Here is a 72,089-nt window from a genome sequence, read left to right as displayed (position 1 = left end):
CATGAACTGTTACACTTTGTTAAGTCTCAGGTATGTCCCTTGTAAAGGATCTGCAAGACTAAAGGTAAGACATGTAGATGAACCCTGAGATATTGGGGTGATATCCCTCAAGAAATCTTGGTGAAAAGAATTAAAATTTTCATTTTTTAAAGTGATTTGCTTGCTTTTGTACAACTACAAATATTGAAAACGATGGGTCTATTGAAATAACTGTTTCAGGTACTTGTTTCATGTACACCTGAAGGATTCCTGTGTCTACCTGGCTCCTGCACCCGCTCAGACCCAAGTAAACACACAGAGACTTATATTACTTATAAACTGTATGGCCGTGAAAGGCCTCTTGCTATCTAGTTCTTATAAATTAACCCATTTCTATTCATCTATAAGTTGCCACGTGGCTTGTGGCTTACTGGTACTTAACATCTTGCTTCTCATGGTGGTATCAGTGGCTGGCAGTGTCTCCTGACTCAGCCTTCCACTTCCCAGAATCCTCCTCTCTGCTTATCCTGCCTATACTATACTTCCTGCCTGGCTACTTGTCAATCAGCATTTTATTTATCAATCAATCAGAGCAACATATTCACAGCATACAGAAAGACATTACCAGCATACATCTCTATGAGCTTTTATATTTCAGAAATTTTAAGCACATAATAATACCAATATGGTTATAACCAACATGAATGAGATCTAGTTCTCTGCAAATTATTTCATACTCATTAAAGCTATAGCTTCCAGATATTCTTTAAATGACACTTTTAAAAAAATTACATTTCTGACTTACTTGAAATAATTAGATCAATTTATTTTATCACTTCTCTAATTTAAAAGAAAAAAAACCTGATTTTATCTTTGGTTACATCGAGGACACACCTCTTAGTAGTATCACAGCCTTTTCCCAGGATCTCTTCTGTTGCAGTGAAGATACTTACTTGGGCTCAGGCAGTTGACGTATGTTCTAACGTGATCATTTTGAAAGTTCATATTTATAAAAAAGAGAACTAGCTACATAAAATGGATCATGCCCTACCACATTGGGTTCCTTTGCATACTACTTTACCATTTAATAAAATGCTGCATGTTCTAGAAATGATGCTACCCAGTTATCATCATGAAAATCTATGACTGGATTTATTATTTTTATAGGCTTGTTTGGTTTGTTTTTATTAACTAAAATATATTTGTACACAATTTAAGGTCAACAAAAGGCTCTTTTTTCTATGGTTATTCTGAATTTGGAAAAAAAAGTTCTTTCCCAGAACTGTGGCGATGTGGGATGTATTACATTGCTGCAAAGAGCTGAGAGAGTGTTTTGAGAAAAAACTGTGTTGCAGGCTACTCACTGAAATATTAACATTGTAACAAGCTTTTACTATTGCTTAGAAAAAAGTCATTTAAGACAGCTTCACCCTGACCTGTCAGTAAATAATATTTGAAGACTTGTTACAGGTTAAGTTACATATTTTCATATATACAATTCATAATTCATATATTACATATTATTACACATTAGTTCATTCACTGTTTTCCATATATGCAGAATGTCTAGTATATTCTGTGTGGTAATAAATCTGGCTATGCCTTTCAGTTTGTGTATCCCAATATGGAGACTTGTTTGCAAATAACTCTCTCATGCTAACGGGCCTTTCTTACTTGGGTAATTTCTGAACATCTATTATTTAATTCTCATTGTATATGAATTGTTTCTAAAGACCTATTATTTGTTTTTTTTAAACTATTGATAATCTGGAAGTTTGAGTTTGCAACAAATTTGGAGTAACCCTAAAATGGATTAAAAACTGTATTTAGGTTTTTTATTGTTATTTTTCAGTTTATAATTTTAATCACAGTATTTCTCCTTTACTTTCTTCCAAAACTTTCCATATACTTCTGCCACTCTCTTTCAATTTCCAGGACTCCTTTTTCAATAATTGTTATTATATGTATGTGTGTGTGCACATGTGTGTGTGTTCCACAATATAACATTTTAGTCCATATAATGCAATCTGTATGCATGTTTTCAGGGCTGACCTTTTGGCAATGGATAACTCACTAATGTCTTCTTCCATGGGGAAGGCTACCTGAGACCAATCCCAGCTTTCTTCAGCTGCCTATAGTCCTTTGTGTAGGGTTCAAGACTCATAGGCTCTTTTTTCTTTAGTTTGACCAGATCACAGGTGTCATCCTTTCTCAGCTCAGGTTTGGGAAGTCATGTTGCTGAGATTTTATGTGTATGTCTTCTCATATTACAGGAGAAACACCCTCACAGCAAACTCCCTAAACGATTGATTACAATGTTTCTACATCATATGCTGCAGTGTTACCAGAGCCTTAGGTGTGAGTCAGTTTAGTTTTAATCCTGTTCATTGTTGTTCAGATTAGAATTAGAGGATGTGATACAAAAAAGTCAGTTAATATTTTTTTAAATACTGTTATGTCCTTCATTTTTTATTTACATAGACTCTTAATTGTGCAGATGATGCTGAAAAATGTTTTATTTCAGATATATCAGCCAATTTTAATCCAGTATAATTTCAGACTTGACATACGTACATGAAAACATCACATATAAAATGTAAGGATTCTTTAAGATTCTCTATAAGCCTATGGTCATTGTTCCAGCTAAGTAATCATAATATTCAGTTTGCAAGATCATCAAGTTAAATGCATTATATCTTCTCCAACAAAATATTTCTGCCTTTTTCAGTATTTCCTCTCACGTAGATGCTATTTTGATCATTTACAATATAGATGCATACAAAGTATTTTTAGTCATGGGAGACTACTTTTCATATTTTGGTAATATATTTTGTGTGTTTCCTATGTGGTTTTTGCAAGATTGCTGTAGAAATTGAAGCAGCTTCTACAACTCATGTAATGGATAGTATTTTATATTTATTTCATTGAAAAAAATGAGTTTCAATGCTATAATTTTAATCCTATCTAAAAGAAACAATCAAAAATGATGTGAGCTGAAAAGAGAAAATAAATAAGTGCTTAAAATCATGGATGTAGTGTATATATCTTTTTTCAATTCATCTTCAGTAATTTTGTCACCTAATTTTTGCTAAAATGCTCAGCAGGCACTCCGTGAAGGGCCTTCAGATGCAATTGCTGCCAGATTAAAAAAAAGAAATAAAAAGAGGAGATGAAAACATGTTTTGAAATAGGCAATGCTATTTAGAACAACCTGTAATGGATGGCTATTATTTTTCTTGGGTCTCAAACTTTAGTTTCTCCCATGAGCTTTTATTTAGTTTAGTTTTGTTTTTTGTTGTTGTGGTTTTTTTTTTGTTTAATTCGAAATGGTTCTTTGACTAGTCATTAAACTAGTTTGAGTTATTTAAATATGTTCTAAAGGAGCAGTTTTCTACCATTAAAATACCTACACGATTAGAATTTATTCGTAATAAAAAGGCATAGTTTTAAGTATTACACAAAGATAATCATGTGGAAAAATATCATTGCTAATAGATTAGTATTTTCAAAGAACTTGAAATAACAAAACTGTGTTCACATATGTGTCATGCTCATAAAAATATCTGATTGCTGTGAAGGACATGACATATAGTGATATCTTATCCTATCATTTTGGGTGCAAGAGATATTGAAAGCTGAAAACATATAACTAGTATAAGCCAAAAAGTGATGTATATCTCATATCAGAGTAAAAATACCATTACTCTTCTCCATTCTGCAGGCAACATGCTTTTGCTCTAAACACAAGTACTCAACAGAAGATTTATGTGGGCCACATTGCAACCACAGTGTGAAACTAATGCAATTCGTATGTACTTTCAATTCTATCATATGTTATCTCTTTATCTACCATCCATCTATGTAATTGTCTTCTTAATGTCTGTATCTCATCTGTCATCTATTTGCCTATCTGTCTGTCTGTACGTGTATCATCCTCTCAAGTATCCTCCTTTCCATCTGCTTGCCTATCAAACACAATCATAGCATCAACCAATTTAAACTGAATATGGAATGAGACCATACCAAACACCTTTATTTGCATTTATGTATATTTCATCATCATAGTTAATGTCTAAAAAGCATTTTCCTAAAAGATGTTGCTTATAATTCCTCATACAGATATTGGAACATATACTGTTTTTCTCGCAAAATTAATATTTTCTATTCCTAGGAAAGGTTTTGATAGTTCTTAAAATCTCCTTATGTATAATCTTCAGAGAAATTGAGTCAATTCCAACCCCCACAGCAAAATTCTAAGGGTCTAAAAGACAGTAATTGGTTCCACACATCTCTTTGAGTTTTCAAGATGGAAAGTGAAACAATTCTTATACATAAGTACAAAAATTATCTTAGAATTAGGGCGTGCTTTCATAAACTGGCTCTAAGAATTTGTTCTAGAAAAGCCTAATAATCAAGTTATATGAATCTTTACTAATTACTTCTACATTGCTGTGCTCAAATGCCTGACAAGAACAACTCTGTAGAGATTTACTCTGGCTCAGAGCTTCAGACAATTGCAGTGAATAGCGGCTTGGAAAAAAGGCATGACAATCAGCTCTGTCCATGGCAGCTGGAGCTCATGGCAGCAACTGCTTATATGGTGGTGGATCATGGCACATAGAACAGAACTGTACTCAGAGCCAAGTTACTCCTCTTAAAGTTCTGCTCTTGAGAAGCTATTTCAACTGTCCAGTTCTACCTCCTATAATTTCAACTGCTCTGTGTAACAGTGTCATTACCCCCACACAATGGTACATGGCAGACAGTTCAGACTTAAACCATAGATTGGTGTTTTCAAACAGGAAATCTGATTTAAGAAACAACCTGTTGGAGGAAGGGATGAGGCAGGGGGAAGGTGGAGGAGAGTGGGAGGAGGGATGAGAGGGGGATCTGTCTTTAGTATGTAAAATGAATAAAAAAATTTAAAAAAAGAAACAACCTGTGGTAGATGAGGAGGGATTGCATAGTGCAGAACAAGAACTACATAGTCTACATGGCTTTCTGAGGCTTGTAGAATGACATCAAAGACTCAAACGCTTCTCTGTTTACTGTGAGTTAGTCCCACCATAGAGGAATTCTACAGGAAGCAGGGTGGTGAGACGGTTTTTATAAAATTCTTCTGAGCATTCTATGGAAACTCTAAGCTATCTAGGTCTGTCTGGACGCATAGCTCTAACTGCAGATTAATCTGCACAGCACATAGTCTATTCACTTCATCAAAAGCACTGCTAAGCATAATCTGGACTCTCCTCCATTTCACACTGCAAAAGGCAGAAAGAGTCCCTGAGAATTTCAAAGAAAAGTGAAAAATGATGGTTAGCAAGGCCAAAGCAATACTCTTAATAATCTAAATTATGTTTTTTCAATTTGATTTTTGTTTTAACTACCTTATTTACTTAACTACCAGATTTAAAACACATTTTTCTGACATAGTTTACATAAGAATGCCAGAGGGTCATTTTGAAATTTAAATACAGCAATTATTTATATATATATATATATATATTCATCACAGATATGGGAAAAGAATGTGTGTGAAATACTAAATGTATATACACACATACTGCCCTTCAGAAATGAAGAATTTTCCTCAAGTATCTTGTAATTCAGTCTTACATATTCATTATATTGTGTAACTTTAAGATCAGAGAAAGAATGGGGATTCTATGAAACAGAAGGAGCAAGGGAGAAAAAAGCAGAAATGTCTAGAGGTTCCAGAAACATTGTGGTAAGTCAGTTGCATGGTCATTTAGTGCTAATCTCTTGTTATTCTTTTCACAACAATCTGCCCCAATGAAAGTGTACATGTTTGTGTTTCAGTGAGCTTTGTGGGTGAGAATGTTGTGTTGTGTTTTGTGTGTGTGTGTGTGTGTGTGTGTGTGTGTGTGTGTATGTGTGTATGTGTTAAGATATCCATCTAGGGTCATGTATCCCAGGTTCTACCTTGTTTTTACAAGACTGTATTTATGAAATACAGAATTACACTGACATGAAAGCATATTAAAACATCTCCCTCTCAAATGAATTCAATGGCAAAGAAAATGGCTTCTGTACAGCAATGGATTCATCCATAGTGAATGGAAACATGGTCAGTCTAAATGACAAAGGTCTAAGCACTTTATTGCACTTAATTTATCTTCAAAGAAGTATATAACAGGGATTCATTTTATTTATAGAAATGTGATGCTGAATAATGATCATTTAAAGTACAGAAATAGGCTAAATGAAAAAGATCATTAAATCAAATGTATTAACATTGCAAATGTTTTTGAATTCTGCAGGTTGTTGTCCTTGTGATATTTTTATTTGACTCTATGGTACCAGCATGCTAGCTGTTACTTTAAATTTGGTTCACTGAATGCCTTAGTGTCATGTTCCATACTTTCATATATGCACATAAACTTTTTACACCTGAAGTTTACAAGTTTAGACTTATTCTTTGAACAAATTCTGAATAGCCTTTTGCCGTTGGTGAATTGTGACCTGTTTCACCTTTCACATGGAGGACAAAGTTTTACTAATCAGCCATGTGTATTATCATCAGTAGTCTGAAGAATGCATGTATCAAGTTCAAGAAAAGTGGCATCCCTCCTACAAATTTATTTTTACACATTTGTGTATATAGTAGATAGAAAATCAAATTACAGAAAATAAAAATGCAAGTTCATTATTACTCATTTTGAAAATAATAGCATAGATATCAATATTGTGAACATCAGTAAAATAGAATTTGGTCTTCTGAGTAATCCTCAACTACCAGACTTACTTAGCATATTTCATAATCAATGCAAGTTTCATTCTGTGATTCTGTAATGCGAAATATTATACAATTGCTTCCAATTAAATGGCAGACTCAATCTTTAGATTTTTTTCCTCTTGTTAGTTTGAGGTAATATACTTTTGTAAGAGATAAGCAATTGGTATACATACTTAACTGTTTTTTCCCCTTCATTTTTTTTCTAACATAGTGAACTTGAGTTATTTATTAACAATGATCAGCCCATGTTCTGAGATGGTGATTATTCTTATCCTTCCTAGATAAGTCCTGCATTAATTAGTGTTGTTTGCTTTGTATTTTCCATAAGGGTCTGTATGGTATGTAGTTAGTTTAGGCAAATTGAGCAAGAAGTTGCTGTTACTCACCAACACTGTACTGTACAGCCCACACTCCCGATACACAAATATCAAACAATTTCCTCCTATTCTTACCAAGCCTTTATATTAAAATATTCAAGAGAGTGCACAGTGTTTCATCAACCACAGATGCTGCATTATCAGTTTCTGAGTCCTGTTGTCAGATTTCATGGTGCTGTAGAGTCTGGCCAGGTAAGCTGGGCCCATTACTGTTTCTCTCTCAAAAAGCAGTTTCTATCCCAAGATTTTTTGAGAGTTTGTTGGCCTGACATAGTTCTCCAATATGTTTTTGTTGTTATTGTTGTTGTTTACACTTATTTATTTAGTGTGAGAATATATTTGTGTAATCATAACACCATGCCAGGCACACATGTGGTAGTGCGGGAACAACTTGTAGGAGTCATTCCTCTCTTTTTGTTGAGCGGGCTCCTGGAACAGAACTCAGGTCATCAGTCTTGGCATCAAGAATCTTGGCTTGCTGAGCCTTCTGGCCAGTATTCTAATGATTTTAAGAAAAGTTGTAAGTAAAGGTTTTCTTAAGTTTTAAATAAGATGGAATAAAAAACATTTTATAAAATATATTGAAGGAATAATATTCCTCTGCTTCTATGGGATAAACTGTCTCATCAACATCAGTTGAAATACGTTCACATCATCTGTGTTTTACCCATGTACAGAGAGAGGAGAAGATCACCATGGACTAGCATAGTGATCTTCAGGTACACTTTATTATAGTAGGAACTCACCACCTATTCAAACTACCTATTGTCAAGAGATGCATTTAGTCTCCATACTCACCATTACACAGTATTTAGCACATTGGAATGTATAATTATTGTGCACATAACTTGTATTTTTATATATGAAATAAAACAAGAACAAAAATATTTCATTCAGTTTGTAGACACGTCCTGCTTTCCAGGTGTTTAGTCTTAGATTGATGTTGGAATCTCTCTGGGTTTCATTAAGAATGTAGAATTTCTGGAAGATTATAACAACACAGACTAGTCATTGGTTGGCTACTCCCACAAGGTCTACACTTCCTTTACCCCCAACATATCTTGTACATTGAAGTTTTTGTGGTGGAATTGATATGTGTCCCAGTCCCACTGCTAGGAACCTTGCCTGGTTACAGAAGATGACTGGTTCAGGTTCAGCGTTCCCCATTAACAGCAGTCCTCTCTAGTGTCACCCTTGCAGATTCCAAGGAGTTTCCATTGCACTAGGTTTCCACATCATCCCTGAAACACCCCTTAATTCCAGTGGTCTTTCTCAGTTCTTTCTCCCTCCATCCCTCCTCCTCCTACCTAATACCTCTGGTTCTCATCCCCATTTACTCCCAGTCCACCTGAAAAAAATCTATTCTATTTCCCACTCCCAGGAAGATCTATGTCTCTCCCCTTGTTGCTTAACCTCTCTGGGTCTTTGGATATCACATGGTTATACATTTCTTAACAGCTAATAACCACTTATAAGTGGGTAAACACAAAGTCTGTCTTTCTTGGTCTGGGTCACCTCACTCAGGATTTTTTCTAGTTCCATCTGTTTGCTTGTAAATTTCAAGATGTTATTGTTTTAACAGTTGAGTAATACTCCACTGTGTAAATGTACCACATTTTCTTTATCCATTCTTGAGATAAGGAACATCTAGTTTGATTCCAGATTCTGGCTATTATGAATGAAGCTGCTATGAACATAATTGATCATAATTGTGTTTTTGTGGTAGGATGGGGTGTCAATTGAGTATATTTCCAGGAGTGGTGTAGCTGGGTCTTAAGGTAGATCGATTCCCAATTTTTTGAAGAATTACCATATTGATTTCCAAAGTGGCTGTACATGTTTGCACTCCCACTAGCAAACATGTTTTGAACAGTTGACAGGGTTTGGGAAAGTTATACAAGAATTCTAAAAAGCCACCTTTAACAAAAAATTATGTATGTGATACTTCTAAAAAAGTGACATATTTTCCACCATGTGAGTGAAGCTCATCTGTTTGCTATGTACTAGTAGAATTTGATTTAGAATGTGGCTCTGTTTCCTCTGGTCCTGATTTGAGTACTGACGGGATGTCTTCTCTCTTCACCTGGAATTGTGCTTCTCTGAAACACTGTTTTGTTTTTTGTTTTTTCTATCTCTCAGCCAGTTGCCTCATCAACATGAAAGATAAGTTATCTTAGGTCCTGAGAGTTTATGAACCAACACTAACATATCACACTCAGCTTTTCTTTCCCTTCACAAAACAATTCTTCATCCCACCAATAAAATTTACCAATTACATTTACAAATTCTTATAGCATTAATAAAAATTTACCATGATTGATGTCATCAGCATAAGTATTTCTAAATATATCATCTCAATACAGGATAGACTGTAGATGTAACCAACTGTCTTATTAAATAAGAAACACAGAACCAATGCAAAGAAGAAAGCCAAGAGATCAGAGCTAAGAGTCTCACCCTGCAGCTAGCCTCTTAAGCCAAGAGACCTCTCCGAAAAAGAGACCTATTTCCTGTGTGTTTGTCTTTATATAGTCTTTCTGTTCTGCCTTCTCATTGGTTGTAAACCCAAACACATGTCACTTCCTGTCTGTGGAGACTTCCAGGTCTTCTATGGTTGGGATTAAGATTAAAGGCATGTGTCTCCAATGCTGGCTGTATCCTTTTACACACAGAGATCTACCTAGCTCTGTCTACCAAGTGCTGGGATTAAAGGCGTGCGCCACCACCACCACGCTCTTGCTATGGCTCTAATAGCTCTGACCCCCACGCAACTTATTTATTAACATACAATTAAAATCACATTTCAGTACAAATAAAATACCACCATATTAGACATTGTTTTTTGCTTCCTTGTGGTTTTCAGTTTTTTATTTCTTTTCCTTGTCTTTTTGGATTTCTGGGTCATTCATTATTCCTGAGATTAGAGAAAAGAAGTTTTGGTGCACGGACAAAAGAATGCAGAAATGAGTGAATGACTAACTGAACTGATATTGTCTATCAAGCAGTTACAATTATAAACTAGGTGTCACTCAGGTAGGTGACACATTAAGGCAGGAATCTGGAACTGGGTGTCACCAATTAGGGAGCCTTTCAGTGAAGATGGTGGTTAAAGTTTGCAAGTGTTAGAGAGTTCTAAGAGACAAAGTCTTAAGAAAGGCTTCAAAATTTGTGCTTAGGGTGTCAGTTCAAGACAGAAGACTGTAAGAACATGAGTTCAGCACCAGGAAATTCTTCAGCCAGTATATGAAATTGGAAGTTGTTCTCTCTATCATTTGTCATCCATAGTTATTTTAGTGATCATTGCTCTTTGCATGTAGTAATTTAAGGAAACATATGCAAACCTATGTGTGCAAACACACACACACACACACACACAAACACAGAATTAAATAAATTCTATATAGTGAATAAACTGATTTCATCAACACAAGAGCCTAACTTAATGGGAGGCATGTTTGACTTATGTTTTATTACAAGAAATAGAACATGCCTGGAACCTAAAGAAAAACCTAGATGCAAGTATAAATATACACATTCAATTTGATTACAATTATTCATGACAAACATTAATAAATACTCCCAATTTAGTGCATCTTTACCCAGAACAATATAAGAACTCCTTGAATGTGGATTTATTTGGTTGTAGCTAAACAAGAACAATTATAAATACTGAGAAATCTCAGCAAATGCATGAAGAGACACATTTGAAGAAAAATTAGTGTTTAATTTTTGCTAATATCAGCTGACTAATTGATGTGTAATATGACATATCTTTCATAAAATTGCTTTCTTCTGAGCTAAAGAGGAAAACAAATCTTTATACAAAAAAAAGACCCTATGCTTTGAAGGTGTACTTAAATTAAATTGTGAAATTAGTGAAGTGTATAATTCAATTCCTAGGTTAATTGACCCATTTAATTGTATTTTTTAAATACCATATTGAGTATGACGAAATACCTTTAATTCAATTCCCATAGAGAGATTTATCCAATTACAAATTCCTTCCACTCATCATTTCATATGTCCTATAGCACATTGGTCTTCTCACCATCATTGGGGTGCACTACTCCACAGCTGAATGTTTTCAAAAACAGTGTCTGTCACATGCTCCTCACTGCAGCATAAACTTAAAGAGCTTCCAAAGTAGGTCAGACTATAATGGTGATACTGAAGTTTTTCAATTGAGAATAATTAGGTTTTATTTTCAGTGTTCTCTGACCTAGCCTGGAATCTAATGTGATGGGGAATTGTTAAACTCCATTTGGCCTTTTTGAGTACCAATTGTTCATTCTGGATCCTGTTAAGACACTTATTACCACAGGAAACTTCCAGTCACATGCACATTGATGACTCTTTCACAATTTAAGATTCAAAACTGATAAGCAGCCAAAAAAAATATTACTCACATCATACTAAACAGGAATTGAATGCATTATTTTGGCCTCAAATGACATGATTAAGCATGAAAGTAACATTGTTATTGCAGTTATTAACATAAATCTTAAGTAGTCATAGTATGGAAAGCAGTTGCGTTGTGCATTCTATTTTATTGTCTTTATTCCAAAGTGATAACTTCAGTCTACATCTGTGTTGTCACAGAATAAAAACAAACCTAAGTTAGAAGAAACAATACCCGTCATTTCAGATACTGAGCTGATAAGGTATAGACTATATGGTTTAGCAGTATGTCCAACTTTCCACAAAAGGACAAATATTTCATTTGCTATAATTTACTGCAGTGAGTATCAGTCCTCCAGATTTCATTCTGTTCTTCCATTCATACATGTGCAGATGCCTACTTCCTCAAGCATTACCTCCTGTCAGTACTCATAATATTGGACCCAGCAAATGATGTGACATAAAGTAGCAGAAGCCAGTAGCCCAGGAAAGATTGAGTCCCTGATACTGTTAAAGGCCAGGCAGTCAGGCAGGCCTCCACTCCCTGGTGATGAAAAAAGCACTTTTCCTTATGTTCTCTGTCAATCTGATGTCAGAAAGTAGCAAAATGTTTTTAGGGTTTTTTTTTTTTTGTTGTTGTTGTTGTTGTTGTTTCCAAAATGAGAGAATTGAAGGAAGTTCAGTTAGTAATCATCTTTTAGTCTAACACGTTTTCCATGGAAGTCTTTTCTCAGTTGAGGATAAGAGGAACTAGTGAACATACTGATAAAGTTGGATAATTGAGTAGTCTGAACACATGAATCTAATACTTTTTTTTTAATCTGAAATCTGTAAAACCATGTAAAGACAAGAAATAAAAGCAGTTTCCTCAACAATAGGACATTCTAGTTATACCCTTGGCACTTGTACACATTAAACTTTGTGATAGTCTTTATTTTTTGTTCCTTGCATATTTCTTCTGGTAAATCACTGACACTATTAATGAGGAAGTGAATAAAGTCTTTATTATCTCACCTAGAGATGTAAATTCCTTAAAAAGATACTGTGAACCTGACGACACTGAGTGAGTTTTCCCAAACTATCTGAACAGAAGCTGAAGTAATAAAAATAAAACTTCTTTAAAAAACCACTCAGTCCACAAAGAATTCTAGGTTAAAATTAATTTGAAAAACATAATATATTTTAGATGGTGATAAAGAAAATCAAGGTCTTTCAATTTCAAAGTACTACAAATTGTTAACACCTTTCAGTGACACTGTAAGCAAAAGGATTGCTATTTAATTTTCAGAAGGAAATACACAAATGGTTTCATTTAAAATGTTTCAGGGAAACAAAGTTGTTGACCAAATCTGGAAGAGAGAAAGATATCTGCATCTAGTCCAATGGACGCTTTGGTTAGGTGGCTTTTGGCTTGTTTGTTGTAATCTTATGTGTTTGCCTCTTGAGAGACATTCATCAGAGTGGGCATGATCTGATTTCTCTACATCCTTAAACCAGAAGGGCAACTTTTATATTTATTTAATTCCTACAAGAATAATATTTCTCTCTCCTTAAATATATGTATGAATGGAAATGCATGCATACACATCAGGGTGTTGCACAGTTTTTAGACACAGCAAAAGAACTAAACATAGGTATTTGTCAGAGAGAGAGATTTTTGAAATTCTAAACCCAAATAAAGTCTTTCTTTAAGTTACTTCAGCTCAGGTATTTGGCCACATCCTCCAGAAAAGCAACTAATATAGGTATTTTTTGTTTTGTCACACAAATAGTCACACTTGTACACTTGATAGAAAATTAGCTGATTTATCTATTGTTAAATATCCATGTGTGTACAGAACATGAACAAATATGTTAACAGCATGCAACTTTTATTATTTACACTCCAATGAAACCACCATAATAAAAAACCTAAAGAAATACCTTATAATAAGTCCTCCAATATTGAGTTGATTATATCAAACCATATTAAATTTTACTCCCTGACAAATATTTGATGCTTTACCTTAAGTTATTCTGGGATGTATAGTTAGCTTTTATAGACTACAATTGCTCTGTTTATATATTATTTAACATTGGAACCCTTCTTCTAGTACTATATTTCCATAATCACTACTCACTCCTACACTAACCCCCACTCACAACACACTATCAAACTTGTTTTCCATTAATTGACTGGAATCAATTCAAGTTTCTTTTTTTGTTTTTTGATTTTTGAGATTCATTTTTGTATTCAAGGCTGTTGAACTCATTATGATTCTTAAGCTGGTTTGAACTTCCTGCCTCAGCTTCCCAAGTGCTGGATTTTCAGATACCATGTCTGAGGTAAAAACATAGTGCTTTATTTTATTTACAGATGAATGTAGATTAAGCTATGTTACGTTCTGCAGTTGAGACATATATGTGCAAAATGATGGCTTATTGACTTTAAGCAACATTGGGGAAAATCCTATTTCCCTAGGAATATATTAAATAAATCATACTTTCTGAAAACTAGTGTAATCAATACATGTGTGGTATAAAATTATTCCTAACATACATTATAAAATCTATAGTACTTTCTCTTGCCTAATGGTACACCAAATTACAGCACATTTCATAATAAATGTTTTCTTGCATTTAAGTAGAATTGGTTTTTCATAATATATATATATATATATATATATATATATATTCAGAACCAACATTATTTAGACTTTTAAACCCTTTGTTTGAGTGGTACAATGTAAATTTTACTTTAAAATCCTTCACAAGATTGATCTAAAGAGTAACTAACAGGCTTTTCAAGGTTCATATAAACATAGTGCTTACATTTGGACACATTTAGACACAGCTAAACAATACTGCACTATGAAGAAATGAAAGACTGGAGACATTGTTCAGGAGTGGAATGATTGACCAGTGTGTGTGAGGCCATGGATCCACAGCCCAGCACCAATTTTTAAAAAGAGAGGAATGAAAGTTGAAAAATAAATGTGCCATTTTGAACAGAAATAGTTTTCATTCTGAAAACTGAAATGAAACATGCTACAAGCATGTACAACGATTTTAGAATATTTAGAGTTATAAAACTAATTAATAAATGTATTCTAGTCATATACAGTAATCTTACAGATAAGTGAAATAGTAATTTATAGATGCTTTAATTAAAAGGTGGATGCTTCCTAAACAACATTACCTGAAGAATTTGGAAGACAGGAATATCATCCTTTTCCAGGTGCTTCTAAATTACACTATTAATAACTTCATTCTATCATTTTTTTTTCTGATCAGTTCTACCAGTATGTAAATTACTCTATGAGAATCAAGTAGTTGAAGTAATTCTTCCAGGGAACTACAATACTTTTTTAAGTAAATTATTCCAGTCAAAGGAGAAACATGATTAATATACTTCTAATACTGTTCTGATTTTTTTTTCAGAAAGTATGGATGAATGAAGAATAACAACCCAATGAAAACATATAATCAAGTTTTCTTTCCCATTAAGGGTTTCATTACGATCCAACAGTCCTGCTTCATCCATCTTCAACCTCCCTCTCTGTAGACAATTTCACATGTCGTTTTCTGCTCCTAGAGTTTTGGATAGGAGAATCAGATCACAGTATTGCTAGGGAGATTAGGATGATTCAGGCGAAAAGCCCACTTGGAGATGATTGCGTGTTCCTCAGAGAATGTATGTACTCTGCCAGTTTTCAGGAGTTGCTAACTGTAATCTCCTTGGTGTGTATCTGTGTGTCCAATAATTTAAATAAGCAGCCCATTCTTCAAAGAACTCATTTACTAGTGGCTTACAAATGTTCCTGTAAAGACTGCTGAGGTAGAAGGGCTTGTACATCCCTTCTTCATAGCCTTAACTTTTTATTTTTACCAGGACACCTCACCAGATTAAAGCCAATTCAAAGATTAGATGTTATAGAGCATCAAATCTCTGAAAGCACTGTTTATTTTAAGATTGTGACAAATTTGGTCAAAACTTATGTATTGTCAAGGCATGCTGTCAGCTTTATTGAAAACTTTTCATTTTTTTAGCTAGAATGCGGGGATTAGTTCACAGCCCCTTTGCCCATTTATGTTATTTTTACAGCTTTTTGTTTAATCAATGAACGGTTAGTGCTTGCAGGGGCCTCCTTTACCACCCACACATAGTTGCTGACATAATAACACTGACAGGGAAATACACGCTAAAAGAACTGTGGGTTGAGAGTGAACTTTAGATGCCCTTCACCACTTAGCTAGATTTAAGTAAAAAGCACAAAAAAGCAAACCCGAGAGTCATGTTTTGTGAAGGAAGCAGAAAATGTGTGTCGCCTAATTTCTTGTCTATAGTTGTGTAGTATATCCAAACTAAAACTGAGTCCTTTTTTTTTTTTTTTTTTGCCCTGAGCGTCTTAGAATTATGGCACCAAAACTTAGAAGAATAATGCTGCTAGTACCACATACTTTTCTTCCACGAACACAATGAAGAAATTGACTCTGGTTCCCCATGCATAAGCTATGCTCCAATAGCTAACTATAATTTACTGCCCTGAACTTGACCTTTCTGCTAGAGAAAGGGTGTTGGAAATGTGGTTTCCAAGGCAAATTCATAAAATTCCATCTAATGCATAAAGAACACACAATGTGGCCCCTGAAAAAAAGACTCTGCTTTTCTGATAAAAATAACCTTACCACAGGAAAATCACTTACAGGCCGCTAGTGACGGGGCCGGAAACACACACCTGGTCCAACAATGGAAACAGAGGCAGCCCTTTCATCTCCTGTTGGCTGTCTTTGGCAGAGACCAGCATTATAAACATCGGGGGTGAGACGGAAAGCTAGGGGTAGGATCAATCCAAGCCTGGGAGTCAGAGTCACAGACTTGCCGTAGAACGTCCTTGGGAACCTGGTTTAGCTGCTTTCTGACGTCTCTCATGTATGGGCATCCTAACTCCCTTATCAGCACCACTTGAAGCTTTTATACAAAGCAATTTTTTTCTCTACTGCTTCATCTCTGGGGAACAACAGTTTTAACTGCTAGTAATGGCAGTACCGGCGGTGAAATTGACCAGACACAAACCATTCTACTAGAAAAAGTTTTATTTAAACGCAAACAAAAATATGACTTTTCACATTTCAACAAAATACAAGTGTAGGAACTTCTAGGGATTTAGTGGTCTTGGTAGAATTAATGTAGGAACTTCTAGGGATTTAGTTGTTTTGGTAAAATTAATAGTTCACCAAGTGTCTCTGCCTCTTTGAGAGTCCCAGAATAAATAGAATTCCTGGGTAAACTGAGATAGAAGATGAGGAAGGAAAGGAATTAGGCGCTCTTAAAGAAGCTGATAGGAGATAGTACAACTGACCTGGATGAGAATGCGAGAAAAGGAGAACCCAGTGCCCTGCTGCTTACTCAGGGACCGGTCAGAACACAGAAAAGAAAAGCTCAGAGCTGTGGAGTAAAAAACATCATGATATCCACAGACACATTCACTGTCATATGAGAAACAAATACTCAGATAGAAAAACGTAAGAAACTACACAGGCATCACACATCAAAGGAGCTCAGGGATTTTTGCCCGTATTCTACTGGAAAATAAATTCTGCAGAGTCCATCTGAGCCTACTGTGTTAACAAGATGTCAAGTTTTATAACAACTGCATAAAAAAGTTAAAGTAGCTGTTTAAATTCTGTCCTGGGAGGATTCTGTCCTTCTTTTGGGAAATTCAGAAAGTTGTTTTCATTGCCTGCTAGACGTGGAAGCTATATAGTAGCTTTCCCTTCAGTATTTGTGGATGACCGTGGTGATTCCTTGTCAATTTTCTTAACATTAAGTCCATTCTGAAATCTTCAAATGTTTGCAGTAAATGCTAGTCATTCAACAGAACCCAATAGGACAAAGGCAAGGTGGGAAACTGCTCATTACAAGTCGTCTCTTGAATGGTAACAGTCGCTTTCGACTTCTAGAATTGTGTGTGTGTGTGTGTGTGTGTGTGTGTGTGTGTGAGTGTGTGTACATTTTAACTTCATTTCCATTGTTTCATGCAGGCTCGCTTATCTGTATCATTATCTACAGCACACACATCTTCTCCCTGAAACGAGCTTCTAGAATGCGCTAAGATAATTTGGATAATTTACCTTCTGTGTAGCAATGGACCCACATCATGTTTACCCAAAAAGTACCAAGCAAAGAAGCCTCCTTAGACACAGAGTCCTTATGTGTCTTAGTTGTAGTAACACTCTTAGCAGTATTAACATTAACACAACACAATTAATAACAATAGTAATTATTTACCACATATAACAATTTTAAGGAGACATTTGAGTTTATCATTCTAATCACAACCCTCCTCCCCCAAATATATGGAGCCTATTGTTAAATGATTGAACCCCCAATGGAGGATTTTGCAAAATGACATAACCAATTACTGGAACAGCTTGTGCACAGTCCAATATTCTAGACAGGTGACCCAGTAACCTTTGCAGTGGGTCTTCTACTTCTGAAATAGCAGCTGCATTAGTCACTCAGTCATTCTTATTAGATACATTAAACCGTTAATTCAGTGAATTTAAAATATGGACAGAGCTTGATTGCTTAAAACATTCCTTGTTTTGTCATGTTTGGTTCTTGTCTCCTGGAGGTCTGCTCGTTTCTGAAGGAAAATGGAGGGAGAGTGGATCTAGGGGACAGGGCAGTTGGAGGGAAGCTAGGAGGAGTGGACAGAGGAGAAACTGTGGTTGGAATATTATGTATGAGAGAAGAATCTATTTTTAATAAAAATTTAAGAATTAAAGTTTTCCTTTATAGGATAATATCAAAAGGAATAGTATGCAAAATCCTCAAGTATCATTAGTAATAGTGATGTAATAATATCCATTAGAAGAAAGTGATAGATTTTTGATCTCCCAATTTGTATTTTCCTTGAGAATTAACCAGATTTTTTTCTATTTCTTTTTTTCTATTTAAGGACATGTTTTTCTTTATTTTCAGAGTGTTTAGTTAAGATATAATAGAAATATTTAGCAAATACCCCTCCAAATAGCAATTCACATCTCAATTCTGGTTTTCAGACATAATAAGATTATGAGAGAAAATGGGGCATTAACAACTGACAAGGACAATAGAGATTTCTCTATCTAGCGCTTCCAAAAGTTGCTAATCCAATTCAATAAGTTTTATTTATACAAAATTTTAGATATGGTGAGAATAAACCATTCTTAATTCAACCGCAATGCACACAGAAACATTCTTATGCATTGTAGATTGCTTATTTGTAAAGTCAAAGTAAAAGATTTTAAGTGAATTGTGTGTACGATTATCAGATTACATGAGTGATTTTTTTTGAAAGATAAGTAGTTTATTAATTAATTAATTCTAATTTCCCATCTAAAGAAAATGTGGTTGTTAATTTTTAAAGACCAAATTAATGGCTCAAAATATTTCTTTAAGATTAATAATTTCTTTCTGATAATGGAAAACTCAAAAATGCCTTTTCACATTATGCACTAATTTAAAATTAACTTAAAAAATGAGGAAGAAAATTGATAAAATTTAAGTCATACTACAAACTTCAAGATAGCAAGAACAGCCTAGCTCCCCTTCTACAAAGTTTGTCTTTGTCTCACTAGATCAGATGGTCTGCTCATGTGCTTTCAAAGCTTTGAACTTCCTCCAGGCACTGCTCTCTAAGGACAGATACTCTCACCAAATGTTAGGCAAGAAAACAACAGAAAAGGAGGGCATGATAAAAGTGCCACAGCTTGAACAGAGTCAGAGAAAGTTTATCATCATTGATTGCTAGTGTCCTGTCCTTTTCTCAGGAAGGTGGGAGTGCTGTCAATTCCAATATGAATCTGTAACCAAACATGTTAACTAGACTTGGAGCCGTTGTCCGCACCCAGAAACACCTGCTGCTGAGGTTTCCTTTGTTTGCTCACTGCCTATAATCTTAAAGAAACCAACTTAACTTCCTTCAATCTGGGAAACATATATAAGCAAAAATTCCCAGCCTGTCTGGAAGGAGATTATTATTTGTCCCTGCTCAAGGTTATCCACTAGAGCCCATTTCATGCTTGGCTGCACCTTGCTCTCATGTGCTGCTCCTAAATGTCCTGCCCTCCTTTTCCAGTGTTCTGAAATCAGAGGTGCATTCCAGTCTCCAGTGTGACAGATGCTCGCTCAGATGACTGTAAGGGGACCTCCTCAGGGCTGACTTTCTAGCTCTTCATTCAACACCTCACAGCCTGCTTATTTTAGCTGCCTGACCCCTAATCATGGAGCCCAAGAATAAACACTAGGACACCAAAGAGGAAAGCAAAGAAAGACCTCAGAACATATTAAAGCTGTTTCTTTATGGCTTATATATTTGTAGAAATCTAACTTTATTGTATCTAAGAGTTCTGACTTATCTAATATATATGCACAATCAGAGCTTTATCTAAAAACCTGTAGATTCGAACTTACAGATAAATGTAATGTTAAACATTAGGTTTGGAGGATAATTTATTGTGCTGGAAAGGCTTATAAAAGTAAAATTGTTTTAGCTTGTTTAAGCCATGAGGAAGTTGCTCCTACTTTGAATGTGCCCTGTCAGCTAACTTGCCCCAAATGGACGACTTCCTGGTGTAGTTGGTCTATTTTTAAAAACTGCTGATGGTTGTAAAATATTTCACTGCCTCAGCTAGTCTTACAAAGTAATGGGTCACAAAATTAAACAGACTACCTGCTAAGTTCTGCTTTTGTGTGAAATGCTTGCTTGTTTGGATGGCTGAGGCACCTGCTGCTCATCTTTTACAAAATCAAGCCTTGCCCAGACAGGATATGGGTTAATTTCGCTCCCCAAAATTATAACTTTGTGGTTTGTGCTTTTATATATATTGGACTAACAACAGCAATAGCCAAGGCCTACCGAGATAACTCTCCCTGATTTGGTCATGGCCAGCTATTTTAGTTAAAAGCCGCTGTTTTACTAAAAGCATAACTTGAGTCAGACTGGTGATACTCTAAATGAACCAGACCCATAACAATAAGGATATTGGACCTGGTCAAAAATAAACATTCAAAGAGACCAATTTACATCTCCTAGACATTAATGTAAGCCATCTGAAATGAAGATAATTCTAACACCATAAAGTTAAATTAATAAAAACAATACCAATAATCTAGGTAACTGAAAATAAAAATCTTAAAGCACATCCCTTCAAAATAATAACTACTGTTATATTATAGAATGAAAAGATGAATTAGGATTATCAAAATAGTTATATAAAGAGTGTCTCAGCATTGGCCAAACACTTCACTAGGCCTGGTGCATGTTTCAGAGCCCTCTCTCTGTCCATGATAATGATGAACATATTGGTCTCCGAGCCTAAGGCTGCAATTCTTTATTAAACTTAAATATTATGTCATGGGTAAACTTTCAAAGTTAATCAAATCAAAATATTGGAACAAAAATGAACTTTAGGGATGTTATTTAATATATAAGAGAAATATAGCAGATAAGCAAAAATTTCCAAATTTTAATAATTATAAATAAGAGGCATACAAACTCAAACATTTTATGGACCTTTATATTAAATATCTAGTTTAACTACATAGTGTATGTACATTTTATATATATATATATATGTGTGTGTGTGTGTGTGCTATATATGTACAAATAAATATTCCATGTGAAAACTCAAAACTTAGAAACATTCCAATAAGACATTGTTCTAAATATGTAAAATATTAACTTAGGATATTATATATATATAATACACTGTATAAACTATGAATAAATGCATGTAAATTAGAGAGAAGGAGAGGAGGTCATAAAGTCCTGGTATAAGTAATGCAAGCTTTTTAATTGCCATGTATTCCTAAATTAAACATAGTCCATCTGATATAGGATAAGCAAAATGAACAAGAAATTAATAAGCACATGATGAAAAGTTCTTGAGAAATAGGGGGCAAAAATTCAGCAGGACTTCTTTAAAAAGCAGAATAGAGGTAGCAACATGCCTACCAAATATTAAACTGTGCTCTATTTTTAATTTTACAAAATTTATTCTTAAATAATTTACTAATAAATAAAAATATCACTCATCAAAATTAGTTAGACCTAAGGTCTGTACAACCCAATTAATCTCTGTACAGTTAGAACAGACGTTCTGAATGGAAGCTGTGCAGCTCACATTAAATTTCAGTATTGAATATATTTTGTGTGCTTATCCATCACCAAAGCCAGAACTCAATGACAGAATCAAAACAACAAAAGCAATTATCTTTGTATCTTCTTTCATATACAGATAAGATAATGAGAGAGAGAAAGGCTAAGACTAAGAGACTGAAGACGAACTGAGAGCAGGTAATGCAAATGAGGTATGTATGAGCTATATTTGAAAGAGAGACAGTAATCAGTGCTATGCTTTCTGGACAGAGGAAACTGTGATGATGTGGAAGTAAGGTTATAGAATTTTATACACACTAAGACAGCACCGTAAAAACGAAATAGATGTATACTTTTTAAATAGCCTGAGGTCACATTTTTAAAGATGAGATTAAATTGTTTCCTTCCTTTCACCACAGGTGACAATACATTAGAGACAGATAACAAAGGTGATACAGAAAATAAAACAAAATAACAGAAAACAGATGCAAGGAGATATTTTTAACGTTTGACGAGAAACTTTTATAAGCACTTATACAAAAGTACAGGTGATAGTGAACCACTATACTAAGTTTAATAAACTGAAATGATACATATGTAAAAATACAAATAAAGTAAGCTTAAAAGTTAGCAAACAAAATATTTGTAATATATGAGAAATGAATGACTATGTAAAAGATATTTATATTAACTTATATGAAAATATTGGAATATTAATAATCAAATAAAACAAAAAATATTAGTAGATAAAGACATTTATTGTAGTTAATCTTACAAACATCCAAAATGCAATTTAGATCTAGGAGAATATATTCATGTATTAATTTTGGAAATCTTATTAAGTAAATTTGCATAAAATGAAATTTATCATGGATCTTCTTAAAATCAATTAGTGACTTGAGGTCACTTTCAACATAAAAAAGTTTATTTCAGAGAGCTGATTGATCAGCTAAATTGCAATGCACATGTAAATGGTTAAAAAACTAGCAATGAACTAAGTCATGAAGAATATCTGTGAATATAGTAATTTCCCAGCGAAAATGAACATCACTGCAAGTCCATGCATGTGAAATCTTACATATTCATCTACTTTGGTCTCGCTATGTGTACCTCTATCGTCATTGAATGCAAGTTGTCAGTAAAGAAAACAAACAGCAAAATGGAATATTTCTAAGTATTATGAACTAAGGTTTGTTTTGTTTCTTCACAATCCTATAGTTTGAAAATTTTATAAGAGCAATTTTATAGTACACAAAATGAGAAATTATTAAAAGAACATTTAATTATATGTATGTTTGAAGGCTATAAAATTATATTCTGTTATACAAATAGTAATCCGTAATATAATTAACCTTTTTGAACTGTTTGGTTAATTGGTCTCTCTTTCTTGTTTGTACTATGAAAGTGCCGTTTTTCTCAGATCTAACAGTTAACCACTTTAATAGCAGCTTCCTCTGAGGCATGAAGACTCATTTCCAAGTTACAATGCTTTGCATAGTCTTGACTCATTCACACTGAGATCATCTCTGCTTATTTAATTTCCCTTTCTAATCTGTGCTTTATAGAAACCAGGAAAAAAAATTCTTAAAACCTGTAAGAACTGAAATAGTCTTACAGAATTAAATCCTTGGACAATGATTTAGACAGAAGGTATATTTAAAGTGACTATTTATTTTATCCCATTAGATCAAACAATAGAAGTCACATAATATACTGTTGTATCCTTTGAGTAATGAATTTATTTTATATAAAAAAATTTTGCACTTACAAAATATAAAATCTTGCAGATTTAATGTAGGGTATCCCAATATTACACAGTTTTCTCCCAAATAATACATAGAATTTGTATTCACCAAATAATAAATTTTGCATAGGTCTTTGATTTGATTATGAATTTCATGAAAACGTGAAATTTTAAAATTTCTGTTTCTTATTCTCTTAAAGTAATGAGGAAACTGGGAAGTTTGAAGTAGGGCATCCTTTTCTTCCTTGCTTGTTTTATTTTGAAATATTCCTGCTTAATAAGATTTATGATCAGAGCTTACTGGACTCGGCTTCAAGGCTGTTTTGTTTTACTGTAGCATTCTGGCCTTTGGGTGTCTCTGTTCTTCCTCATGGATTGAACTTTTTACCTCCAAGAGTCCATATGCTCATCTGACCTACAGAAAATGCCAAACGTTCCCTCATTGTATCTCTACCTCAAATACTATAGTAATTATTCTTATTTAAACTTTGCTGATTTATTCCAAACTTTATGGCCAGTGAAAAAGCACAGGAAAGGACAGAAACATTCCACACTGAGATGAACATGTGCACCTCGCTAATAATTTAAACTAAACATATAAACAGAGAAAGGTTGGGGGTCCTTCCATCCTCCACGCACATTTGTCTTCTGTGTTTACTAAATCCTATTTAAAGTGTGTTTCCTGATTCTGTACAATTCTATGACCTAAGATACTGATGTTTTTCAAAATTTAATAATACCGACACAAATGCTCCAGGATATCAATGAGCACAATGTTAAATTTATTGGACAGATTAGTATAGTATTGTACTCATACACTACTGTATTTAAACAGTGTGACTGTATTTCAGAGTAAATTTACAACGGCCTTTCTGAGGCTGCTGTGCTTTTCAGCTGTCCACTGTTTGCCTCATGTTAAGACTCACCGTCCAGAAAATTAAGAGTAAAAATATCCACAGACATCCATAATATGTTTTGTAGGAGTCAGATGAAGCGTCGTGGTGTTGACTTTCTCATCCTGTAACAAAAATCAGACATATAATAATTGACCCAAATGCTTGTAAATATTATGTATTCGAGATTATCAGCATGGAACATCAGAGCAAAGAGAACTCAAACCTGGAAGCTGTTGGGAGAAGGCAAACAAGTCCTTATCATCAAAACAACAACCTTCCTAGCAGCCGACTCATTTGTCTGTTTCCAGGTCTTGTGACATAAAAGAGTGATTTTTGAATTTGCTGATGTGCAGCATCTTTTGGTATATTTTTTAACCTATTTTTAAAACATTTTATGGTAAGTGAGAGATGAAATTTCCAATCTCTATAGATGTGTACATATAAAAAGAAAATTTCCACAGCAAATGCACACTGTGCTTAATCCTAAATTAAAGTCATTGCCAAAATGTTATTCCTTAACCCTGAGGCACGGACAATTTCTAAAGAAACAAACTCGGCGTTTAATTAACTCTGAAATCCTCCTGTAAATGGAGCTTATGTGTGTGTGTGTAAAATTCAAGGCAGGATGAATCTAGAGAAGAAAACTGCTCGAGGGGTTGCCTCCTACAGAAGCCAGTTGGCCCTATCTGAGTCAGACAGACTGCACACACAGTTACCGGACTAAATTAAGGAGTGGGGAGGTTCATCCAGAGTGCACAGATTAAAATTTTCAATAGACCTAAAAATGTCTCCAAGGCATGAATGAGCCCGTCACTTCTCCTCTGCCTCTTCAGCAAATGATGGATTCACTCAGTGCCCATAACACACCCTGTGAGCTATGCCTGGCTTGCTCCGTTATTCCTCCCTCTCCAGTCATGCTGAAGCAGAGGTTGTGGTTAAACAAATGTGCTTTTATGGAGCAGAGTGCTGTGAAACAGAGCTGATTAGGGCCTGACATTTCCAATTAGATGGGGGCATGAAATTGGCTGATGACTCTATTGTTTCGGCAAAGGTTCTGCCTCGCCACCCTCCCAGCTCAGGGAGGAACTGATTTGTTTCACTGTAATTCAGGGACTTTGGCTAGAATTCAAAAAAATATTAATACAACCTTAAAAATTCTATTTTGAAATTCATCGAGCCATGTGCTTATTCTCAACAAATTAGACCTTGAACAAAAGGCCTAACCCACATGAGAACTTACTGTTGAAAAAAGTAGTTACTAAAAACAATAAGGAAAATAACAAAGATAAATAAAAGTAATTATACATTAGTTTTTATTTTTAAAACCATGAAATATCTCTAACTATTCTTTAGTATATGACTCATTAATATCATGTATTCTCTAAAATAATCCTCCTAGGAGAGTAGGGAGCCTCATATTAGAATCATTATGAAACTTTTGCTCACATATCGCATATATACACACATCTATGCATGCGTTGCACATGCATATTTGATATGTGTGACTGTATACTTACAATATGCAAATAAATAAGGGCATTTATTAATAATTTACTCAAGTACTCAAGTGTTCTGAGCAACTTTTCCTCAGAAAGTTTTTTTGCTTTAATAACTCTACAGGAAAATAGATTTCACTCTTGTCTTTCAGCTCCAGAGAACATAAAAAAGGACCTCTCATGTTAGCTCTCAATCCTGAAATCAATAGCATTTCACCAGGCTTATGTGCTTGAAACAGTTTACCACAGAAAGAAAAAGTAAGAGAAAGGAAAAAAGAAAGTATGACATTTTACGTGTAATCAAATGGTATCATCTAGTTCCATTTTTTCTCTCAGTTCATCACACTGAAGTTGTGATATTAGAAGGGAATGAACTACATGTGAGTGGAACGTTTTTGAAGGAATCATGGAAGCACAGTGTTCACTGAGCAACTCTCCACCACCTTGTTCCCAGTGCAGTGGTCAGGCCAGGGCCGTGAGAGAGGCTCAACCGCTGTGGGCCTGTGGTTACTACTCTGGCTCTTAGTTCTGTCTTCCCTGCTCTTAGGAGAGGTAGGAGAGATCTTTAATCTTTGATGTTTCAGTAATGAAATGATAAAATATGACACATAAACCAATTGTTCATGAATTTCTCATTTTTCCTTGATGTCTTTTGCTCATCTAAAGACTAGGTTATTTTCCGGGAGACTTTGGGATTGTTCCGAATTCTGAATTTGGATGAATGATTAAAGTATTTTTTTCATGCTTTATTTTGAGAGAGACTTTGAACTGATAGCTTGGTGCAAACTAATCTTGTGGCTGCTGTGAATTAAAACTGTGATAAAAAGCAAGGTTCTTTTTTTATTGGGTGTGTATCATAGACAATATGTCAATGTGGTGGCTGGAGTCTTTTCTCGTGTCTGACTACATGTGGGGAAAAAAAAACAAAACAAAACAAAAAAAATTACATCTTCCTGATAAGTATGCTCACTGGGATATGAGGATTGAAGACCACTCACAATCCTTGTGTAGGGTGAAGGGGTTGGGATAATAAGATTTCATAACTTAATGTTTCCACTACTTTTGTTAATACATTGGTGGTGGACATTTGTGGTGAAGAATTTCAAGGATTCATGTTAGCCAGAGCCAAAAGGATGCAATGGCAGAGTTGAAGCTCAGGAGGTCCTCGGAACCAGCATGCTTGCTGGATTCTTGCTCCAACACTTGAAACAACTATACCAGCTGTTTTCAGACTCCTCTGTCTTGAGACATAAGAAGGCTTTTCTGGTTTCCTGAATATGGTATAATTTTAATAACATTTGAAGACTACTGTATACTTGAGTTTTCATATGCCTGGCCACGTACACATACATGCCTCAGATTTGCAAATTCCATGAGAGGTAACAGTGAATAATAGGATACAAGAACTAGTGTGAGCTGCATTACAGCTCTATTCTCAAATTATTAGGGAGTGTCTGTAGCATGAATCTTAAAAGGTCTTATTAATAAAAACAAACCCAGAGCTAGGTATTGAGGTGAACGCTGAAAGATCAGAGAAACAGAACAAGCCACAGCCACCTCACCTTGCCAATTCCTCAGCTGATCCTGTTTCCTCAGACTGGAAGCCTCTGAGTCCTCATCTAAACTGAATCTCAGGTGAACTGCTGCTCAAAAGCCTAAAAGCTTAACCAGTTCTAGTTCCTGGTTTTCACACCTTATATACCTTTCTGCTTTCTGCCATCACTTCCTGAGATTAAAGGCGTGAGTCACCATGCCTGGATGTTTGCTGTGTGACTTTGAACTCACAGAGATCCAGATGGATCTCTGCTTCTGGAATGCTAGGATTAAAGGTGTGTGTACCACCATTTTCTGGCCTCTGTATCTAGTGGCGGTTCTGTTCTCTGACCCCAGATAAGCTTATTAGGGTGCATAATATTTTGGGGAACACAATATCACCACATGTGTTGTTTTAAATTAATGCTGAGATTTAGCTGGGTTTACTTTCAAACAACTTTCATTAAAAACTATTGTCTTTTTCCAATACATTTCCATCAAACAAAATAAAGAGATTCAATGTCCTATAATTGGGATAAATTTCAAATTAGTTAATCAATGCAACACTATTGAATATTGAAATGTAGAAGTGTTCTTCTTTTGATCTATCTAAAATTAAGCAACAGGAAAATACTAAATATAAAATCTAACAAAAAGCACTTTGACATGGGAAAGCACACAAGGCCACTCAAAGAATTACAGACAACAAAGGAAAGTTGAGAGCGGGAGAAATAATCTTCTCCAGGAAAAAGCATGGTAATTGATTACCCAGTAACAAATGATCAGTCCTGAAAACATACCTAATATTTAGTTACTTAGAGGATCACAATGAGAAGGAAATTTTAACTTTAAAAATATTATGCATTGTTACAATATTTCTCAAAATAATTATTTTTCTGTTATCTCTTCAATATTTCATAGGTCAATTAGTGCAAAATAGATCGAAGTTTATCATTTAAACTCCATAGTCTTATATTCTCTTAGTGTGGGTTCTAATTGTAACATCTAATGACTACAAAAAATTAATTCTGTTAAGGAACAATATTTACCATAGTTAAAATTGAATTACTAATACATATTTCAATATATATATATATATATATATATATATATATATATATATATATAAATAAATGCTGAGTCAAACAATATACAAAGTAGGGATGGCATTTAATCACATAATGTTGCAAAAAGACTATTGCTAAATATATGTGGTTCAAATATTTTTTTTTAACCAGAAGCTCAAGAATTGAGTCTGTATACATGGCACAAAAGTAGAAATCTTTTGTTTACTTTTGTTTAAATTGACTGGTGTCCTACACTTTCTATTATTTTGTTGGGAAACTGCTATGTGGTTTTTATTCTCAGAATAGCAGGAAATGAAGTTAACATGGTTTGAAACTGAGAAGTCCAATGAAGTGAAGGAATGTGCAAACATGTTTAAATTTCACAAACAGAAGCTTGTCTACACAAAAGAAAAATATTAATTTACTATCAATTTATACCGTGTTTTATTGACACAAAAACACAGATTTATTGAAAAATATCCATTCTCACAATGAATATATCTATTTAGAAGAACACTTGATTTTTACTTTTCACAAGTGAATACAACTATAAAAAAAAAACCCTTAAGATACCAGAGAAAATTAGTAGCACAACTGTGATAAATAACTACATATATATGTAGAAAGGGTTGGTGAGGCTATTAATAGAACTATAATTTTTTGAAACAAGTTAGCCTTATAATGATGTTCACTGAGATGTCCAATTGTAATTGAAATATAATCAGAATATCAATTAAAATAATCTCACAGTAGAAGTTATGTAGTAAATACTGAAGGTGCTGTCAGTGTGCTCACAGATATGTGTGGGCACATTCTACATCATAAATTTCTCCTAATAGTTGTGAATATAATGTGGACAGGTATTAACATCATCTGTGTTTATGTTGCTTGCACTATCTTATTTAGAAACCTAAAAAGTATGCAAGCAGAAGCATAATTAAGATAACTCTTGCTACCAAAGAATGCTTGGGGAAAAAATTAAATAATTGTTATCTGGGACTTCTGTTTGTGTCACAGACAGACAAAACTCCCTGGGGAGTTGGGCCTTCATTTGAATGCCAAATGGTAAATGGAGAGATGTTCATGATTTTCAAAGGAAGAATGCTCCATGGGAAAGATTTGCAGGTAGAGAATGCTCTTCTTTTATCAGAAGAAAGGCAGTCATGTAGAATTGTATCCAAAACGGGTACTATAGGCTAAGATCTCTCAGAAGGCTAAGCAAAGATCAAACCATGTTGGATTTTATAGATGGACTCAGTTCAAATTATATGACGACTAAAAGTACTCTCTCAACTTTATCAGATATTCACATTTCCCAAAGAACACACCATAACTTCTTGTTAATCAGTATGTTCCTTTGGAGACCTGAGATGTACATTTTAGTGGGATGATGTAACTTTTATCTTTGTGTGGCTGATCTATTTTATTAAACCAAATATACTCCTGGTTCATTTGCATTGACACAAATTATAGGTTATCATTTTTTAAGGCAGGATACTGTACTATTTTGTACATATATCAAATTATGGATCTGTAGTAGATAGGAGCTTAGCCAGATTATATATCTTTGCTGTTATGTATAATGCTACAATGATCTTGAAAGTACCAATATCGTCTAACAATAATAATTAAAATATATACCCAACAATAGGATTGCTGCGTCAGACAATAGTAATTTGGGGGAAACTCTTCAGATGCTTATGTGACACTTTTGGCTTCCGTAATTAATGAACCAATTTCTCTAGCAATGCCCCTTCTGTCTCTGTCTCTGTCTCTGTCTCTGTCTGTCTCTCTCTCTCTCATACACGCACACACACACACACACACACACACACACACACACACACACACACCTATACATCAATCTCATATATTTATCATGTTACGATTTTAACATTTATCTATTTAGCATATATTCTGTCAATTTATCATGTCTGTGATTTCTCATCTATCTATGCATCTGTATTCTTTCCTATATATGGCATTTATCTCTCTACTTTCTCTCTGTAGTAAGTCCACGAGCAATCCATCCTTCCTGATTGTTCTTTATTTCTATGAGATAAAACAATACATAAGAGTTTGTTTCGTTTCTATGACAGTATGTACTCCAGGGACTTTAACTATTTTGTTAAGTTTTTTATACTTTATAGTGGTGTCATGATCATTTAGGGTATAACTCACTGGTTCAGTGATTTCTGGAAATTCATCCATACACAGCACAGAAAAATAAAAAAAAAGAAAAGATAAAGAAAAACAAAACAATGTAAAAAAATCAAAAGAAATATTCATGCTCACTAAATTCAAGAAATCATGAAAAGTATTTTATAGGCCATATTAATGTCTTAATACTCTTGAGATATACAAAGAAAATTTAAAAGACATTATTCTAGAGAAAAATATTCCACAATGATTTGTTATTGTTGACATAGTTTTTACTTTTTACACACTAGTAAACAGTTGAAAAAAAATGACTGTCATTGAATGCCAGATCTCAAAACTCAAAACATGGCAAGAAGAGCTCTTGAAACTGGACAGATATCTGAAAGGCACAAAGGATCTGCAAATTCCAGAGCATGTGTGTGCAAGGCACAGATATTATAGCTTGATTATTTGTAGAGAAGTGGTCAGTTGTACAGAGTTCTAAATCTATTTGATGATAAAGTCACTTGATTAAAAATTTTTAAAGTAATAACACCTGTTTGCTTTTACACATAAAACCTAATTATATAAAGTTACTCCAGGATAAAATTAAGCACAAAATCCTTCCAATATTATCCAAAATGATGACAACTGTAGTGGCCTAATGTGGCTCTTAGCATAACATTTTCAATTGAGTCACAGACATTTGGGTAAGGAGGAACTAGTTGACTGGTGTGGTGGTATTCACCTGCACTCTCAAAATCCCTGATGTAGAGGAAAAGGTGTTGTCATACATTCAAGGCCAATTGGGTTCACATAGCAAGTTCCAAACCTGCTAGGGCTCCATTGTCTCAAAGGAAAAGAATAAATCGCACTGTTGATAGGACATTGAGCCTAGCTGTAGTATCACACTGTAAGTAAAAATTGTATCACAGAATGGAAGAAAATAATTTGGAAAAGTGAATAATGAGGCTTGGAAAATATACATACTATATTTCAAACACCATAATAACATGTCTTAATTAACATAGAATTAATGACAGAAAATTAAAAAAAATACATCCTTTCCCATTAACTTCATGAATAAATCATTATTTGTCACATTATTTTGTTTTGTCTTACAATCTACGCTATATGTTCCTGTTTTTAATGTAGAGCTCAAATGCATCCCCTTGTTTATGGACCAGATGACATTATAGTAATAGCTTTACATTTGTGTTTTATGTCTCCTTTAATTGATACTAAAAGAACAGTTAAAAACTACAAACAAAAATTCAGTTGAATGGATTATTATGAAATACATAAATATTAAAACTGCTAATTTGGGTTAAATCTTCCTGCCAAATGGAACTAGGGAAAAACCTGACATGTTTAGGCACATTATAATTTATAACATAGAAGAGAGGAGAGGTTAGGGCCGTGAACAGGATATATCATTTGATGATGCTGCCACCTTTTTTAAAAGAGCAGATAGTAAATTGAGAGTAATGACAGGAAGTTATGTGTCCAAGATCATTTGTCAAATATGCCACTTTTCCCATTGTTCTGGTCATAATGAGATATGGCACTACCAAATTTCCCAGTGGATCCGTTTTTTACCTGCATGCCAATTTTCTCATAACTGATGATATTATCATTGTGACTATAAATGCTTTGCCATGTCCTCCTGTGATTTCTCAAACAGCATCCAAGGAGGCAGTTAAGACAAGTTTCCAAATTCTGAAAGAAAAGTAACAAATATGAGGAGAGTGGTGATGTTTATCACTTTAAATTTCAGTTGTATTTCTTAGAAAAGACATATTGTCTGAGGGACAAACAGATTCTCTTTCCTGCTATACCTACTTTGCTAAAATTAGAGAGAACAACAGAATCACTTTTTGAATGCTACTGATTTCCAGGAATTTTGCAAATTTTATGGAAACATGCTAACTATAGATCCAGAAAAAAAAAATGTTTTCAGGAGTAAACTGTTGTGGTTGTTAAGAATTTACCATTGTCAGCTATTAATCAGCTATTATTGTCTTAGAAAGGCTTTCCTATGAGTAACTTTGTGGATGTAAAGTTCACTAGCGGATTATTAATTAAAATGAGTAGATCCCCAGAACCCACGATGAAAGTAGAAGCCAGAAAGAGAACATTGGCTGAAAGTGAATGACAAATGCTGGCAATATGTACACCAGGCTGGCAGTTTAAAGGGGAAGTGAGAACCAAAAAGGAGGCATTCATGATTTGGACCACTTCTCTCCTGATAGACAGAGACTTTTAATTATATTATTCTCTTGCCCTCCTCTGAACCTTACAAACTGCTCACAGCCTGTTTTATCGGAGGAGTTCCTTGAAGCTGAGAGCATTTACACAGGTTATACAAAGTCCCCTTGCTATTACTGGTGAAATCAGAGCCCATTACCCAAACAGGATCAATTGATAATCTACTCCACAGTTTGACGACTACAGTTCTTGATGAATTTAGTTGGGGGCCTATGGACTGACAGTTTCTCCATCTGGGAGTTTTTGAGAAAATGGAAGTTTGCACATCATTCTTAGAAACAATGAATGTCCGCATTGTAGAGGCCTGCCCGTGTGTTCATCCACATCTCAATTTGAGAAGCAATGAGCTGAAATCCCCCTGGAGGATAGAAGTACTAGAAGTAGGACTCCCAGGGTAGAATACGTCAAAAGAGAATGGAAGTCTTAGGGATGAAGAGCACAGTGCAGAACATCTGCCTTTGGTCTCTTATCCAAGGACAGGGGACCTGATTTTGGCAGAGCAGTGACTTTCCCGGGCATTGCCATACTATAGCAAAGCTGCAAAGGAGGAGGAAGACGAGAAGGATGAGAAGGAGGAAGAAGATTGGGTTGTTAACTATGAATTACTACACAAAGTATCTGCCCCAGAGTTTGTTCTTTCATACTTCACAGGCTGAGTTATACAAGTTCAGTACTGTAAAAGGACTCAGGGCCTCAAATTGCAGATTTGAGATTCATTCTTCAGAAGAGGAAGTGTTAGTTCTTAAAAAACATAATGGAAAAGCTTGTTTTTTCCTCTTGGACAACCATGATTTCAGACAATTTATGAAACAAGATTCTTTTTAAAACAGATTAGGGGACCCTTTATAATAACAGGGCTTAATTTCTTATAATAGAACTCAGAAGAGATAATTTGGATCAATCTAAGATGAAGGTAAACACTACAAATAAGATGAATCACCAGATATGAGACAAATTCATAATTAGTCAGTGAAAAAAATTGATTGAGATTAGAGAGACACCAAAGAGATTTGCCCCTAAAAGCAAAGAGATATTGAGAATAAAGACACTGATACCTTTGCTGGAAGTCCTTGCAGAGCAGGATGAGGACTTCTAACATGTGGAGTGGATTTTGGAAGCAGCCAGTGCCTGTGAACCAGGAAGACTTACAGTTGGTTGAACTGTTGAATTTTATACAGTTCATCAAAGGAAAATGATTACGAAGATGATTTAGAATGACTTAAGCTATGGGTATACATGGGCAGGATACAACAGGGAACCCATGAGGAAGTAGAAAGACGAGGGGGGACTGAAGCTGAGAAAGTGGTGTGCTGATGCAGTATCCTCTGGTGGCAGGCACACTGCCTGAGGTTATTGAACAATATGTTTAGGTGATGGTACGGGGGAAATATTTGTTTAGTGGAGGAAAAACTTAAATAAGAAATTTGAGTGGAAAGTAAGCCCCAGGAGGTGTGGATTTAAAAGGAACAAGAAACAATGGCTCTGCTTCAGAAATGGGAAAGGAAATCTCCCCGTGAGAAAGTGAGAAGACTGAGCCAAGGAAACTACAGAATGTTGAGTGTTCTAATATCACAAACAAAAGTGGATGGAAAGCTAGCCAAACCCCACCTTTGTCTAATAAGTGTGATTTATCATCAAGCCTGGTTAACATGTGAGGGCTGATGCAAAAGGTTCCCTCAGCCAAGTCTACACCTGTAACAGAAAATGTGAAAAAGTGCACCATCAAAAAATTGAATCTCACCAGGCATGGTGGTAAACACCTACAATCCCAGCACTTGGGAGGCAAGGGCACATCAGAGTTCAATGTGGGGGTAAGATTTTTTTCACCAAATTGGATGTGAAAAATCATAAGGGCACAGTTAAATACTTAGTCATATGACTAAGTATGCTTGGGCTTGCATTTCTAATCTAAATGTCATATAATTTGTATCAAAGTCCCAATCTTTGGTCAAATCTACTTTCCAGGATCTGTGTCTCCATTTCTGGATGAGCCCTGCACATTAGAATTTTCAAACTAATAAGTTTGCTCTTTGTAAGGTCCTAAAGTCTTTGTGAAAACAAAAGTAAAGATGAATGAGAGACACTGTCTAGGAAACCCTGACCAGACTTCTGCATGTTCTGAAACAGGCACTAGACTTTGAAACAATCCTTCCAGATAACTCTTGCACAAACACAGAAATATATCATATGTGTAACATCAATGAAGATCCAATTTTTTTTTTGAGACAGGGTTTCTTTGAGTTACAACCCTGGCTGTCCTATAATTTACTTTGTAGACTAGATTGGCCTCAAACTCACAAAGATCCTCCAGCCTTTGCCTCCCAAGTGCTGGGACCAAAACGATGTACCATCATGCCTGACTCACTAATGTTTTTGTTTACTGTTTATTTTGCCTTCATTTTCATATCTTCTTAATAACCACTCTCAATAAAAGTGAAGTTGTCTTGATTTTTAAGAAATTTTAAAATAAAAGCTTCAAAACATTATTTATATATTACTCACATTCAGATGAACTAATACATTTGTTATCCTACTGATATAACAAATCAAAATAAAAGTATATTGGAGCATACCAGTGATGGTTGTTAAAACTTGGCACATGTCTACACGGTTTGGAACACAACAGGTTGGAGTGGCTTAAGGCTAGCCCCAAAAATGAACTACTTGCTTTCTTCTTTGCCTTTCTTCCATTAAGATGTTTTTCTTTTAATTATTGTGTACGACTGTTTGTTAGAATATGCATACATGAACCTTGTGAGTGATTAGTACCTGAGGAGAAAGAAGGTATCAGCAGCAGCCTAGGGACTGGAGTTACAGGTATCTGTGAGCAGTAAGTACTAGAAACCAAACCCAGGTCCCCTGCAAGAGGACCCAGTGCCCTTAACCATTTACTATCTCTCCAGAACCTACTTTTTTTGTATTTGTTATCTTGATTATTTCTTTTGATAGCTGTGTGAGTGTTGCTGGAGAATTTCTCTCCAGCTCCCACCATCAAGTCCCGCCAGTCTCAGAGCCCACTTATAAAATAAACACACAGACTCTTACATTATTTAAACTGCTTGGCCATTAGCTCAGGCCTGTTATTGTCTAGCTCTTACTCTTATATTTAGCCCATTTCTATTAATCTTTACTTTGCCACATGGCTCATGGCTTACTGGTACCTTACATCTTCCTTGTCCTGATGGCGGCTCGCAATGTCTCTCTCTCCGCCTTCCACGTCCCAGAATTCTTTTCCTTGTCCCGCCTATACTTCCTGCCTAGCCAATGGCCAATCAGTGATTTATTTACTGACCAATCAGCAACACACTTGACATACAGACCATCCCACAGCACTTCCCCTTTTCTTTTCTTAAAAAGGAAGGTTTTAACTTTAACATAGTAAAATTACATATAACAAAACAATTATCAAGCAAGAATTACAGTTACAATATTAAAGAAGAGATCCTATCTATCTTATATTTGTAAGTTTAAGGTTTTATATCTAACTTATCTTTTATTATAACTAAGGAAAATTGTAAGTATCTAGTCTTTAACCACATCAAAGACCTCAGAAGGATATACTACTACCTGAGAAATGGAGAAGGATATAAGCAACTTTTAGGAGTCTTGTAGGGTAGACAGAGACAGCTGGCAGCCTGGACAGTCATTCAAAGTTCTCTTGTAAGGTTGGGGCATCTGTCTTCAGCCCACAGGCCTAGAGTCTCTTATTCACTTTTCTCTGTGTCCTGTAGAATGTCTGGCAGTTTTCTCTGCAAAGCAGGAACCTGAAGGACCATTTTGTCAAGCAAAGTTCAGTGGTCACCTTTCTATGGGTCCTGCATGTCCAGTTGATCAAGCAGTCCAGGCAAGAACAGTTTCTTGCCCAAATGGCTATTTTTGTCAAGGTGAAGATAAACTCCATATGGAGTGTCTTCGATGCCCATCCTCCTCTCTGAAGTAAATCGGTGCTGTCAGGAGCAGACATGTCTCATTGTCCAAAAAGTCTAAACTTTTAAAACATTTTAAATGCCATATTCTGTAGATCTTTGAAGTGTTTGAAGACTCCCTATCTATCTGAAATATATCTATGTATACCTAGAAGACTTAACTAACATGGCTACAAATATTATCATAGATGACTAACTATTAATCTATTTTTTAATTATCCATTACAATTTTAAATGAGTTACATAAACATAATACCTCAAACAAGAATAGAAATATATATACAGTATAACAAAATTAAGTTTAAACTTGTATCAATAAACTAAAATCTATAGCAATGTAAAACATTTTAAACAAGTTGTTACTCTTTAAAAGTAGGTTCATTAATCTACCCTTTCATCCTATCATATCTAAACTATCCCCCTTTTTGTTTTAGAAAGAGATTGTATTTATAATCAACCTGATTTAAATAAAAATATTGGTTTTTCTCTGTCCCACACCAGAGGGCTCTTCTGATTTGGGACACAAGAATCTCTTAACCATTTTTTTTTTTTGAGCAATATGTCTGGGTTTAGAGGGGGAGTGAGCCAATTCCATCTCTAAAGCCAGCTTGGTATATTTGGGAATTTGGGCGTAGCTTCTCTTACTACTTCCTGCTGGAGGGGGGCGCTGTATCTTCTGGAGACAGAAAGAAAATTTTAGGATCATGGAGTAGTCCGTGAGGCTGTATATCTGAGCCAGTTGACTTGAAACCATTCTGGATGTTGAATCATCTGGGCCATGGTGTCATTGGAGACCTTTCAGGGGGTCTTGGCTGGTCAAACCTGATGTATCTTAATCTGGAACAAATCCATAGTCTCTGGCTTTCTGTGGAAACAAGAGCAGAGACTCTTTTCCAAAGCAACATATCCTTATATCCAAATTTTGAAGTCAAGGTACCTTTAAAATATACATTTTGGCATAACTCAACAGCTTTTACAATCAAATGTTTTTCTGCAGTTACGAATATCAAAGAGAACATAATCCAGATTCTCTGTGTGGTAGTCATCTTTACGTGGCTTATTTTTTTATATTAGCTTGAGCCTATTACTTTTAAACTGCAGCCTTCTAAGCCTGAAACGGCGCAGTGGCTGCTGGCTCCGCCCACTTCAGCTTCCCAACATGGCGGCGGTCCGCTTTCCGCCAGCTCTGGGAGCCATAACTCTCAGAAATAGTGGGTCTACAGTTTTACCAAAGTAGCGTGTAGCCCAGAAACTCTTTTTTTGTTTTGTAGTAGCAAAGGCTAAATTCACCACACAGTTTAATGTGGTACTTGCAGAGGCCTCATTCCTGCCATACGGCGGCAGGTCGAGCACGCACGCTAGGAACCCGCCAGCAGTAGCTCAAACACGCAGGCTGCCGCTAACTTGATAGAGACAACTAGGAACTGTTTTCAGCTCCGTTTTAGAATCTTTTTACTCAGGTTTTAGGTGGAAACTCTTGCCACCACGTTGGACGCCATTTGTTGCTGGAGAATTTCTCTCCAGCTCCCACCATCAAGTCCCGCCAGTCTCAGAGCCCACTTATAAAATAAACACACAGACTCTTACATTATTTAAACTGCTTGGCCATTAGCTCAGGCCTGTTATTGTCTAGCTCTTACTCTTATATTTAGCCCATTTCTATTAATCTTTACTTTGCCACATGGCTCATGGCTTACTGGTACCTTACATCTTCCTTGTCCTGATGGCGGCTCGCAATGTCTCTCTCTCCGCCTTCCACGTCCCAGAATTCTTTTCCTTGTCCCGCCTATACTTCCTGCCTAGCCAATGGCCAATCAGTGATTTATTTACTGACCAATCAGCAACACACTTGACATACAGACCATCCCATCCCACAGCATGTGAGACTAGATAGCTATTTCCCAGTGTTTTTGTACCTTCATTCATAAAATGGGGATAAAACAAAACATTATGGAATTATTTGGAAATTAAACTTGTTAATGTTGAATTTGCTTGGCTTACAATAGGCAGAACAAAATGAACCGCTTTTCCTATTGTGGTTATTTTTGTCATTAGTAGTGTTTTTCTTCAATTCCTGCCTCCCAGAACACATGTTACTACTTATATCATTAGACTGTTTCTGGAGGACCTCCTATTGACCCTGCCCTGTGTTTGTATGTCCCAGAGTTGACTACTGATTTGTTTATGAGGTACCTAAAGATATTATTCTGGTAGAGAAAGGAGGATGTATAACCTCTGTCCACAGAGGTGTGCTCAAATAACTGTGGCCCCAGGAGATGATGTCTTAGGATCAGTATTTCATTTCATATGGAAAACAACTGCCTTAGTCAGACTAATTTAGCAGAGTCCTTGACCAGCCTTCCTCATTCTTATGCTGAAGGCCAGCACTGTACAGCACCTGCAGTGACTTCCTCAAATCTGTGGTCCTCCTTGGAACTTTCTTCCCCTTGGAGACTAGGTGACCTGGAAGCAAGAAACCTATGCTTCTGCAGAGCATCACTGAAAAGACTGCTTATAGCAGCCATGGAAACAATACAGAAAGTCTTAGAAGACTAAACAGCAGTGCCACCTGGGATCCACTGGAAAGTCCACTCACTAAACCACATTCACAGTGTCTCACCTCAGAGATGATCTCCTGATTTTAACTAAAAAGAGCCATAATTTGCTCTTTCTCAAATACTATCATTATTTTATTCAATCCTTTTCTTCTTAATGAATATCTGAAGTCATAATAATCACATTGACTCAAAGCAGAAGCCTTACTGCTCAGTAAAAATCCTAGTTCAATATATTTTTTAAAATCTGAATTTTGGTCAAGATTAAGTATGGTGAAGCATGTTAAGCTTTTGTTTTTTAGCTCCTAAACTTACAACTGTTTGGAATCACATAATGCAATTATTTGATTGATTAGTGTGTACATTCAGTTTATTTTTGAGCACATTTGGGATGCTATCTAAAGTTGTTAAGTTATAGTTAGAAGAAAAGTAAATTTTCTATTTACTGATTAACATTGAAAAGGAAAATTATCAAAAGTAATTTGATTTTGGCCATTTCTCATTGTATTTATTGCTAAGCCTAAAATATTTGGATATTATTTTCAATTAAACATAACTTATTGAACAGATTCATGTTCTCTTTTGAAACAGGATGAACTTGGCCATCTAGTCCAGTGTCTTCTCAAATTAGAAGGTCCATGCTTCACTGGACGGTCTATGGCAGACATACTTTTTGAAGGAAGCTGATTGGCATAATCATATATTTAGAGTAAAGCGTCATTAAAACAAATTAAAGTTGCAAATTACAGTCTGCTTTCCAACTTTAAAAAAAAAACAAGAAAACAATACATTGTGCCTAGAAAAAGGAGGCACATAGCAAAGCATATTTTTTCTAATTACTGTTCCTTTAACAGTCACATCTTAATAAGAATTGAAGACTGATTTTAACATACTCAGTTTCACTAAAGTAACTGAAACAGGTATTAAATCTATTTTACTCGACTTCAATTATCAGAAATTTTAATTACTTAAATGAAAATAGATTAAAATACACTTAAATACAATCAGAATTTTTATCTGTAGAACTGTATTAAGTAGCACCTTTTTAGAGAATAAAAAAGTAGCATTTTACTTAACGTATTAAAAATATGTATCTTCTGGTATCATTTGTGACTAATGTCAGCAAGGCATTACACAATCTTATTAGCTAAAATTTGTATCAAAAAACATTTGGAAAATATTATTTTTATATTGAGGAACACTAAATGAGTCACATTAATGATGTCAAATACATATAAGTCCCACTTAATGAGAAGCAGCAATTATAAGATGTAGGGAAATCATCTCCCACTGTGTGAAGGAACAATCACGTACATGGTTTGGAAACACAATGGCTGCCAGCCCTTGGTAACTAACCTAGAGACCTCTGGGTGCTGAGCTGGAAAAGATGAAGTCTGATTTTCACTTCCTCGTATAAACAGAATGTCACCAGCACATCACATTCCACCCACAGTGAACCGCTGGCATGACTAATAATTATAATCTTCACATTCAATCATGGGAACTTTGTGACAGGTGAACAGCTTAGCTAAACTGGCAGTTCAGACTGTTGCTATGCCAGAGCAAAACTCTGCAAGGTTCACTTTTAAATGTGTATGTCTAAGTTGAAGTAAACTTCCTGTATAGAAGGAACTGGCCATGTCCATTTGATGTCCTAAATTACATGAAGATTTGTTTGATGTCTTTTAAAAGTCACTTTCTCACTACCATTCTTGCCCTCAGGCTTAAGCTGCCAGTTTAGAACATGTATCTGGCTTGAAATTTTATTATTGTAATGGAATTATTCTTCTGATGCTCTCATGTTATTTCTTCAATTTTTAATTCAATTTTTCTTTTTCTATGTTTACATTTTTTTCTTTTATTGAAAAGATATTTTGTTCTCATGTAATGTATCATGATTATGGTCCCATTCTTCCCACTCTCATTTCCTCCCTGCATCCCCTCCATCTCAGACTCACTCCCTTACTGTCTCTCATTAGAAAACAAACAGACTTCTAAAGGAAAGTAGTAAAATAAAATAAAATAAAAACTAACACATCAGAGTAGACAAAACAAACAAACAGAAGTGGGGAAAAAGCCCAAGGAAAAAGTACAAAAACACATATAGATACAGAGACCCATGCATTTATATAGTCAGGAATCCCATAGAAACACTAAGCTGGAAACCATGACTTATATGCAAAGGACATGTAGGGTGAAAAAAAAAACAGAAGAAAAATATAAATAAAATAAAAGTAAAATGTAAAAAGTATATATAAGATAAAATTTGAACAAAAAAGGAAAAACATGACATTATGAGACAAAGAACCTCCAAAGATGACATTGAGTTCCTTGACAATCGGGGAGCCTGTATGGGTCTGAACTAGGTCCTCTACATATATGTTGTGGTTGTATAGCTTGGTGTTCTTGTGTGACTTCTAAAAGTGGGAGTGGGGGATGTCTTTGACTCTGTTGCTTGTTCTTGGGACCCTTTTTCTCCTAGTGGGTTGCCTAGTTCAGCCTTGATATGAGGGCACATGCTGCCTGTTCTCACTGTCATTTGTTATGCCGTGTTCAGTTAGTATGCATGGGGGACCTGTTCTCTTCTGAAGTGAAACAGAGGAGGAGCAGATCTAGGGCAGTGGGAATTTGAGGGGGAGGGATTGGGAAGAGTGGAGGGAGAGGAAACTGATGCAATTGGGATGTAACATATGAAATAATTTTTAAAAAGGGTGGGTTGTTTCCCGGTGAAACTCCCTCAGAGAAAATTAAAGTTTTATTTGCAAGAGGCAATCAATTGGTGATTGCGTCTGGGTTAGGGACAGGAGCACTTCTCCTCTCAAGTTCTTGGAACCCATCTGGTGCAGACTTATGCGGGCCCCATCCTGCCTCAGTTTCTGTGAGTTCTTACTGATGAAGAGGGCCTTGTTTTCTTGTTGATATCTATCACCTCTGGCTATTGTACTCTTTCTACATCCTGTTCCAAAGGGTTCCCCAATACCTGAGTGTTGCAAGATATTTGTTTATACCATATGAAGATGTGTCATTGTTATTGGTTTAACAAAAAGCTGAATGGCCAATAGCTAGGCAGGAGAGAACAGGTGGGAATTCTGAGGAGAGAGAGATAGAGAGACACCAGCAAGATGCAGAGCAAATTGGACATACAGAATGGGAGAGAGGTAAAAGCCACCTGGAAGAATGTAGATTAATAAAAACAGGTTAATTTAAGTGATAAGAGCTAATTGGGAACAAGCCTAAACTAAAGGCCAACTTTTCATAATTGATATATCTCCATGTCATTACTGGGAGGCTGGTAGCCCCAAAAGAAAGTCCAACAAGAAAGCTTGCTACACCGAAGGGGAGGAATTTAATGGAGCTATCTCATTTAGGACTGAATGTTTCAAGGTTGCTTTTCCTTTCTCTGTATTAATGTATGCCTACGGTTCTCTATATTTGTTCCCATCTGCCTTAGGAGAAAGCTTGTCTAGTAATGGCTGAGTAAGACACAGACCTATGAGCACAGCAGAATGTCATTAGGAGTCATTTGATTGCTATGTTCATTTAGTAGAATTTTAGAATTTGATTTTTACTCTAAGTCCCTAGGCTATCTAGTCTCAAGTTATTGGTCATCCAAGCAGCACTGGTTGTAGGTTCTACCTTGTGAAGTGGGACTTTAATCCAAACAGATATTGGTTTGTACCACTAGTACACTACTGTAGATTGCAGGAAGGACACCATTATAGATCACAGGGGTTGTGGCTGGGCTGGTGTTTACACTTCTTTTCTAACAGCATGAAGAGTACCTTTCTGTACCAAAGTCATTAGCATATAGGGGTAAAGGCTCAATCTAAGCATGAGCTCAACTTCTCCATGTTTGGCGAGTTGTGTAGGTGGTGTCTTCAGCCATAGGGCCTTGTCTGCAGTTTAGGGAGTGAAATCTATGGTCACGTCAACAGGCTGGGTTGTTTGGGGATTCTCATGAGACCTCTTTGGACAACAACTCAATTATATGTGATCCAATCCCGGTACTGAAGCTTCATTTGGTGACAAGAGATGTCCAGCTGGGGCCCTGCCTCCCCCTTTATTTGGCAGTTTCATGTAGATCACCTTCATATATGTATATGTTTTGGGAAGATTCTACTGTTAGACAGTTCAAGGCTGCCCCTCAAATTGCCCTTAATTTTAGCTGTCTCTCCTGGTATTCCCTTCCTATTCCCTTCGCACTTGATCCTCCCATTACAGCCTCCCCTAACTAGTCTATTTCCATTTCCTAGGGATATCTATCTTTCCCACCTCATTCCTAGCCCCTTACTTTATACATAACCACTAGGTATCTATGGATTGTAGTTTGGTTATCATTGACTTAACAGCTAATGTCCACATTTAAGTGAATACGTACCATACTTGTCTTTCTGGGTCTGGGTGGTAACTCGCTCAGTATGATTTTTTTTTTTTAATCCAAAGGGTTCCATCCAAACCTTAGGATTTCATTTTTTTTTTTTTTTTTTTTTTTTTTTTTTTTTTTTTGGTTTTTCGAGACAGGGTTTCTCTGTGTAGCTTTGCGCCTTTTCCTGGAACTCACTTGGTAGCCCAGGCTGGCCTCAAACTCACAGAGATCCGCCTGGCTCTGCCTCCCGAGTGCTGGGATCAAAGGTGTGCACCACCACCACCCAGCAAGGATTTCATTTTTAAGAGCTAACATTTCATTGTGTAAAAGTAACACACTTTCTTTCTTCATTCATCTGTTGAGAGATATCTAGGTTGTTTTCAATTTCCGGCTATTATGAATAGATAAACAATGAACAGGGTTGAGCAAATGTCTCTGTGGTAGGATAAAGCATCCTTTGGGTATATGCTCAAGAGTGTGATCACTAGATCTTGAGATAAATTTCCATCTTTCTGAGGAACTACCACACTGATTTCCATAATGGCTGTCTATGTTTGCAGTCCCACCATCAATGGATGAGTACTCTCTCTCCTTCCTCCACATCCTTCCCAGCCTGAGCTGTCACTTTTTTATTTACCTTGGACATTCTGACAGATGTAAAATGAAATATCAAAGTAGTATTGATTTGCATTTCCCTAATAGCTAAGGATATTAAACATTTCTATAAGTGTTTGTGATAGTTTGAATGTAATTCGCCACCATGATCTCATATAGAATGGGACTATTAGGAAGTGTGGCTTTGTTGCATGGGTATGGCCTTATTGGAGGAAGAGTCAATTGTGGAGGTAGGCTTTGAGGTTTCCTGTGCTCAGGATACTGCCCAGTGTGTCAGTTGACTTCTTGTTGCCATCAAGATGTAGGAATCTCAGCTACTACTCCAGCATCACACCTGCCTTAACACCACCATGCTCCCTGTCATGATGATAGTGGACTAAACCTCTGAACTGTAAGCCAGCCCCAATTAAATGTTTCCTTTGTAAGAGTTGTCATGGTCATGGTGCCTTTTCACAGCAATAAAAACCCTAACTAAGACTGTTTCTCAGCTATTTCAGTTTCCTTTTTTGAGAATTCTGTTTAGCTCTCCATCCCATTTTTAATTGGGTGACTTGTTCTCTTGATATCTCATGTTTTGAGTTCTTTATACATTTTGTTATTAGCTCTTTATTGGATACATAGTTGCTCAAGAACCTTTATTATTTTGAAGTGTACTATTAAGATTCATTTCCACCCAGTGTTTGAGTTTTGTTTGTTCTTGTTTTTAAATATTTTTGGTATATCCTTAAGTTATGCATTTAAAATATCTCTGAAATTATAGCATAAATAGTTTTAATCATAGACACTGCTTTTAAGATTGTTTTCATTGTGTCTCACAGGTACTGGCTTGTTGTATTTTCATTTTCATTCAATTCTAGGAATTTTACCATTCCTTTACTAATTCCTTTGATGACTGATTTATGATCACTCAGGAAATGCTCAGTTCTCATCATTTTAGATATATTCTGTAGTTTTTCTTGCTGTTCACCCCTGGTTTTATTCCATAGTGCTCAGATGGAACACAGAATATCACTTTAATTTCCTTTATATGCGAGGACTGCTTTCTGAGCTTTCATATGATCTATTTTAGAGAAGGTTCCTTGGGTCCCTGAAAATGATGTGTATTTTGCAATGTTTGCAGAGTGTCATATAGAGATCTAGTAAGTCTGTTTATTCTATGACACAATTCAATCCAATGCTTCTCTTAATTTTTTTTTGTAAAGATGAGCAGTCTATTGGTAAGACTGGGTAACTGAAGGCACTCACTATTGTGTGGTGTTCTTCTCTTATTTTACCTCTAGAAGACATTGTGCTATGAAACTGGATGAACTGTCTGATATACACTTAGGATTATTATAATATCCTTTTGATAAATTGCTCTTTTAATCTATATGAAGTACCACTTTTTAAAATATCCTCTGACTAAGATTTTTAAAGTCTGTTTTGTCAGATAGTACAACATGATTGTGTCTTGCATTTTTTAGAACACTTTCGACTATCTTTTTACCTCATGGCTGTACTTGTCTTTGATAGGGAGGTAGAGGAGGGGTTGGAGGAGGCAGAATAAGGGATGAATGTGTTTTAAACACATTATATGCGTGTATGAAATTCTCAAATAATAATAAAAATAAATAAACAAGTAAAATGGTTAAGATAATTTTGTTTTGTTTTTGGTATTTGAAACAGGGTTTCTCTGTGTAGTACCAAATGTCCTGGCACTCAGTCTGTAGGCCAGGCTGTCTTTAATCTCTGAGATCCACTTGCCTGTGTCTCTGAGTGCTGGGATTAAAGGCATGCTCCACCACAGCCCAACAAGAGTTAAGATTTTTTTAAAGTAAAATGTGGCAAGATTAAAGTTACGGGAAAGATGAAGTTTAATGAAAGTCCATTAAAAATACCATTGCATCAGCCAGTATTTCTTCCTTGGATGGGTGGGCTTTGAACCCATTCTTCTTTGTGATTTTTTTTGTAGCAAATCATGCTATGTGGAGTTATAATATACAACTACAACTATAAACCAAAATTGAGGTATATTTCCCCAGTGTAATTGAACAAATTATTGTTTGCATTAAGTTTCTGGAAAAAAAATGAAAGTGCTGAGTTAAACAGTGTGATTATCACACTGTGGCTTGCAAGGGCAGTGAACAGTTAACCGGGTACTCTGGAGGTCGGGTGTCAGCTTCCTGTCCATACTCCTCATTCATCTATAGCTCTTTCTTGTACTGCTCCGTTTCCTTCTTTCCAAGTCTGTATTATCAGTGTGAAGAATAGACATTTTGGGTAAAAGGAGGAAGGGCACTAGGGTGAGGAGATGGGAGTGGAGTGTTTTAACCCTTGCTCTCCTTCCTAGGACCCTCATTGGGAGCCTCATAAGGAGACTGCATCAAACATGATGTATCACACTCAAACCTTGGGGCTTCAGAGCCTGTACTGTTTAAAAGCTCTGGACTCCTGGAATCACCCCCACAGCACTTCTCTCTGACAGGTATGTGGAGAGGTGAGGTTGTCGGATATTGTGTAGGGTTCTCAGTGACCTCAGCAGGAGTCATGATCAGAACCTAATATCTGCCTCAGAATTGTCCATTATGAGGCCTTAACACTAACAGTTTGTCCAGTCCTCAGCCATTGTCTTCCTAAAGTCCTTGTTCGCATCTCCACTGACCTCAGTTGTACCCTCAACCTGGCCACAAGCAACTGCTGCTTTGGTCCCCTCAGGTTCTCCCTGGCTTCAGTTGATTCATAGTTCTTGTCTTTTACAGGAATAGTGATGATTGTTTACTTCTCTGACTGTTATCTTTCAGGAAGTTTTCCATGATAAAATTTTAAGCACACAACATCTTCATGTTTTTCAGAAGACAACTTGCTATCATAGGAGTTGTTAATAATAAAGTTGACTTTGCTATGTGATCTATTTCTATAATATTTGAATTATAAAAATTTCCCTTTTCAAGATATAGGTCGCCAAATATCTTATTTGTGGTCAAAGGATAATTAATGAACTTTGAACTACTTGGGAAAAATGTTTCAAAATATCTGGATATTTCATGAAAGTGCACGTTCAAAGATACACTCAGTGTGTGTATATAAAAATGAGAAACAGTAAAATGACAAGAAGTGTTAGTGATGATTTTGCATGATTAAGCAAGATGGAGTGAGAATGGGAAGTTTTAATCTCTTTCCAAGTTATTATAACACATTGCTTGAGCTGTCAAGGTTTTATTAGAGAGGAAGGTAAATGAAAGTAAAACGATGGTGTACTTCAAGCTAGAGATGATGGAGTGATATCAAAAGAGGAAATTAGAAGTGCTGTTTATTCTTACTTCATTGATTCTGGTCTTCAGACAATTAAACCGAGGCAACAAGCAAGCAGAGAACGAATGGGAGCTGGAGTCACTCTCTCAACTTCACGACGGTGGAAGCAGCACTCAGTGGTTTATAATCTTGAAACACCTGCCTTCTGTCTGCTGCAAGGAGAGGTAACAATGAGGAATAGACTTATTCTGAAAAATAACTTTTCATAATAACTGAGAAGTAGAGACTGAAGGATAAAGAAGCCCAGAAGAAACAAAGACAAATATGAAATAAATCAGAGTTCTGAAATCAGTATAGACCCATGATTTATGACTAGCAAGGAAGGCAAGTGGCAGCACACTCACAAACACATACTCACAAACACTCACACACACACAAACATACACATTTACACACAAAGGCAAACATGCACACATGCACTTACAAACATATATACACATATGCATGTTCACTCACAAACATACACACAGACACACACATGCACACACATACATGCACACATGCAAGTACACACAATTTTAACCTAGATAAAATAATGTAGGAGTCAAATTTATTATTGACATGATCTTATGTAACCCAGGCTTGCCTTGAACTTGCTATGCATCCAAGGATGACATTGAACTTCTGATCCTCCTACCTCTACTTCCCAAGTGCTGGTATTACAGGAATGTGCCTCTGCAGCAGGTTAACATTGTGCTGGGGTACCAAACTCAGCACTGTGTGTGGTAGATAAACACTCTATGAACTGAACTGCACTGCCAGCCAAATATCTTGTTTTTATTTTCATTTTAAAATAGGATAACTCTTTGTATAGGTCTAAGTCATACTGCATAAGCTGCTATATGTTGCATGCTTTGAATTTACCCAGTGCCATAGAACAGCAAGTATGGAAGACCTGCAGAGGGCCTTAGGAGGTATAGGTGGTTCTGGGTCTGTGCTGCTCTTAGGCAGCCACCTTTCCCTTGTGCCTCATCCAGTCAGCAATCTAACTCCCTGTTTGTGTCAACCTGCAGGTGATATCTTTGCTTCCCACGAGGATTTTGCACATGGAAACTACATAAGCAATTCAATAACGTGCAGACTTTATCTGAGACTGGAAGTGAAGGACAAGACAGGAAAGATATTCCAGGGATTGTCAGTGTAGGGCTCTGTCCTTGGTGTGCAATTGTCTGTTGGATGAGGATTTTCTCAGAACATTTACAAGTGAACTAAGTCTCCATGATTATATGATTGCAATCCCATCCTATAGGCTCATTTTAAAAAATGCGGTGAATGCCGCTGACCTTTTCATCACAGCCTCTGTAATTCTCAGAACTCCGCCCTCCCCCAGCTGCAACCCAGACTAGTCCCAAATTTGTTGGGTAGAGTCTCCTTGAATGGACAGAAGGCATAGTTAAACAAGAAGAGGCTATACATCGCTGTAAAGAGACAGTACTGTAGTTGTCAAACTCTGTAATCCAAAGCATGCTTTTGCTTACCCAATTTTAATTTGACCTGAAAAATTATGTTACCAAATTATTTCTCAGAGCTTATTTCACAGGATTTACTCATAAAAACACCACAAGGGTAACAGAGCTGGCTCAACAGTTAAGAGGACTTGCTGTTCTTATTGAGGACCAGGTTTGATCCCTAGCTCAGAACGCCTGAAATTTTAATTACAGGGAATCTGATTCCTCTTCTGGCATTCATTGACTTCTACACATTTAGGATGATGGCAAGACACTCATATACATTAAATAAAATTTCTTTAAAATTTACCTTAGAGAGGTCTATCACGGAACCTCTGGAAGAAGCTATATAAATAGTGCAGCAAAGAATAAACCAGAAGTAAGAGTAATTTCCTGAAGGCTGGTCGGTTCACTGGTGCTTATAAAGCTATCAGTACTGTGCTTGAGTTAAAATCCTGTCCATATGAATTTGATCCTCAAAACTCAGAAAACAAAGAAAATGCAGTGGTATATGTTTGAATCCCTAAGACTTGACCAGCAAGTCCAGACTTACTTGGTTATCCCTAAGTTCCAGAGAGAAACTCTGTCTCCAATGGTTAATTATTGTCTTGGTTTGAGTTTTTGTTGCTGTGAAAAGACTTCATGACCATGGTAACTCTTACAAAGAAAACGTTTTTTTTTTTTAATTCTAGAATTTTATTTTATGTATTTTTTATTTAAATTTCTTTTTATTTTACATACCAATAACAGTTACCCCTCCCTCCCCCTCTCCCAATTTTCCCAATCCCCTCACTCCACATCCACTTCTCAGAGGGGGTAAGGCCTCCTCTGGGTAGTCAACAAAGCCTGACATATGAATTTGAGGTAGGACTAAGCCCCTCCTCACTGTATCAAGGCTGAGCAAGGTATCCCACCATAGGAAATGGGCTCCAAAAAGCCAGTTCATGTACCCAGGATAAGTACTGATCCCACTGCCAGGGGCCTCACAAACAGATCAAGTCACACAATTGTCACCCCTATTCAGAAGGCAAATAGATGGAACTAGAAAAAAATCATCCTGAATTTGGTAACCTGTAGCATGAATCTTAAATGTTCTTATTAATAAAAACAAACCTAGAGCCAAGTACTGGGGTCAACTGGAAGATCAGAGAAGCAGAACAAGCCACAGCTTCCTCAGCTTGCCAATTTCTCAGCTGATCCTGTTTCCTCAGACTGGAAGCTTCTAAGTCCTCATCCAAAATGAATCTCAGCTGAACCGCTGCTAAAAGCCTAAGAGCTTAACCAGCTCTAGTTCCTAGTCCTCATGCCTTAAATACCTTTCTGCTTCCTGCCATCACTTCCTGGGATTAAAGGCTCTTGTTACCACACCTAGCTGTTTCCAGTGTGGCTTTGAACTCACAGAGATCCAGATGGATCTCTGCCTGTGGAATGCTAGGATTAAAGGTGTGTGTGCCACCATTTTCTGGCCTCTATATCTAGTGGCTGTTCTGTTCTCTGACCCCAGATAAGTTTATTAGGGTGCACAATATTTGGGGGAACACAATATCACCACAGTAACCCACACCCAGAAAGACAAACATGGTATGTACTCACTCATAAGTGGATATTAGATGCAAAGCAAAGGATAACCAGGCTACAATCCACAGCTACAGAGAAGCTAGGTAACAAGGAGGACCCTAAGAGGGACATGTATGGAGCATCCCAGGAAGGGGAAATAGTTAAGATCTCCTGGGTAAACCTGGAAGACGGGTAGAAGTGAGGGTGTGGAGGGATGGAACAGAGGGATCCAGATGGCCCAGTTGGGGGAGTTATGGAGAGGGAGAGCAATGAAAGAGATATCTTGATAGAGGGAGCCATTATGGGGTTAGGGAGAAACCTGGTGCTAGGGAAATTTCCCAGAATCCACAAGGATGACCCCAGCTAAAACTACTAGCAGTAGAGGAGAGGGTATCTGAACTGACTTTCCCATGTAATCAGATTAGTGTCTACCCTAATTGTCATCAGAAAACCTACATCTAATAACTGATGGAAGCAGATGCAGAGATCCACAACCAAGCACTGGGCTGAGCTCCTGGAATTCAGCTGAAGAGAGAGAGGAGGGCTCATATGAGCAAGTCCGGGAAGGACATCATGATGGGAAAACAACAGAGATAGCTGACCCAAGGGAGTGGAAGCTTATGGACTCTGGACTGACAGCTAAAGAAAACATTTTTGGGGGGTGGCTCACTTACAGTATCTGAGGTTCAGTCCATTATCATCAGGACAGTAGCACAATATCATGCAGGCAGATGTGTTACTGGTGGCTGAGAGTCTTACCTTTTGCAAGTAACAGGAAGTCCACTGACATACTGGTCAATATCCTGAGCATAGGGAATCTCAAAGCCCTTTCCCACAGTGACAAACTTCCTCCAACAAAGCCAAACCCATTCCAGCAAAGTCACACCTCCTGATAGTTCCACTCCCTATCAGATTATAGGGGCCACAAACTACCACATCTAGGCAAGATCAAGTCAGTTAAAAGCTACTTAAAATTCCAGCAAGGATAGGAGAGACATTTCTGAGGCCTCACCCCGACAGAGGAGCTACTGGCTGCCAATGGCTGCTGAGAAAAAGTAAGTGTAGATGTAAAGGTGTTATTAAATAAGAAACAGAGAGCCAAATGCAGAGTTAAAAGCCCAAGAGGCCAGAGCAGTAGCTGAGAGCTGAGACTAAAACGGCCTTCTTACCTCTCGCCGCTGCTGCCGTCCTTCCCCTGAGAAAGAGACCTGCTTCCTGTGTGTCTGTCTTTTTATTGACTTTCTGTTCTGCCTTCTCATTGGTTATAAACCCAACCACTTCCTCCTCACTGCCTGTCTATACAGACCTCCAGGTCTCTATGGTTGGTATTGAGATTAAAAGCATGGGTCTCCATGCTGGTGATATCCTTGAACACACAGAATCTGCTTGTCATGTGATCGGGTTAAGGACGTGTGCTACCACTGCCAGAATTCTGCTATGGCTTGCTATTAGCTCTGACCCCCAGGTACTTTTATTTATTAACATACAAATAAAATCACGTTTCAGCACAAATAAAGTATCACCATAAGTAAGTCTTCTTGGGGAGCATAACTATTTGAGGTTTTGGGGGGTAGGGCTTAAGGTATAGACATACAATCATGTGCATATGAGCAGCACTAAATGGATGAAGGGCAAGCAAAACATATGAAGAGGACATTAAGTTGGGAGGGATAGGGGATGGGGTATCTGAAGGGAGGTAGTGAAAGGTGAATGTGATCAAAATTTATTCTATGCATATATGGATTTTATAATTAAAAATTGTCTTTAAAAAACTTGATAGAAAATTTCCTGGGGAATGATATATAATCTAAAACTGACCTCTGGCCTCGCACCCAAACATACATATGTACTCATTTGTATATGCATTCATCAGTACATGCACACACAAGCACACACACACATATACACACACATACACACACACATTTTGTTATGTTTAAAAATTGTTGTATTTCAATAACTTCATTCTGTTATGTTCTCCTAGGAAAACAATGTGTTGATCCATGTTTTACTACAGCTGCCATTAGGTTGTGGGAAACTGACCTTCACCTTTCAGTGTTCTCTGGCTACTGAGGTCACACAGCTCATATGCTTGTTCTTACTCCCAAAGAAACAACTGAAACAGATGGGTCCCACACCCAAGTCAGCCCTTCCTTCCAATTGCCATTCTCTTTCCACATTCCTGCTTCAGAATTGGAGCCCATACAACAAGGCAGGCTGACTAACACATCCTTCGTTTTTGGATATAAATATCGAAAAGAATCTAATGCATATATTCATTTGTAACAAAATCTAAAATATTTAAGTCAGATTTCTAAGGTCTCTTATATAAAATTTTTCTTTACATAACAGTTATTTCTTTTTATAAATGAATACACATGTCACAAATTATCCTCCCACAGACCTGATCCAGTGTTGTAGCAGCAGAATTTTGTGCATATCGAGGGAACTAGCACATAAGATTTTTCCAGAAGAAAACAAACTATGTTTCTCTGGAATGGATCTAACTTTCTTTCACGTAAGAATGAGTCACAGGTAATATAAACAAATCAAAGCATTCTTTTTTCACTTTTGTTTTAAAAGTAAAATAGTAGAAAATTAAAATTTGTCTTGCAATTTTATAGGAATGTGTTTTCATTAATAAAAAACTTTGTCATTTTTATATTGTTTAGTTGTTTTAAATTTCACATATTTTAGTTTTTCTTCATAGATCTAAATTTCCATGTAAAATAATTTCCTACAAAAATACTTAAAAAATAACACTTAAGAAGCCATGCATTGCCACAGAAATTAAAATAACATAAAAAGTTTAAAAACTATAGTAGATAGATTATACTGTTAAATTTATTATTTGAAACAATCTCAAATGTGCAGAAAAAGTCCGAGTAGGAGATGAGGAAATTCGGTTTGTCCTAAGCCATTTGAGACTTTTTATCTCAGACTCCAATCACCCTAAATCAATCTTACAAAAGGTGTCCTGAGAATTCACAGGACAACAAAAAGAAAATCAAACAAACAATGAAGTGTCACCACCACCACCATCCTCAGACACCATCCACACTGCAACAATTTAACAAAAGCCCCAGAGACTTGTTTTGGACTAGAAACCAATTGAAGATTATTGTATTAAGGTTTTTTGTTTTGTTTTGTTTTGTTCTGTGTGTGTCTGGGGGGGGGGGTGTATGTGCGTTTTTGTAGATGTGTGTAAGTGTTTATGTGCATGTATGTGGCTCTGTGTACATGCATTCAGGGACCAAAAGGTGTTACCTGTTGTCTTCCTGGATTGCTCTCTACCTTATTTATTTTTATTTTTTTAAATATTTTTATTTTATAATTAATTTAATTTTACATATCAGCCACAGATTCCCCTGTTCTCCCTTCTCCCCCCCCCCAGGTTCCCCCTCCCCCCCCTGCCCAGTGAGACAGTTGATTAACCTGAACTGTTTAGGAGGTCTACCTTATTTTTTGAGATAGGGTTTGTCATTGAGCATAGAGCTCACTCTTTGGCTAGGTTGGATAGGCAATGAGCTCTGATGAATATTCTGTATTTGTCTCATCAAATCTGAGAATGCAGGGTCCCATCTTCATATCTAGCTTTATAGCTGGGGCTGAGGATTCAAATCCATGCTTGTAAAGCAGGAATTTACAGAATAAGTCATCCTACCAATCCTCATACTCAGATTTTATCTCATCTAATACTGTAGAAAAGTTATAGAACTCTTAGCACCTGTTAATAATCCTCACTAGACTGTTTTTTAGACTGACCTTCTCCTTGTCCTTCGGTTGAGTAGAATATGGTCAGTGTGTTGAGATTCAAATGGAACACATCTACTATGAGGTCATGTTGTGTTTTCATGGGTTACCTCTACCTGTGGGCATAGCATTGCTATTTTTAAAGCTATATCTATTCCTATTTTTATATGTAAGACTGTATGTATGTGCAATGTATGTGTGCCATGCCTGTACAGACAAGAAGAGGGTGTCAGATACATTGTAACTGGAGTTACAGATACAGATGGTTGTGAACTGCCATGTGGATGCTGGAAACTGAACTCAAGTCTTTTTCAAGGATCCTTCAAGTGCTCTTAAACACTGAATCATCTTTACCGTTCTCCAGAACATGGTTTTTATTGTACATTTTAAAGGATGTCTACCTTAGTCAGTTTATAGAATGTTAGTAAGCTTAATACCTGTGATTGTAATAGGGTTGTGAGAGATGTGTGCCATGTTGCCAGATAGACTGCTCTCAAGACAGTGCAATAAGGTTCATTAGAGTGAATAATGCTCAGGTTCAAATTCTCTAAGATTTTTCTAATAGTGACTTTTCATGATCAATTAGCTATCTAATGTATCCATTAATATTATTCTTTGTGTCATGTCTTGTCTTTTGGTACCAACATAATTTTTCCTGAGTCACCTCATTCTAGAACCAGTCATGCACAAATGCACTCTTTGAAATGAACAAATGAAAAGGATAATTGTTTACATATTAGCTTATCAAACAGATGAAACCAGGAAGAAACAATGAGACAGATAAAAATTTATTAAAAAACAAACCTCCAATGTAAGCAAACGTATGATCCAAGACTGAAATCTTTTCTGCTCCCAGACTGCCAGCCCACCAGACTAAAGAGTGAAGAAACAAAGCCAGAAAAGCAATGAGGTCTGAAGTGTACCCATAAGTCCTCGCTAAAGCTCTGCTTCTTCCGAGTTTAAACTGAGCTTATTTACATTTGCTTCTTTGCTTCCTTTCCCAACGAGAAACCCTGCTCAAGGGAAAGCTTTGCAAGTCAGCAAACTGAGCAAGGCTTTCTGACCCACAAACTTTTAGCTCCTCTGTGTCCATGTTCCCGAGTTATCAGGCTGCAGCCAAAGGCTCTTTCTGGAAGTACATGGCACAGATGAAGACAAATAAATTTTTATGTATTTCGTTCTCAGTTTTACATAGGTATTTTCTCAATTGGATAAACCTATAACCCCACTCCTTTCCTCTTTTCTTCCCGCTGCCCTCAACCTGGCCAAGTAGAGGCATGGAAACATTTCTAAATCTCTGACGTTTTCTCATAGGTCAACATTTATGTATATCAGTTTCCCTATGCTATCTTTAATCAGGTGGAAACCAATTGCTGTGATGTTTCATCTCCATAATCTTATTTTAGATGTATGATAAGTTTTCATTCCAAAAAGGCCTATTGTTTTCTACAAACAGAAGTTCCCTTTGTGTTTCCTAGAATCAGTCAGGGTATGGGCTTTTTGATGTCAGTCAGTATCATCCTTTATTTCTCTAGTAGGCAAGTGGACATGGCTTTGTACCTAAGTCCTAAGAATTACACAGACTGACTATCTTAATGCTTTTATCTCGGTCTTATCTTTGATTTCATCCACAATAGTTTCTTGTCTGTTCATATCCTATCAATGTCTCTCAGTTCATTCTTGCCTCATAGGATATAATTTTTCTTAGTCTCATTTTAAAAAATTAAACATTTTATTTCATTGTCCATGCCTCTACTTGCTTTTGAACAGCTGTTAGAAACAGAAGGGAAGAGGCAGCATTACATATACATCTGCAAACAGAAATTTAACATGTTACCTTTCTACTAATTTTCAGGTTTTAAGGATAAAGTATACAACACATCAAGATTAACTCTGGATATTATTTCCCTAAACCCTCAAACTGTTTATAAAGATGATGCACCTGCCTATCCATATGTTACATTTTTACTTGAATACCTAAGGTAGTACCTTATGAGCATAATAGCCACTGATTATAATATGTGGGACTAAATCAGGGAAGTGGTAAACAAATGGTATTTGTTGCTAGTAGAAATAAAATAGGAACTGAATGACTGACAGATACAAACACATTTACAAAGTTATAATGCAAAATAGGGGATGAAACATTATTTAAAAGACATTGGTATGTGGTTCCATAGCAGTGAACATACAAGATTTCCTCTATGTTCACCAATCCCCTCATTGCCAATATCAACAGAAAAGTATCCTACTTCAGGAGCTGCCTATGAACTCAATTCAAAAATCCTGTGGCTATTTTAGTAAGATAAGCAGGTAAGAAAACAACACATTTATTTTCACTCAGTTGTTTTAGCAAATTCAGTAAATTACAAACAAAGGACTGACATTTGGAATTTCTTTATTTTTTTAATTATAACTCCAAAGACTCATCATTTTATTCATGCTTTATTTGATTTTTCAATTGTTACATGGTATGTTTTCCGTTGAACTGCCATTGCTTTCAGTCACTTAATATATTAATGAACTAAAGAACCTTATTACTTCAGAGAAAAACCAACTCTTTGTCTGCCTGTACAGATAAGTGTATCTAATTTTCCGTAGTATAGTACTATTGAAACGATAATGATATCCAGAACCAAGTAAAAATTGGTTGTATAAATTAGACAAAGATAAAATTAGAAAATTTATAGAAAAATACTTACTTTCCATAATTCTAGTATTTTTAATCTTAAAGATATACTATATTTTGGAATATTGAGGAAATGATAAACAATTAAAAATAAAAAGACAGTGTTGCCCTAATTGTCGTGCTAGAAACCTCATCCAACTACTGAGGGATCTGGATGCCGAGATCCATGACTAGGCCCTGGGTGGATCTCTGGGAGTCCAACTAACGAGAATGAGGAGAGTTTATATGAGCGAGAATTGTTGAGACCAAGGTTGGATAAAGCACAGGGACAAATAGCCAAACAAACGGAAACACATGAAATATGAATCAATGGCTGAGGGGTCACCAACTGGATCAGGCCCTCTGAGTGGGTGAGACAGTTGATTGGCCTGATCTGTTTGGGAGGCATCCAGGCAGTGGGACTGAGTCCTGTGCTCATTGCATGAGTCGGCTGTTTAAAACCTGGGGCCTATGCAGGGTCGCTTGGCTCGGCCTGGGAGGAGGGGACTGGACCTACTTGGACTGAGTCTACCAGGTTGATCTCAGTCTGCGGGAAAGCTTTGCCCTGGAGGAGAAGGGAATGGGAGGCGGGCTGGGGGAAAATGAGGGGGGTGGGAGGGGGGAGAACAAGGGAATCTGTGGCTGATATGTAGAACTGAATTGTATTGCAAAATAAAAATTAAAAAAAAAGAAAATGATCTTTTTAAAAAAAATTTCCTGCTATGCTGCACCTATGACAGAATTATTTGCTATTAGTCTTATTTCATTCTTTGTTAAAGAAAAAAGTATTATCCTTCCCATCCACTAGTCTCCTAGCTACCTACTTGACTTTGATCTTTCTTTTTTTAAAATAATTTCTTTACATTTATCATGAGTATAGTGTGAAATTTAAGATGCTTTTTAACTCTTTATTCTTGTAGAGTGTCAACATAGAATAATGCCAACAAATAATTCTAGCAGGAACATTTGCTGATGATGTGGCTGCTAACAGCTTTCTCATATATATATATAAAGACAGTGTTGAGTACACAGAAAGTGAGAGGCCAAGAAGTTTATAGTCGGTGTGTCATGAGCCTGAAGGAAAACCTCCTGGTATCACTCCACCAAAGAAACAGGGCAGTAAAGTAACTCTTAATGACACATTTCCAGACTCCAAGGTCAGGTACATCCATCAGCCCTCATCAGAGAAGCTGCTTCTTGCAGAACATGGGAATCAACACAGAGAGATGCAACTGGACAATGTGTAGAGAGTGAAGGACTTTGGAGCACTCAGTCCTAAATGGGATGTCTACATCAAACCCCCCATCTCAGGCTCAGGAATATATGCAACAGAAGAGACTGAAAGATTCTAAGAGCCAGGTGTGCTGGATGACTCCAAAGATACAAAGCCTTCTAGACACAAGAGGACTGATGCACATATGAACTCATTCAGACTGTGGCAGCACAACAGACCGGCACAGGTTCAAGCCAGAAGGAAAAAGAAATCACATCACTGACAAAAGGAAGGGGAAAAAAGTCTCACCCCTAACTGAGAAGCTGTTTGTAACTGATACCTGCTGGAAAAGGAGAAACAATTTTTCTCCAGTGGAGTGCCAACTGGGTATATCAGCCACACTGCAGGGCTGACCCAATGCCCAGGAAGAGTTGGCAAAGACAAAACAGATTCATATTTTGGTTTGTTTATTTTGCTATTGTAGGCTTTTCTCTCATTTATTGGTATTTGTTTGGTTTTAGATTTTTTTTTGTCTTATTGAATTTTTGTTGTGATTTAATTTTTTGTTTGTCTGAGAGAGAGACAGAGACAGAGAGAATGTGAAGCTATGTGGGTAGGGAAATTGCTATTGTGAATAGAGCGCAGCAAATATGGCTGAGCAAGTATCTATGGAGTAAGATGATGACTCCTTTGGGCATATGCTGGCTCATATGGGAGATTTATTTTTATTATTTTGAGACAGTACAAGTTTCTTAGGAACACTTAGCTCAGATTGTTATAAAGTTGAGATTTTTTTCTTTTAAATGCCTTCATATTAATTAATAGTAGCCTGGTTATGTGTCACTTTCTAAAGGAGAACAGATATTTTGCATTTGCTTTGAGTGATATGTCCTTTTCAACAACCACTTGGCATTCAAATATTTAACTTTGAAGATTTTAGTATCTAATATTCCCAGGAATATTTCTTAGAATCCTTCCTAGTTAGAACACATGCACAAGAACAGTCAGGACACCCTTACTAAGAGTGGATGAGGGATTCTCAAATCCTATTTTCTTTTCAAGTGTTCACCTTTTAAGACATTTTCAATTGTCTGCATCATGGCGCTTCGCAGAACTGTGTCCTGTTGGGTTTGCTTCACCAGGCTCTACAACTTGAAGTTTCATAATGGAAATCTAATTTTCCTTTTATCTTTAAAATTTAGAACTTTTTAAAGAGTTTTAGAGATTTTCATGTTCACGAGACAGCATTTTTTTTCTCTACAAATTTTTAGCAACTGTAGTCTTTTCTGTTTCTCTGTGTTTGATTCCAGTTTATAGGCCTCTCTTGTTCTCTAAAAGTTCACTTGGACCTCGTGGTCACACCTCTAACTTCTCCTCACTATTAAATGACCGTGACCCTAACAGCAACAGGGGAGGTCATGGTCTCTGTTGATATTGCATTTAGTGCGTACAAAGTTTTGGAATGAACTACACACAGTCACACACACACACACACACACACACACACACACACACACACACCACATGTGTATGTATCAGAATGTATATGTTTATTTGGAATTTATGACAACTCTGCAGCTTCAGTTCATAATCCATCTCACAGGTGAGAAATAGGCAGCACAGAGTGGACAAATAGTGTATCAAAAGTCACAAAGCTCCCAAAAGGGGCAGCATCCAAGGGAAACCCATGTGAAGATGACAGACGCTTCAAAACTGTGTACTACTGTTTATTGGTTGTAGTATTGAGAGAACTCCATGTAGTTAAAAGGGAGGTTTATTTTGTGGGGTAACTTACAAGTAAAGGGACAGGTTACAGGGTCCGGGAAAGGTGTAGCGCAGTCCAGCAGTGTTCTCTGGAGAACTCTGCTCAATCTACCTCTAGCATCCAGGATCCAGGAACCAAGAGCACAGGCAAATCCGGATCTCAGGTCTTAAGGGTTCCTATCTCGGCCCCGCCTTGTAGGCATGACAATTACTGAAGCCTCAATGGGGATAGTACTTCCAGGTCAAAGCTGGAACAGCTACCCACTACAGCTATTATCCACAGTGTTCATTCCTCCTAAGTGTTCAATGTGTCTTTCAGAATTTTTTTCCTTTTGAAATTTCAAATATTTAATAAGTATTTACAGAATATCTATTATATATCACACTCTTCTTAGAACTTTATTCATTAATTTATTTTGTTAGTTTTTATTGTTAAATCTTTCAGTCCTCATAAAAGAACCATATGATGATGTGATTTTACTTTACATGCAATATCATAATTTACAGAGTTAATTATATACTAGTGAATGTTGTCCTTTGTCCTGATTTGCTTCTATTGCTGTGATAAAAGGCTGAACAAAAACAGCTTGAGGAGGAAAGCGTTTAGCTCCTCTTCTATGACTGGATCACACCCTGTCACTGAAAGAATTTGGGGCATGGATGTTAAACAGGGCAAGAACTGCATTAAAGAACTGACTAAGAGGCCATGGTGAAATGTGCTACCTACTGACTTTTGCTCCATGCTCATATTCATCTACCTTTTATATACTTCCCAGAACCACTAGCCTGAGTATGTCAGAACCTAGAGTGGGCTGAGCCTTCCTATCATAATCATTAATTAAGACAAAGCCTCATAAACATTCCCAAAGGCCAATCAGTGGAAACAGATTCTCAACTGAGGTTCCTTCTTCCCAGATGACCCAGACTTATGTGAAGTTGTCAAAACCTAGCAGGCATAAATGTAATATGAGGTATGCTGACATCTAATTCCTAGATTGAAATATGCATCTTCATGATATGTGAAATATCTCTACATTGTGAGATGGTTAAAATGAAGTTATTAAATATACTCTGTTTTTCTGATGAAAAGTACTTAAAATATAGCATTTTCTTTGCTGTATTTTATACAGTATGTTGTTGTTATCCATAGTCTCCATGATCTTAACAGATTCCTCTTATCCAATTGAAGTTTTCTGTTGACTAACATATTAATCTCCCAACTTCTTAACCTGTAACGGCTAAACAACTTGTCTTCTGCTTCTATGAATCCTAGTGTTGCTTTCCGAACACACAACTCTTTGGTGAGTTCCTTTAGTGCCAGTACACTGCTCGTACATCTAACTACGGACACTTGATCTTCTGTCTTTCCACTGCAAACTAGATATGTTTATACATGAAAACATATATTCTCTGTCTGTCTATATTGACTTAGTTGCACCAGTGTTAATCACACATCTAAGAAAATGAATTCATAAAGTGAACTTGAGGGAATTTAGTGTGACAAATTATACAGGATCTAGTAAAGTCTTGTTCTTCCCAAAACTCCATAGCATCTATTCAGAGGTTGTCATATTGTAGTTCCCATTTGACATTACTCATCACTCTTCCTCAACAAGGCTTCTATATTTCAGAATAGGACAAAAATCCTAACTAGAAGGAATGTCTTTGCTTCTTACAATTTTTGCTAAAGTGGTTTACTTCCTATTAGCTCTGGGAAGAGGGACATTTATGTCAAACACCTTCCTCCTAGTTTGTTGAAAAAAATGAGCATAATACTTTACCTAGTACAATTTTCAAATATATTTTTATCATACAATTAAATGATTTGGGAGCACAGTTTAAGATTTGTTTTGAAGACATTCCTATGAGAATATTAATTAATAATTCACTCACACTGGGTCAACAGTTCCTAAATTTAACAGTGTCTGAAAATTGCCCAGCAAACAGATACTAAGAGAGAGTGACAGAGTAAAAGTCTACGTATCTCAGTAGATTCAGATCACATTCTGTGGGTGACCTGCATATTGGCCCAAATCTTGTAGGTCTTGGTTAAATACAGTGGTGTAGCAGTCTTTAAATACATAGCACTTTAGAATTAAAGGTTCCCACTGCCTGGATTTAATTTTGTACTAAGCCTCATGAGTTGTATAATTTCTTTAACAAATATTTTAATCTGTATTCCTTCAAAGAACAGGAACAAACATTTACATGGAAATACAAGGAACAGAAGTTAAGGTGGTAAGATGAACAATTTAATTATTTGAACATGGACTATAAAACTCTCTGAATCCTTCTGAGGTGTCACAGGGAATGGAACATTGAGTCAAGTGACAGACACATAGAGGGAGATACTGTCCTGTCCTGGCCTCATCACCACTGTCCCATACTGCCTTAAGCTGTTGTTGGCTCAGCATGCTCTAGGTCAGTACTTTCTATAATAAGTAGATGGAATTTTCAATGTACTCTAACATGAGTAGAAGATTTATGTTCAAAATTATAGTGTTTGAAAAACAGATACTGTGATGGGTATAGTTTTGGTTTTTGAAGATTTATAGAGAGTTAACATCATTGTGACAGAAGTTAATCAGAGACGAAGAGGAAAAGAGGAATTCACTAATTTGAATGCATAGAACAGTTTCTGACAATCTAAAAAGGCTCTAAGGTCAATATTTTCTCATTCAGGAAGCCTAAATATCTTACAATCCCATTCTCAAATATCCAGGATAATGCGACTGAATAGTGACGCCTTGTCAAGTGACTGACCAGAGACCACCCAGAGGGAAATGCTACTTTGACTCAAGACGTGAAAGAGTCAACAGACCAAGTCTTACAGCCTCCTGAATTCCTGGCACCAAAGCTGTGCATTACTTCCTGAGTCTGTTTCTGGCACAATCATGAAAGCAGAAAATGAATGCTGTATAGTACAGGTAAGAGTCTCCAAGATTACATTAGTGCATCCTTGGGTTGCAGCTTCAAGAAAGAGTGTCTTAACTTGTACTTCTCACAGTTTTCCAATTCCCTCTCAGTTCTGTTTCTGTGAATAAAGGTAACTCCTTCAGTCTTATACCAGTATCTTTGCCCAAGGATTTTTTTTTTTTAAATTTCTGGTAAGGACACTGCCCTAGACTATACCTCTGCTCACCCTTCTGCCACAATTTGCTTCTGGGAGACTGTCATACTTAAAGGTGTTAAATTTCACATTCTCTCTCTCTCTCTCTCTCTCTCTCTCTCTCTCTCTCTCTCTCTCTCTCTCTCCTCTCTCCTTTCTATATGTGTATGTGTGGGCATGAACACACACATGCCACTGCATAAAATGGTGGTAGGATTTCAACTTGTAGGAATTGGTTCTGTTTTCCCACCCCAATAGTTCTAAGGACAAAATTCAGCTCTTCAGCCTTGGCCAGCAAGTGCCTCCATGTCTTTAGTAATGTCACTGACTCACTGTTTTGGTACCTGTACATTGCATAGCTGATTTAGAGGACTAGAAAAAAAATTAAATAGGAGTGTGGCTTGTTAGATTTCCATGAATGAGCAAATACTGTTTCTACACAGGAATGTCACAGTGACAAACATTGCTTCAGCAAAATCACCTTAACAAAATAATAATATATGTTTTGGTTCTATGGATTTTTTCCCTGTACCCCTTCCAACAAATACAAGCAGACACATTTGCTGTTATTGCAACAAAACTTGGCTATGGCAGCTGTTTCTTTGGAACTGCTAAGAATTGCTTTGTAATTCAATTCTTTACAAGTCCACTTCCTGTTTGGAAGCACAGAATTTCTGTTTTATGTACATTTTTCCAGGATATCCAAACAACATTGAAAACTGTTGAAAATTTAATTTTATAAATAACTTTTGAAAAACACATGTGCATACTTCTCTTATTACACAGCTAATGACTATTTCTTGACATAACTGCCAACTTCTACAATGGGATTTGCTCTGAAATTAATTGAATTCTGTCCATCATCAAATGAAAGTCTTAGCTCATTTTTGTTTATCAGATTGATATCAGATTTCTAAGTCATAGTAATTGGTATTTGTGCAAAGGTAATTTAAACCTAGTTCCTTTTTGGGATGGATTTACTAAAGTAAACCTGAAAAAATAAAATGTTATTATGATTTGTCACATTTATATATCAGTATTGGAGCTTCTGGTCCACATGCCTTTAAAAATAGTGGCTAAACTAAACAAAAACAGTATGTTTTTAGGTCATAGAATCAAAATCCTTTTGGGACTGTACCTAAGGCAAATTCTACTTTTGGAGTTGAAAGGAAATTAGAGAAGTTTAGAGTGGATAAAATGTTTCAATTCAAGCATTTAAAAGAAACAAGACAAACTATTGAACATCTGTTCAATGTAATCACATTGGGGAATACAACATCTTGAAATGAAACTCCAAGAAAATAAAATCACAACTTTTCTGAAGTGTAGTTGGGAGTGTAAGTTTTACTGTCTTTGAATGACTTCTGTTGGTAATTTTTTAGAAAACTTTTAAAAACAACACCAAATCTCTACCATATTACAATGATAGATAATAAACAGATGCACAAGCAAACATATTTAATCTGTAGTTGAATCTGCCTTTGAGTTTCTAGTGTCTCCTTGCTGATTGGAGGTCACTGCATCTGGTTTATCTTCCTCTGTCTTGCTTCTCCTTGATGGCAGACAGAACAATGACGTGAACTCTTGGTGGTCTGGAGCACACAGGACACCATTGACTCAACCAATTTGTAATTTGGTTCATGCAAGAAAAATCATTAATGGGTATGCTCTTTCTATAGCTTCTCTTAGTCACCTGATCCTAGGATCACATGACTATAGAAAGAATGATGATAGATAGCATCAGCTAGCTATTAGAGCTTCTAGCCTTGGAAGCTCTTCTCAGCTCAGATGTAAATCATACACAATGAAGACACACAACATTAAAGGCAGAAATTCCGTAGAACCAGTTGAGCAGCTGATTAGAACCAGATTACTGATGCGGCATCTGCTTGGATAGTAATATATTTTTTAACTTCTTGACTGAAAAGCTTCATTTCACAAGGAGTCTACGTTCAGTGGTCCTACGGGATGTACTTTATGGATGCAAAAAAAAGAGACAGTTAAAATATGTAATAATTTTATGAGAGTTTAATGCCATCATTAAGAAAACTGGCAATTCATAAATGAAGACATTAGGAAAATACGTTTTCAACATCATGCAAATATAAATTTTGTTATTTGGGTGGAAAGTTGGGATTGGAATCCTAGATGTTTATATACACATACATACATACATATACATACATACGTATATGAATAAATATCTGAAAATTTATGTCAGAATCAAAATATACTATTTATATGCAAATACTGGGATATTATCTAACCGTAAGTTGTTCAATAAAATGAGAAGCAGGGAACACAGATTGTTCTATACCTTCATAAACACTTTCAATATACCTTATTTAATGTGAATGCACCCTTGGTTTACCTAAGTTTTTGTCTCTTATAAACTTACCTAGAAAAAAGAGCACACAGGTCCTGTGAATACATTGTTATTTTATTCTATTTGCTGTGATATTACTTTGAAAATAATTCCCATTGTCAAAATGATAACCTGTTAATATGATATTATAAATCAATAAGTTATAATTATAATGTATACTACTTCAGATTATCTGAATGAGAGATAATAAAATCCTAGATGAAGCTGTAATTAATTTGGAGCTTAGTACAAAATGTAAATTAAACAGTTTTGCAAGGAATAGTTATAAATAGATAAAAACATTCTGATAATTGTGTCTTACTGCTTGGCTCAATAATGTCATGGGATTGAGGTTTCCTTTTGTCATCCCTTTACTAAAGTGAGTGGTGGTCACATGTATGTATGATATGTCTTCATTGTGAGCCCTGATTAAGATTTGCATTGCATTGATGCTAATACCCAGCCTTCAAAAGCAGTCCTCATCTTCAGTATCAAAGTGAGCATAACTAAGAGAGGAGAGAAGGAGTGAACACTATAGTAGTCTTAAAACAGGTCATCACAACTAGTACATATCTCTGTTGCCCATATCAGACTGATCCAAGATGAAGAGCCAAGTTGGCACCCACGTGAAGAGGATGCGTAATCACTGTAGAGAAAATTAATAACAGCACTGCTGGCAGCCAGAATGTGTTATTTCCAAACTGAATACAAATAATATTCAAATAAGTCCATTTTGCAAGCTTATTTGGAACAGGACAAGAACAAAGAATCTCATGGTCTCATCAGTGACAGAGCCTAGTGTACTTCCACATCACATGACTGGGGTTCTTCCACTAGGGACAGTTCCCTTCCTCCTTTAATGTCCCTTATAGGTAAAACATAAAATGTACACAATTGCTAAATTTCCTCAGCATCTAGCAAGAATGAAATTAGAAGCTCCTACATATCAAACATTTCCCAGCATTCATACGCACAGGTCTTAGTCCTACCAAGTACTCCTTCCTCCTGACTCAAACGCTCAGATACTGAAACAGTGTAAGATATGGTTTCCTTTCCCCTATAAAGTTAATGTGGACCAACTTGTTGGATTGGAGGTATGCCTGGAAGTAATCTTTGACACATTGTCAATAATAGTAGCAGCTACCATCCTTAAGATTAATTATCTTTAAATTGTAATCTTAGGTGTAGAGCATGCTAGCAAATTTGGCCTGTGTTCCTAGTGTCTGTGCTATTTATACATTGTTGCATGACTAATAGAAAGCTGCTTTGAAAACTATTCAGAGATTAACTTTAATCTTTCTTCATATTTAAGGGTATTTTATATAATTATGTTTGTAACATATTTTTGTTAATATAAAATTATATGCCTTCATTAAAGACACAATTTTCTTTCTCAAAATTGGAGAAAGTGTAGAATACATATTTACTGGGTTTTGTAATGACAATCTTAAATTATTTGAAAGTAATATATTCAAACTGAACTTTCTGAAAGCTCATTTTAGAAACTTATTTCGTGGCTTTAAAGAGCTTGTTCGGACCGGTTATCTGGCATGGGAAGACACAGCTAGAAGGCAACATTTGGGCAGCTGGTACAGCACTCAGTACACACTGGGTCTGCTTTGTAGCTTGACTGTAAACTTATCAGCCTTCAGACTAGAATTAATGTATCAGTATGTGCATGGATTCTAGATAATCTGATATAAAGTGTCTTGATATAGAAATTCAAAAAGATTAATAGAGGTTTAAAGCATTCCCTACTAGTTCTTCAGAATAAGAATTTCTTTAGTTGCCTGAATGAACAATTGTTTATCAGCCATCCATAAAGGAAGCTACAAAGGCAAAGTTTTAACTGGTAAAGTGTGGGAAGTAAAAGTTCTAGTCAGTTTTATGTCACTTTTCAAGTATGTTGATGAGAAAAGATATAAATATATTGGTCAAACAAAGAGAGATATTTGCATTATTTACTATTTAAGTGTTTATGAAACCAGTGTCTTGAAGATATTAGGTACATGGTTGTTATAAAGCAATAGCTTATTTTAGCTTTTATTTTTTGTTTTGGTTTGTGTTTATATTTTTTAATTTTTTTTTGTTTTGTATAAGCTGGTATAATGTGGCAAATAAATCAGGAGTCATTGAAACTGTTAGAATTAGGTGACCAGGAGTATAAGATCCCTGAAGAGACCAAAAGCAAAGTGATTCAGAATGAGGTTGAGAGCTGTGCATGGCAGGGAGTAGATGCTCACTGGTTGGGGAAGGGAGGGAGGAAAGATGTGTCTAAAGTAGACTCTGGTGCAAGATTTATGGTAGAATATGAAGTCCTGCAGTTTTAGGTTCTGAATTGGCTGGTAATTAAGGGTTGAATGCAAATTTAGAGACAGGAAGACTGTGAAACAGAACTGAAATATTGTGCTATAGGCTAGAGGACCATGAAAAAACAAAATGGTGGCAGCACACACCACCACTCCATTTGAGACTTCTAATAAGTTCACGTACACAGTGCAGAGAATATGGTTCCTATTTAGGAAAATGTGGCATTCTGCAATAAAATGGGGGCCTTAGTCACTCTGAAATATGAAATCTTCTGTAATTCCACAACCCTAGCAATAGCAGGTGAATACATTTCTACCTTGTAACATCAAATTCTGAGTCATAAACTCAACAAACAAAAGCAGAGAAAGAATTCTACCCCATTTCTTTGTTGTCCTTCAAGGCTTCCACATGATATTCATGTAATCCCACAGCATGTCTTCCTACAGAAGAAAGTAAGCTGGACCATCTCATGTTGAAACAGACAAGTAAGAAGCAGCAGAGAAAGGTAAATAATCCATGTGACCCAAAACCAGAAGACTAAATGCCTCTCAGCCCTGAGAAAAGCCAAAAGGTGACCATCCTGCCTCTGATGCTTCAATTAAACAACAACATTAAAAAGGTAAAATAAACACAAATGAGTTATGTTTTGAAAAGACACATACATGTAAAGTGAAATTTGTTTCCTTCTGGAAATGATAGTCCTTAAAAGTGAGCTGAAGAAGGATGAGGCTGAATAACAGAAAATTTGCAGACATTCAGTTGAAGCATTGCAGACAGAGTTAAGGAAAAGTCTTGGCCAAAGACAAATAGGGTTAGTTTCAACTGACTCCATGTCCAGTCCACAATGACTAATCTCTCATGAATGTTTATGTAAGCCTTGGGTGGGTAACAACATAGTTAAACCAGAACTCCTTTAAAATAACAAGGATAAACTATGAGAAACTTAATTGTTCTACAACTTTGACAAATACTTCCCTGTTCTCATTGACCAAATACTTCAAAATAAACTGATTTGTTTATTCTAAATGATAAAACTAATAAGGTCAACATGAAACACAGGTAGACAAGCTTCCTTAAAGAAAAGAGTGCTGCTATTAAATTAGAAGAATGGAATGCATGCATTAAGTCAAAGGAGAAATGGAAATATTGACCATGATGATAAAAGAAATAATAGAGAAAAATGTAAAAGATTTGATGAACTGTTCATCATTGTATAAACATGTTTCAAATGAATGAAAAAAAATCTAGTTTTTCAGTTTAAATAAACTACATGAGTCCTCAATTTCTATCAATCAAACTGACACCATAATCAAAAGCTTAGTGAAGCTAGTACTCAGAGAGATGTATGTTAAATTTAACATTATTTAAAGAATAATGTAATTATTCTTTAAATGAATATGTAATCTTGAAATAGGGTTCATTGCAAAGGGGTACATGATAAGAAAGTTTTGGTAAATAACATATTCAATTTAAGGTGTAGCAATGAACTGTAGGCCTGGCTGCAATACAAGGCTTAAGACAGTGCAGTCATAAATTGAATAAGGTATTAGAGCCAGGCGTGGTAATTGGGAGGTCTTGAAGGCAGGAAGATTGAAAATTCAAGACGTTTTATTAGCTAGATAGTAAGTTCAGAGCCATCCTGAGATTCATGAGACCTCACATCAAAAACAAAACAAAATGAATTAGAGAGCTTGAAAACTCACTTTTAAAACAATGTTATGCTATGTTTTAGGCAACACTTACACTAGAAGTAAACTGAGGAATTGTAGATTGTGTACATGTCACAAATAGATCTTGAGGCATGGGAGCCAAGCAGAGTTTAATATTAGAAAACAAGCAGAGAACAGCATCTACTGGCTTATTCTCCTGGCTTTGATTTGTAGTACCTCCACAAACATTGGGAACCCAAGTTTCTTATACATGTGAACATGTTTTCATTAAACATTAGTGAGACAATTTACGGTTGAGAACACTGACTCCAGTCTACTTATATATCTATTTTTAAATTTTGTATTCTATAATGGTCAGGAATTTGTTCTGACATGTTCCTGGTATCTACTTGTGTGATATTTTCAGACTTCTTTTCTATAGTTAGTTTAGTCTCTGCTCTGCTATTTCTGAATTTTCTGGCTCTTTGAAAGTGTAGAAGTTGGCACTGTCCTTGGGAACCCTGGTTGAAAATCTTCTATTTTTAATTTTTTTATTCTTATTTCCAATGTTGCTGCTGTGATTACTCATAGCAGATCGTTAGAAACATTATATTTCATTTGAGTTAATACCTAGGCAGCTATAGAACTAAGTTGGAAATAGTTGTACTCGTAGTAATCATTAAGTTTCATGGGCTTTTAGTTTGGGTCACACAAGTGATAACTTTGATAAATAGTTCAATAAATAAAAATGACACTAATTAATGAGAATTATTTTACCATGCCCATTAAAAGACAAAATAATAAAGGAGATGATTACAGCCATGCCTAAAGCTAAATGCTATCAATGTAGCAGGCAACATAAAACAGATAGTTCCAGGTGGAGTTATGGAAATATGGAATCTTGAATACTGAATAGCTTGGAGTACACACAGCAGTGGTCTGGGACCAGAGTACTGGAAGGTGGCAGTTGATCAGCTTGAACTTTTCTGCAGCCACAGTAAAATACATTTGACAAGAACTCGTGATGTACGAATCACTGCATGGCATTATTTGAAATGCATTTCTTTGTAGAATGTAACATTAGAGTGGGAGAATAGATGTATTTTATTTTAAACACCATTTTCATCCAAAAGCATGCTGGGCACCCAGAACTGACATTAGAAGTAAATGTTCATGTATTCTGTGATAGAGATTTACCAATGGATCTCTGAAAACTTTGTCTTCCAGTTTGGTATAGTATACTTATTTTTGTCCTTTTAAATGCTTATTCAATGTGACTTATACTTGTGGTTTTTTTTTATAAATTTTAATTTTTCAAGGCTCAGGTCATTCTTTTATTCATCAGGAACAATTAGGTTCTTCAATGAGTATACCTACTTTCAGTCTCCATTTGGTCTTGCTTATCATTTATTTAATGTGTTTAAATTTAATTTACAGTTCTAATAACACCGTATTTTTCTCCAATATGTTTTGCAAGCTGCATGGTTTATTACTAATTTGTGAACTGTCATTCTTTCATTTGAATTGTCTTTAAATTAATTTTGTGCGTATCATGTCAATCCCTTGAACCTTGACATGTAAGGTTCTCTCTGTTAAACCACTTGTCTGATCAATATATGTTTATTAACTTTTATGCTTAGAATCAATAAAATTTTCAAAATAACATTCAGCATTCTCAAATACTAAAGTATAAAATGTCTTATGGGACAAAGACATGGTAAAAGACCCATAGGATGGTGCCACAGTTTGTATACTGAATTTTGTATGTGATATTGTTTCTCTTGAGGTCCCCTGCATTCAGATCTTCCTTCAAATGTATGTTGTTACATTATATGCTAGTAAAAGGATGTGAACTTCCAAGTCACTTCATTTCAGTGACCACATTTTACTGACAGTCAGATAATTTTCCCCTCAGGCATTGACATCTTAGCACAATTGCCACCTTTCAGCATTTTCAATTATCACTTTACTGATTGACACCTTTGAACATTTGTCAACATGTTCTGCTTACTTTTTTTTTCAGGATGACATAAGCACATTTCAAAGCAGTCAGGCAAGTCAATAAGGTGGACTGTTCAGAGACATCATTCTGGCAGCCAACAATGAGACAAGCTGGACAGAAAAAAAAATATACTGGGATCATATATTTAGATATTGCATGGTGGAGACCAGCTGGTGAGAAATCCATGGTAGTTTTAGCAAGGGAGTTGACAAGCGAAAGTCAAATGGTAGTGCAGAATATTTGACTGGCCATGTGTACAAATCAGATAAATATGCCTGTGTTTTCACATATGTACATATGATGTGTTCTTATATGAGTGTGTGTATTCATATATATATATATATATATATATATATATATGAATATATATGTTGAATTACCATGTATATGTGCATGTGTGTGTGTGTGTGGCAGGCAGGAGGGGATCCTTGACATTATAAAGCATTTGACCCATGACTGCCAATAATTGATGTTAATACTGCAGTCTGATTGACTATTTAAAAATGACTAAGGCTAATAATGGGGATGAGAGAAAAATCAGAACTCAGAGCCATTCATACTATGCTCCAGTTTTGTTGTGGAACGTTTGTTTACACTGTAAAGTTGTATATTCGCCAAGGCACCTTATGAATGATTTAATAAAGAGCTGAATGACCAATAGCTAGATGTGAGAGGATAGGCAGGATCTCTGGAAAGAGAAGGGAAGAGGTCGAGGAA

General features: G+C 36.1%; 1 long non-coding RNA gene across 2 annotated transcripts; it reads right to left on the bottom strand.

Moving 5' to 3' along the window:
• Positions 1 to 24,143: 24,143 nt before the first annotated feature.
• LOC131894453 (uncharacterized) lies at positions 24,144 to 54,358 on the bottom strand. 2 transcript variants are annotated; one of them, XR_009374917.1, is made up of 4 exons: positions 54,305 to 54,348; positions 47,543 to 47,686; positions 32,113 to 32,232; positions 24,144 to 24,400 (listed from the first exon to the last, which is right to left on the bottom strand). It is a non-coding gene; the product is annotated as an uncharacterized LOC131894453 (long non-coding RNA). The 2 variants fall into 2 exon arrangements; XR_009374918.1 differs by lacking the exon at positions 47,543 to 47,686 and having other exon boundaries at positions 54,305 to 54,358.
• Positions 54,359 to 72,089: the final 17,731 nt, after the last annotated feature.

This window comes from Peromyscus eremicus, chromosome 17 (assembly GCF_949786415.1).
Source record: "Peromyscus eremicus chromosome 17, PerEre_H2_v1, whole genome shotgun sequence".
NCBI classification, from domain to species: Eukaryota; Metazoa; Chordata; class Mammalia; order Rodentia; family Cricetidae; genus Peromyscus; species Peromyscus eremicus.
This window is presented reverse-complemented; position numbering and strand designations above follow the sequence as displayed.